General features: G+C 48.0%; 2 pseudogenes; both read left to right on the forward strand.

Moving 5' to 3' along the window:
• Positions 1-3,199: 3,199 nt before the first annotated feature.
• LOC136536899 (uncharacterized) lies at positions 3,200-5,263 on the forward strand (annotated as a pseudogene).
• A 17,055-nt stretch (positions 5,264-22,318) lies between these two features.
• On the forward strand, positions 22,319-40,305 carry LOC136536900 (uncharacterized; annotated as a pseudogene).
• Positions 40,306-65,173: the final 24,868 nt, after the last annotated feature.

Below are 65,173 nucleotides of genomic sequence, written 5' to 3' on the forward strand. Positions count from 1 at the left end.
CGCCAATAAAAATGCCGCCTAAAACTGATTACCGCTAATTTAGCCATTACCCCCACTCCCTCCTCATCCCCGGCCACTCGTCCTCTCCCCCCCCCCACATTTCACCAACCCTAGCCGCCACCGCAGGAACACAAACGCCGTCGCCCGTCGCCGAGGTGCTTCCTCGCCCGCGAGCTGTGTCGTCGTGGACTAGGGGTCGCCCGCACCAGGTCCGCTTCCGCATTGACGACCACCGCCGACGAGCACCAGGTCCGCCCGCACCAGGTCTGCTTCCCCGTTGACGACCACCGCCGACGAGCACCTGGTATACATCCGCAATGGTGGCAACCAGGGGTCAAGGTAGGAAGAGACCTGCACAACAAGATCAAGGTAACCATTTGGCTATAGATTGAGTTAGGCGTATGTGATTTATTTTGCTTTTTGTCTTCCCAGATTTTCCTGTGCAATTAGTAATGCATTGTGAACCCAATTTGTCTTCCTAGATTTTCCCAGATTGTGAACCCTAGCCGCCACCGCAGGAACCCAATTTGTCTTCCCAGATTTTCCCAGATTTTCCTGTGCAGTTAGTAATTTAACTTTGAATGTGAACCCAGTTTGTCTCCACTCCATTTTAGTACAGTGATTTCTAATAACTATTCATAACGAATGTACTCAGATCTTGAAAGGCATGAAGAATAGACATAAGTGATAATGCTGTATAATTTCTCTCGCTCAAAAATTTGAATCATGTTCCTGTAGGTTCATCTCCTAGCTAGGGAGCCATATATTTCTGGTTTCTTGAATCCTTGCACCTCTGCATTTGGAGCCTTTAGGAGGTGTTTTTGGTCCTATTTGCCTCCCCATTTTTGTTTCAGTAGTCTAAACTTTAGGAGCTGATCCTTAGAATTTGACCCAACAATCAACATATGTATCTAGAATTTCTGCCTGTCGTATCTTGATCTGTCAGATTAAGATTTGCTTCATCTGTATATCTGAATCATTTTTAGCTATACACATACAAAATATTTTGTATATATAAATAGTTAAAGCTATGTGTTTAGAAAAACAAAAATGATTAGCAATTTGGAAGGGGAGAGCAATTGTCGGTGTTTTTACCATCCGACTAGTGACCAACGTATCCAATCAGAGGGGTAGCATATGGGGAACAAAGTTATCCTGATTCAGGTATGGGGTACCATAAATCCAGTAGAAATGAGCTTTATCGCTATGCACTGTCTGCTCCAGAGAGCGGGGGATGCTGATGATGTTGATGATGGATCGGTTGCTTTTCGCCTGGATTGCTTGGATTATACACACACGTGTGTGTGTCTATAATATACATATATATGTTTCGGTCACTCCATACAACGATAAAAAGGCGACGCAGCTGTAAAAAGCATCAGGCCATTGCACTAAAATCTGGATCAGTATAGTAAATTACCAACCATCAAGCGCTCACAAAATTCCTGAAATTCAATATGAATTCGCAGTCAGTGACAATTTTCAGAGAAGTTTTCGAAAATGAAATATCACTTATATCAACAACGTCTTCATTTTGTAACAAGCTTATGTAATTTCTCGATGCAACTGCTTGTTTATTTGTTTGAATGGTTCAAAGTAGCATTCTAAGGTTTGGCTGTTTTTTCTCGAGTTTCTTTTTCTAAGGATAGAATATAATCATGGGACTGGGCCTCTTAAGCATCTACGCTACATGCTAGAGTTCACCTTCACCATTGCAAACTTCCTATACCAATCAAGTCAACCTGGCATATGCATTGTTAACTGTCAATGTAAAATTCAGTCAAAATGATTGGCCCAGACTCTAATGGAAGTAAATTTAAATAAACCAAGCACACGACTCTATTGAACCTAAGTAGTCAGTGGTTAATTTAAAGCATCATGCTTAGCAGCACAAAGTATTCAAGACTAACTAAGGCACAAAGTATTCAAGACTAACAAAGTATTCTAAACACATAGCTTTAACTATTTATATATACAAAATATTTTGTATGTGTTGATTGGAAAATAGTAGTTCAGTACAAGCTATCTTCAAATTTTTCACAGATTTTAGAGTAATTGTGCTTCAGTACACAAATACCTGTACCTCTTAGTTCTTTCTGACCAAATACTTTTTGCCTATAACCTATCACCTCTTATCCCTTAGCTCTTCAGCAGGCACTACTAGCTCCTACCTCTTATCTATCTACCATCTAGTATTACTACCTCTTAGCTCTTAGTTCACTCCTTTTTATTTTCTAATAGACACAATTTGCTTGTTTTTGTAAGAATCTGAAAAAACTGATTATGAGAGACGCCGGGATGCACGCGTGGCGAACAATTTCAAGAAGATGCAAGATTTCGGCCTAAAAAATCTATCTTTACAATTTAATTACTCTGTATCACTATCTGCATCAAAGAAGGGGGGAAAATCAGCAAACAAGAAAAGAAATAATGAAGATTCGGATTCATCGGAGTATCTCCTTGAAGATGATGATCAAGGAGATAGTGATGATGATGACACTGAATCTGTTGAGCAGCCACAGCCCCTGGCAACTAAGGTGCTTCTTCTATCTTCAAAGTACTGGATGGGGAATATTTGCATTGCATTTGAGTGTTTTTAATCTGTTCTTCAATATATGCCTTTACTTTTAGATGCATCTTGTTTCTTGCATACCTGTTCTTTAATATATGGTCTAGCTTACTACTGCACATGACTTACTTGATTTTTTTATCCACAGTTTCTTGCAGGGTATAGTCGGAAAGTCCTAGCTTCAAAGAAGAAGAAGACAGGCCCCACCATGGCGCCAGGAGTTAGGGCTAGTAAGAGAGTGAGGGCATCTCAAGGATCACAGGTTCAGCCTCCTGAATCCCAAACAAGATCATCAAAAAGGCTTCTTGTTTCAGCGAGAGATGGCCAGAATGTAGAGGATCCTACCAATGGTCATGATGAAACACCACCACAAAGGTCTTGTATAGATGCAGAGGAAGGCGATGGAGCTGGTGGTCAGGACAATACAACTGCAGAGGAATTCAGTGGAGGTGGTGCTCAAGACAGTACAGGTGCTGATGAAGACAATGTAGCTAGAGAGGAAGACACTGAAGGAAAGTTGATGTTTCTTTGTCATTCTATTATGCCATCTGGTTTGCTGATCTGCATGAAACTAAAGCATTTAAATCCAAATTGTATTTTGCAGCTCCTTCACAGCGAGCCCCAAGGAGACCCAGGCCACCCACCAAGGGAGCACAGCTGGACAGGATGACTAAAGCTATGGGAAGGAGAATGCCCATAGCTGTTGCTGAAGGGAAAAGAAGGCCTCATGAACCTGTTCAAGCAGCCAAGTTTGCATCTGAGGCTGGTGTCATCATTAGGGATAAGGTCCCTGTCCTAACTCATTGGAAAGATTACAAGAGAGATGATCACTATTACAAAGACTTTGTGGGAAAGCTCTCTGTAAGTGCATTATTGTTTCTATGGTAAACTTGTTTATCTGTTTAACCTGCATTGACTAACTAAATATGGAATTGTCATATGACTAGGGGCGCTTGGCCATTAACCCTGAAGACAAGCCAACAGAGGAAGCTTGCACTGATATGCTGTGCTCTGGGGTGCGGCAAATGCGTTATCGGCTGAAGAACAAATACTTCAATGGTAAACCTACAAATGAGATTCCCACAACTTCTCCAATTGCATGCATGTCTGATGCAGAGTGGAGGGTACTGGTTGCAAAGTGGTGTAATCCAAAAAACATGGTACGGGTATCTTGTCATATATTATTTCTCATTCAGTTTCCAAAGATCTTCTCATTTGGAACCTATGATATCATCTGACATGTTCATTCTCTTGTAGGAATCATGTGAAAAGAACAAGCAGAATCGCAGTAAAGTCAAGTATCATCAGGCTACGGGTTCTCGCAGCTATGTGGCACACTTACATGCATATGTAAGTAAAGAGTACCTTGTACATATTTGCACTAACCAACTTATTTTGCATTTTATCTGACAACTTTCCTGTAATTGATTATCTATGAAACAAAAAAAGAAGAAAAACAATGCAGAACCAAGCACAGAACAAAATGAAGAACTTGATTTGGTGGAGGCCTTCAAGACCTGCCATACCAGCTCCAAAAATGGTCTCAGTGAACCAGCAAGAGAAGCACTTGTAAGTCCCGACATCTGTTTCGCTGTGCCATTTTGTTCATTAATTGGATAACATGTCCTATTTTAATCATTTTGTATTCTATCTTTTGCTCAAAACTGGTCATAATCCAACATAGCTATATACTTGCTAAATAAGTTAAGTACTAACTAAAGGCTGTTCTTATTTCTGGGAACAATCTACATGCAGTCATAAATTCATATTGCAGTCATTGATATACTAGATTAAAACTGCAATGTATCAAACAAGGAATGGCTGAATGGGTTATTATCTTGGATGGATATGAAAATGGAAGCAACCTAACTGCAGCCAAGTCTCTAAAGCCCATGCTTTTAGTTATTCTCATGTGCTTTATGTATGTGTATTATCTGCTAAACCAATCTGCTGAACAATCTGATAACTGTGCTCTGTTAATACTTGATAGATGTTGACTAGAAATGAGATTGCATTTAACTGAGAACAATCTGAACTAATTGTGTCCACATGCTAGGTGATTTCTGATTGTTTCATTGTAGAGTAGCTGTGCTTTATGTCAGTAAGAACCAAACTACAGTTTACATAATGTTCCACATAACAAATCAGATAAATTGTACTACAGTCTGTCCATTTTGCTAGGTTTGCTTCTACCTCTCTCTAGTACACATCTTGCTATTTATATTTTTAAAAATACATCTTGTGTGATATTTGCACCTCAAATTAATGCAATAATGATCAACTAATGATGGGTCATTGCTATTTTAGTCAAATATGGAAGCTTTGAGGGGAGAACCTATTGCTGAAGGTGAGACAGCAGTATCCAGTGTGCAGGTTGTGTCCTAGGTGCTCTCCAAGAACAGCTCAAACCATTTCCTCAAGAGTGTTGGCATCAAACCAGTGGCATCCTCCAAATCATCATCATCAAATGAAAGCGAGCTTCGGGAAGAACTAGCAGCTGAAGCTAAGGCTGCTGTACAAGGTGAAATAGACGATCTCAAGAAGAGAAGTGAAGAAGCTGAGGAAAAGCTGGCGAGGACACAAAAGGAGATGGAGGAGTACAAGAAGCTGACAGAGATAAACACCCAGGCAATGGAGGAGAACAATGCGCTGCTCAAGCGTATCTTGGCCATCAACAATGGTTCTTTGACATGAGCGCTGCACGTAGCTGCTGGTTGATGAAGCAAGGGGTCCGTGCTGGTGATTTTGCTTATGCAATAACCTATGTTGCTGTTGCTTGCCCACTTTTTAATAGTTGCTATCATAACCTATGTGAACTGAGATGAAACTAGTACATGGAACATGATGTCTAGTGAGTTATATGTGAACCAAGTTTAGTATTGTTCATTAAGTTGATGGTACCTATGAATACTGGATCTGTTAAGTTGATGGTAATTGGAATACTGTGATCTGTTGTTCAGCATGTGCACCTGTGATGAATTTTGTTACCTTTTTGTGACGATTTTGTAGTCGATTCTGTGACTATTTTGTAATCTATTCAGTGACAAATTTGTAATCACTTCAGTGATGAAAATGAGAGCCAATCACAACAAGACACGTGGACTACTCACAGCATGCCCTGTGGCCCAATAAAAAGTGGACACGTGCACATCCACATCCCTACCACGTCAGCGGCCACGTAGTCAGACATGTCACCAGCCACGTGCCAAGCCACGTCACCTGAAACGTGGACGCGCCACGTGGATAGGACATGTTAGCTGCCAGCATGGCAGACGCCGTCTGGCCGCCTAACAGACGGCAAGTTATGACGAAAAAGGGGCTACATCAATGACGAAAATGCATCGTCATAGAAAGAATACTCTTCTATGATGAGGGCCATTTCATCATAGAAGGAACGCACATCTATGACGAAAATATACGTTTCGTCACGTTATCCAAAATATGACGCTCATTCAATGACGAAATCAATTTCGTCACAATTTCATCATAAAATAATATATGTGACGATTTTGGTGTCTTCAGTGACGAAAGGAAAGCGTCGTTGATGAACACATCCCTAGTAGTGCTGCTTCACCATATCTCCCCCTAGGTTCTACGTGCCCACTTGTAGATCTATCCAAGCTCCACAACTGTGCCTGCCTTGCCGTCCACATTGGCTGAAGGAGTTGTAGTTGTACGTGTATCAAAGCTGTGTTGTCCATAGGATACACAACCAAGCTAGAAATGGTCTTACCTAATTGCTTTGCTCCTTCTCACATTCTAATCATCTTCTCTTATTAGAGCATCTCCAGCAATACTACCTAAACAGACTACTTATTTCTCTATTTGAGTAGCCACCTATTTTCATACTACCTATATTTTGCTCCTAGCTCCAGCAGTACTACCTAAAACAGACTACCCAAACTAATCCTAATAGAGAATGACATGTGGGTTCCACATGTCATCCTCTTTCTTTGAGTTCACGGTAGAATAACTCAGCCATCTCCATGCACATTCGCCATGGCTTCCGAGGAAGAGCCGGCGAGGAGGGTCGCAATCATGGGAGATGGTCGTCGAGCTACCGGAGATGGTCGCGGAGGTGCGCCGGGGATAGGGACACTTGTGCTAGGCAGGCCTATGTCGGGGGTAGGGCCGCCTGCTCTGGCCAGACCCTCACGCCCATGGGGAAGAGTGAGGGCATCCTCATCTTCTCCTCTCTTTGATCGTGCTCTGGCCAAGGAGGCGAAGGCTGGTGCCAGCGTGCTTAGCTTCAACGGGTGAGGAGGGTTGCAATAGCTCATGGCTATGGGGAGGGAAGCAGCACACGCTAGGCTACCATGGTGGCGGAGAAGACGGTGCCCGGTGTAGGGGAGGGAGGATCCCGCCAGTGAGATCCGCTTATGGGGGAGGAGCACCATCGGCGTGGGCTAGGGAGGGATGAGCAGGGTAGTGGGAGGGGAAATTTGTTGGGCCAACAAAACTAGGTAGTCTGATAGGTAGCCTACTGGAGTGTGTTTTCTGGTCTCCACTACCCAAATGTAGGATACGTAGTGGGTGTAGGTAGCCTGCTGGAGTTGCACTTAGGTTGATACTTTGCCTTTTACCACACTTATGCCATAGCCACACATGACCTTTACTTTTGCCTTAAACCAACTGTGTATATCCTCTTTATCCCTACCATAAACTCATTGTAACAATTTTCCATGTTTTCTTGCCACTAGAAGGCCCGCCAACTACTAACCTACCGCCGAAGCACCGTACCCTACCACCGTACTCGCCCTATGGAGTTCCCCCTCATAGGTGAGGTCGCCCACTTTTAGTTCCATCATGACCAGCATGTTGATGATGGAACAATCCTTCAAGCTAGAGAGCCCATGGAGGATCTAGCACAAGTGGAGTATCCATAGGAGGAGAACCAAGCTAAACCGGAGGCGCCCCAGCAAGCAGCAGACGGGGACACTTGTGATGATGGGGGAAATGATCCTAAAGACTCAAATGGATCGAAAGATGAAGATGACAGCCTAGGAGGCGGTGGGAACCCCTGCAACGCCCCTAAAGGCTGGACCATGACACCCTGCAACCAGGATATAGGGGAGTGCTTCTTCACTAGAAGATCAAGAACATCCTACGCTGATAGTATGACTTTGGAGCTGATGGGACAAAGCGTCTATACCTTTCTCTTCTATCACCCATTTGTTCTTGCCTGGTAGAAGTCTTTCAAGTTCCACCATGAGTTGATTCGCAGTAAGTGAACCTTCTATGACTCTCACCGTGGCACTCTTCTCTTCAATTTTATTTTTCTGAGTACTATTTTGAGGAATGTAGTAGAATCTAAGGCCTTCTACTACATATCTAAAGGACGCACTACATGTGCCCACCTTTCATATGGGGACAAGATTTTGTAATATGTTCATAATCACACACATAACAACAAATCACCATAGTGCACACACTGAAAACATGTCCATTGGTATGACATCTATAACAAAAAGGCTTGCCTTTGCTTTTGTTCGTCCCCTATACCAATGATTCTAGAATGTCTTTTGAATCAATCATCACCTGTTGTCCTATTGCAATAGGGGCTAGAGCTAAAGTTCCACTTGTTGTCAGGATTACAGTCGTGGAGGAAGACAGTGCCTGGTTTGCAGAAGTGGTCATGTTCTTTGCTTAACATACCATAGTCTCCTACTAAAAACTAGTTGCTAGACCTTCACTCTGCTTTGCCATATCTCCCCCTAGGTTCTGCATGCCCACTTGCGAATCCATCCAAGCTTGGCGACCGTGCCCGCCTTGCCATCCACATCGGCCGAAGGAGTTGTAGTTGTACGTGTATCAAAGCCATGTTCCCCATAGGATACACAACTTAGCTAGAAATTGTCTTACCTAGTTGCTTTGCTCAATATCACATTCTAATCATCTTCTCTTTTTAGGTTGACACTTTGCCTTTTACCACCACTACTACAAATTGATTTATCATTGTCACCACTTTCACTGCCGTAGCGATAGAAGTGACGGTGTTATACTTCCACCGCCTGTGAGACCGATAGCGAGGCCTCCTAAGGAAGGAAACCGGCAGTTGAAACTTCTACCCCTGACGGGTTAATAATAGATGCGGCAGTGGTATTTTCTCCATCGCATGAAAAGCCAAGCCGACCGGGATAGGCGTTATGGCCGTCGGCCCTACATGACCATTTGGTGCACAGGCGGTAGTAAATTTAGCGTGAGTTATTTCCCCATTTCCCAACTACTCGCAACACAGCTGCATCACCATTAACTGCTCCTTTCTGCTTCTCCTTCTTCAAGGTTGGCCTATTTAAGCTAGGGCTGGATGCACTTGTTGGCAATCCACACACTCCTTTCTCCTTAGATACAGATAGATACAGAAAAAGCTCTTGAGCCAACCATCTATATTTTCTTCATCGCCATGGCGCTCCTTCTCCAACTCCTCCGACAGCAGCAGCGATGTTGGGAGAAGGCCTTCAAGATTGGGTACTACCGGCATCTAGTGCAGTGGGGGCTACTCGATCTAGGTGCTAGTGGAAGTTTTGCGATTAAGGGGGTTCTCTTAGAGACCGGTTGTAAGGATCTTTGCAGCCTTCTCTCAACCCACCCATATATTATCTCTCACAAGTTTCTTCTTGCTCTCTCTCTCTCGACCATGAGAGGTGCCGATGCTAGTGGAAGTTTCACCTCACATGTTCTTTCTCTTTCTTAAATAGCTCTGTGTTCTATTCTCATTTCCTAGCCTACTATTATGTCTGAGGAATCAAAACATGAGCACCACCATATCTTAATCGACAAGGAAGTTACTACACAAGAAAGGTGGACAAAAAATGGTTTCCTTCATTGAGATGCTGGTGGAAGTTTTGCGAGGGGCTGCCTCGTCCTTAACTTGCATTGCCTTTTTCTAGACTTGACTATGGGATGTACCCGTACTCGATAGGTCTTTGTTATTGTACACCTAGTAGTCTTCGATAGGTCTTTGTTATTGTACCACTATGGAATGTAACTGAAGTTATCAAAGAAATTGTTGTGATAATTGTTACTGTGTTGTTTATATATAGTTTTTGCCTTAAAAACAATTAATAATTGAATAGTTGTGATGCTTGTTACTCCATTTTTTGAAGTGTCATAGTATTTGCCTTGGCTACACAGATGTGAGATAAAGCACCTCACTAAGATGGTGCAAGGATAGAAGTATTTGCCTTAGTTTATTTGCAAATTGGTTTGCTGTGTTTGCAAATTGTCATTATTGCAGCTCTCGTTGCCGTTTCATACGGTGATTCAACATTAGTGTTAGATCACAAAGTGTAGGGAATCAAATGGTCCATGTCGTCTTCCCTGCTCCGTCGCTCGTGATTTGCGTGGGTGGCCGTGGATGTCACAAACCTTGACTGTTGCCTTCCTTGCTCATGTTTATTAGTGGAGATAACTTGAATAACTTGTATCAAGAAATTGGAAACATGTGCAAGGGAATCTGAACCGCATCATACGAGAAGGTAACTATAACGAGTTTAGAAAGGAATCGTACTTGCATATCATTGTATTGAGGAGAATGAAGAGTTTATCATACAAATCCCCGTCATCCAGATATTTGCATATCAACATTGATCTACCCAGAATCTACCACATACTTGTGAAGAACCTATCACACTCATTACAGATCCTACACTCCTTGTTGCAGAACATAGCCCACTCCTCCCAACCTTCCTATCCTACGTGGTCGCCACAGCCTCCGCCTCCGCACTGATGTCTGTCCTGATGATGCACTGGCATGGCCAGAGGAGGCAGAGGACTAGACTCACCTGATGTCGGCTGCCTAGCCAAGTCCTGCACCATGAACATGGCCTATTGGAGGGCCGTGTACATTTCTCGTTCTTCCACGTCACATTCGCCTCCGAGACTGCTTCATCACCTTCAACCTTCCTCAACCACCACCGAGCAATGTTGTCGTTGCCAGCACCGCTATTGGACCTATGGAGCACAAGGGAGAGAACAAATGCAGCAACATCATGGCCTGCCACAGTGAAGTGCTTAAGCATGTCGAGCCATGGCATGAGCACGCTATGGTCTTCCACAAAGATGGCACGCATCCTAGTGTAGAAGCAGGCCTCCAGGTTACCAACGCTAGCAAGCCTAGCGATGAGCTTGGCGCGGTACTCGTGGTCATAGAACCAGTTCTAGGTCCCACGTTGGATCCCACGTAGCAGGACCTGCCACAGTGGTATGCTCCATCCCACTATGGTGTCACCACACACCCTATGCATCTGCGAATAGGCTGCAAAGATCTCCCATGGGATCCGCTGTAGCCACAGCAACGCAGCAAGCAATCACAACAGCCACATCCGTTGGGAGCTTGCCACCGTCGAGGCCTAGGCGTGCCTTGCTGGTAAGGCATTTGGCATGATATGATCTTGCTTTTTCACTACATGCGACGTCGTGTCTTTAGTTGTAGCGTTTTCTTGTTTTCTTTTTAGCTGTCTAGGAGCTGCTCATTGCCGCATTGGGCGAGGTGGTGGAGGTGATCTTCCTTCACTAGGTAGCTAAGGACAATGCTTGTGTCTCCTCTTGGATGGCAGCCTAGAGCAATAGGCGCTACCAGGACCTCCACACAGTAGGAGGCAACGCTGTCCGCATGCTTTCACCTCCTACGCCTACGGGAATGATCCTAGCGGACCGCCTCCACACCGTGCCACCACGGGTCATGGAGGTGGCCACGTATTGCATTTGTCTAGGGCCCGCTTCAACCATGGCTACCGCCTAGCCTCGGCTTGGTGAGGACATGACCATGGTGTAGCCGAGAGTCCCGAGAGAGATGAGCTATCAGTAGTGCGAGAACCTGATCGATGAGTTCTCCATTGTGGGCGATTGCGTCTTGGCCATGGTGGATGTAGAGGACATCATTCATAATGCTTCCCGCGAGTAGTTTGATTGTAAGATGCGTCAGCAATCTGAATAAAAATGTTCATAATATTTAGTAGTTATTACTTTGAGTTCATCTCTATTTGCTGTGACTTGAATGTTCCATTTGTGCACCTTAGAGTTCATAGACTATATGAGACGTCCATTGTTAGTAGGTGCTAACATCTCCCAATCATCACTGCCGGTAGCCTTCACCGCCGCTTTCATCAATTTCCAAGCCTGCGCGTGAGTCCTATGTGTCACTCCCACGCATATTTACAAAGTTTTGCACTCCAACGTCTAATGTAGTTGCTTACAAAGGATGCTCCCCACCATATCTTTCTCCTCCTCAGTGCTGCTATTTTGCATCACCGCCCCTTCTCCCCAGTGCCGAACTGCGTGACAGCCCCTACTCAGCGACGTGCAAGCCACCAGTCATCGGAGACAAGCTAGTGCTCCATGTCGGTACGCCTCACTAGTAGGTAGACAACATAGATCCACTAGTGTCTAGGCTGGTACTCATCACCGCCATCACCACTCGAGCTCAATGCCGCAAGATCCAAAGGCAATGGTAATGCTTTCACACTTCCCTTATGCATTGTTCTTAGATTTTTATTCCCTTCTACACTCATCTAAGTACGAATGAAGCTTTCATCTGATTATTAATGAGCTCACAAACACATCTTCGCAGTTGCTCCTTCTCTGATTTAGGCAATAGTGCCACCGCTTCCATCACCGTCCCTGCTCCACCAGATCCTTGTCAAGATGGAGGAGGAGGCCCCCAACAAGAGGAATGAAGTGGCCATCCTCACAGACCATGTCTTGGTCCTCATCCTTAGACGCCTCACCGCCCGCTCCTTGTGCTGCTACAAGTGTGTCTGTCGCTCTTGGAATAGCCTCATCTCAAGATTCGAGTACCGTAAGGAGCTTCCCTAGATTCTCGTCAGATTCTTCTACCGCAGCTGGAAATGCAAATGCAACTTCACCAGCATCAACGGTGAATACCTCTCCTTGTCCTTCTTGTCCTTCCCCATTCAGGATGTCATGATCTCAGATTGCTCTCGGGGCCTCATCCTCTTCTGGTACTCTGGGTTTCGCTATGTTGTGTGCAATCTGGTGACTAAGAAATGGTTGCTACTGCCGGGTAGCAACCATTCTTGTGGTTTAGCTCGCTTGAGGTTCGATCCAATAGTCTCCTCACATTTTCTTGTGTTTGAATATGGGATCAACGATGATGACTCCTTAGGTGTCAACATCTACTCATCTAAAACTAGAGCATGGATCTTTAAAGAATCTGAATGAGGCGAGGGTATTGTAGTATCCACATATGGGAAAGGTGTGTTTGTTAATGGTTTTATACACAAGCTGGAGTTCACCCAGATAGTTGCTGTTGATGGAGGGAAAGACATGGAGGAAAAAATCGTAGGCCAACTGGTGATGCAATCTCCATCCATGAAGCTTAGGGTCAGTTGTGTTTTTATACTGTTGATACTTTGAATAGGTATGAGCTTTCAATCTAGATCCTTAAAAACAATGGTACTAGTAAATGGACATTGAAGCATAAGGTGACCACGCTGGAACTATTTGGAAAGAAGAATATTGAAATTGGTACCGAGGTTTGTGATGCGGCCTACAGAGTGATTGCAGTTTATCTAGAATGGAATTTGATTTTTCTTGTTGGGGAGGATAAATCACTGCTTGCATATGATATGAACCACAATAAAGTTCATGTCCTTCCTGCCTGGGCCATCGGCTATCCTAGAAGTACCTAGAAACTATTATATATGAGCGGCGGACTTCACTATCTTCCTTATGTTCCCTTGTTCTTGGAGTCATTAGCAAAGCAGTAAAGGTGCATATGTTGTATTTTGTTGTAATTACGTCATGCCTTTGTTTAGGTAGGTAGTTGTTTTGATTCTATATAGGCCAATTTAGGCTTCGTAACTAAAGGAATGGTGTGTTGAATATTATTAATTGTACTGCTTTTATGCAGGTGGAGTCTGAGTGCTTTTGAACAATTTTCCTGCATTAGCTAGGAGGAAGAAGAGGGGTTCCATGGTGCATTGCCTACCAATTTGAAGGATGCACTAATTATATTCATTTTTTCCTAGCAAGCAGGAGTGCCACATAGGAGGAGCACAGCTACATCATTTCGTTATGTAAGTCTATAGAGACCAGTACCTTTAGTTTGCAATCTATGTACCGCTTATGTTAGGAGTTGAGAAAGATATTATGTTAAGCGTCCATTGTTATTGTGAGAACATGGTTTATGGATGCAATGATTATATTTGTATGCTTTGTGTTCAGTAAGCTATTAAGGGCCGTTTATTGTTTTATTATCACCACCACCGTTGGTGGTGCAAACATCCAATACCGTTGCTATACGTATTATGCGGCAGGGATAAAAGTGTATCACCACCAAATCATTTAGTAACCAGACACTGACTAAACGATCATCAAAGGCGGATCATGGTGCAAGGCGATGGTGACCATGACCTTTGTACTGACGGTTCATACGCTCAAGCGACGATGATGTTTACCTCTACAGACGTCTCGGTCGTCGAAGTGACAGCGAAGCTGCACCATAGATAGTCGGGTCGAAGTACAAAGCGATGGTGCTGGTGACCACTACACCAGTGGTCAATGTGCCCACATGACGGTGATGATAGCCTCCACACAGGTGGATCGTTTGCCAATGCGGCGGTGTTAGTGTATACCCACAGACGGGTCGTGCTCCAATGCGACTGAAGTAAGGACCTTATCACGGATGGATCATAAGCCAATACGACGGTGTAGTGTACACCATAGTCGGTCTCAGATTTCGACGGTGATGGCTGTGGCCATCACTGCCGATAGCTTACTACCGAGACCGAAATGCGGCTACGATGGGGGTTACGACGTGGTTGTAAAAGGTCCGAGTGTAGTAGTGCACACTAATGCCATAACCACATATGACCTATACTTTTTCCTTAGACCATTCATGTATATCCTCTTTATCCCTACCATTACTCATTGTAACCTTTTTCCATGTTTTCTTGATACTAGATGGCTCGCCAACTACTCACCTACCATCGGAGCACCGTACCCTACTACTGCACTCGCCCTGTGGAGTTCCCCCTTATAGGCGAGGTCACCCACTTCCAATCCTGTCATCACCAACATCTTGATGATGGAACAAACCTTCAATCTGGAGAGCCCTTGGAGGCTCTAGCACCAATGGAGCAGCCCTAGGAGGAGAACCAAGCTAAACCGAAGGCGCCCTAGCAAGCAGCAGGCGGGGACCCTTGTGATGATGAAGGTGATGATCCTGAAGACTTAGACGGCTTGGAGGATGAAGATGACGGCCTAGGAGGCGGTAGGAACCCCCCAACGCCCCTGGAGGGTGGACCATGACACCCTGCAACCGGGATGCAGGAGAATGCTTCTTCCACCGGAAGCTCAGGGACCTCCTACGCCGACAGTAAGGCTTTGGGATGTTCATCGCAGAGTACCAAAGCGAACAGTGGAGCCATCCCCACTACATGGAATATTAGAAGACCTACGAGCACATTGGCCGGCCAAACCCTCAGTTAAGAGCTCTCAAAATTGTATCCTCCCATGAAGCACCTGCCCCTTTATCCACACTAGCAGCGGTCAGGCCCTCTATTCCTAGAGAGACCACTCCTTCCACATCATTAGCGAGGATGAGGACCGCCGCTACCCCCACAGGCGCCAGTGGGAGGTTGCCGCACGGGTCACACTGGTCACTAAGGCACTGAATGACCGAATGGTGTCCACTATGGAGCTTCTTGCTGCCACCAACACAGACCTAAATGCTTCGCTATTGGAGTTGAAGCGGGTGTGCCTTTAGCAGGAGGGCCAGAGGGAGATCAGTCTCCTACAAGCTCTGCTAGAGGAACGGGACCCATGACCGGGACCTATGTGGCTAGCACTCTCTCTAGTCAGTCGTCAAGACCCCCAATGGAGCCTCCAGCAGCCAAACCAGGATCGACTAGGCGAGAAAATTTATTTTCCTTGTAATAAAAGAGTAAACAGTACACCTAGGTTTTGTCTCGAGTTAATTAGACTTTGTTTAGGTTGTGGCTCTAGCAGTCTGTTTGTTTGCTTGTCCTTGTGCTCATGGATGATTTGATTTTTGTAATGATTGTCTAGGAGTGTGGGGTTTGTCTACACTTCCATAAAAAATAAGATTAATGAAAATTTGGTTTGGGTTACATAGTGTTGATAGCTAAATTTGGTAAATCATAAATATGGATCATGTAAATCATTTGGCCGAATGATCGGTTACTTGGTTAGGTTTAATTTATTCGGCTCTAAATATCCAAGCATCCTAATATTAGTATTACCCGGGTGGGAATACAGATTAAAAAAAGGAAGTGATGGTAATTAGACGGCATCGTGCTATTGTTAGCAAATTTTTATTGAGACATGCAGGTGCAGGTACGTAAGATACATAATTTTTGGTGGTGAGTAACGTGCTAGTCGTGGCAGCCTGGATTGCAATCAGAAGAGGAGGATTTGCGCTGGAAGATGGTAGATGAAAAGATATATGTTGGTTTTCAGAGCCAATGGCTGTGTGTGAACGCAGGGACAGTGGTGACTGACCAAGCACATCCTACGCATGGTGGGCGGACACAGTGTGCAAGCCGTGCACCACGGAGATGCTGAGGAACTAGGCAGACAGAGGAAGGAGTCCAAACACTCGTACATGGATAGATCACCCTATATATATGTGGGGTTAAGGCCACAATCTACTATTTTGCAGTTATTCTTACGTACTTTTTCTTTCTTCGTTTTTTCTTCCGTCTTCGTCCTTGCTTGCCAAGTTCAGAGATCGCAGTGCTAGGGCCAATCTTAGTTGCTGCATCCATCAAACGGGATCTAGACGCCACTTAGATTCCATTTCAGATTAATTTGTTGCTGATCAGAGGGCACACGTCAAGCTTCCCCACGTCAGCAAGAGAAGGGCCGTTCTATTTTGCTCCGGCAAAAGAGAAGATCTGCCGAGCTGCTATTCACATCAAGAGATCGAGCGTGTTGCCGCAGGATCGAATTTGCACATCAACAATAGATCTTTTTTTTTTTACCTTGTCTTATCTTACTTTATCTTCCCACAAACCTTTTCACCCGTGGTTCATGAAAGCTATTACCTCACCTCTGAGACTGACTTTCAACCTGAGGAGTTTTGTACAACTGTTCTTTTCAAGAAGGAGAATGACTATATATGCTACATATGCTTACACCTTCTCACTCTTATACCTCAGATACCTCAAACCAGGAGCGGAGCTGGCGGCAACATCCCCACAAACCAACCCAACGCCAACCAAGCCAACTCAAATGGACCACGACCACCACCTCCCCAAATGACCATCGAGAAAATGATGATCATGCAACCACAACTGATGCAGGGCATGGCCGTTTTGTCATTTTAATCATGAACGTTACACTTGTAACGCAACTTTGATAATCATGGCCGCTTTGTCATTTTAATCATGAACATTACGCTTGTAACGCAACTTTGATAATTTTGTAATAATATTATACTCTTTTCATACACTATATTTGATTACCATTAATGAAGTCAGTCATATGTGTGAAAATTGATCCTGGCACATGTGATATACACCTAGGTTTTGTCTATACAAAACTGGGTGTGACAGAAGTGGTATCAAAGCCGTGTTGACCATATGATACGCAAGCCTATTAGAATGGTCTTACCTAACTGCTTTGCTTTCTTTTCACACTCTAATCATCTTTCTCTTTTAGGTGATCATCTACCCTTACTACACTTATGCCATAATCACACATAATCTTTGCTTTTACCTTACACCAGCCATATATATTCATTTATCTACCATGAGCACCACATAACCGTTTTCCATGTTTCTTGTCACTAGATGGCCCGTCAGCTACTCACTTGCCACAGGAGCACCGTCCCGTACCACCGTACCTGCCCTATAAAGTTTCCTCTTACAGGGGAGGTGGCACACTTTCAGTTCCGCCATGACCAACAGGTCGATGATGGGACCAACCTACAGGCGGGTGAGCCTATGGAGGAGCAGTCCCCTGTGGAGCAACCACAGGGGGAAGGACAGGCTACACTGGGGGTGCCCCAACCCGCGGCAGGTGGGGACCCCAGTGATGGAGGAGATGATGTTCCAGAAGATTTCGATGGAGACGACGACCTCAGAGGCAATGGGGATGCTCCCAACGACCTCCTGCACTAGGGATGTGGGAGAATGCTTTTTCCGCCACAAGCTCAAAGACCTTCTGCGCCGACAATATGACTTCGGGATGTTTGTTGTGGAATACCACAACGAGCATTGGAGTGCCCTCGCTATGAGGCCTTCTAGGTGACCCGAGTGCACATCAGTAGGCCCAACCTATAGCTTCGAGCTCTCCACATCGTGTCCTCTCACGATGCTCGCTGCTGGAACTATAGCGAGTGTGGCAACAGCATGAGCAGGATAGGAGTTGGTCTACTGCAAGCCCTCCTAGATGAGCGTGATTAATCCCAGATATTGGTGTGGCCCACCTTCTCTCCAGCCCATCATGAGGACCCTCCCTACGGCACCATCCTTGGCTAGACAAGAGTCGAGTAGACGTTTGATTTTATGTAATAAAAGAATAAGACAATATGCCTAGTTTTGTTTTGAGGTCATTAGATTTTTGTTTAGGGTTGTGACATTGATGGTTTGTTTGTTTGTACTTGTGTTCATGAATGTTTTGGTTTTTTGTAATGAATGCTCCTGAATGTGGGGTTTGTCGACATTTCCTTTTATAATAAGATTAATGGAAAGATTAGTTTGGGTTATATAGATCTCATCTACCTTATCTTGTCTTGCTTTTACCTTATCGCAAACCCCTGGTCGTGAGAACTACTTCTTCTTTACTCAGATATATTATTGCTTATAGAAAAGAGATACATATATATGATACATGTGCTTACACCTTCTCTTACAAAACAGATGCCTCAGACCAGGAGCGGAGTTGGCAGCGACATCCCCGCCAACCAGCCCAAACCCAACTAGTCCAACCCAAATGTACCACCACCTCCACCTCCCCAAATGACTATAAAACAGGCGATGGTCATGTAGACCTAGCTGATGCAGAGCATGGCTCAAGCAATGACAGCCATGCAGCAAAACCAGAACCAGAACCCAAATCCAAACCATGTCATGTCCACCCCATGCCAGCACCACCAAGAGATAAGAGAGGAGAGTTCATGAAGGGGCGCCCTCCCTTCTTTTCACATTTCACTGAGCCTCTACATGTAGATGACTAGCTGAAGGCTGTTGAGAGAAAGCTGAACATAACTCAGTGCAATGACCGGGAGAATGTCCTGTATGGGATAGGACAACTGCAAGGAGCTGCACTGGACTAGTGGGAAGCCTATAGGTTCACACATGAGGGTCCAGAGGCCATCTCACCTGGAACCAGTTCAAGGAGGCTTTTGGGGCGCACTACGTGCCCGCTGGCCTGATCAAGTTGAAGAAGGAGTTTCTGGCCTTGAAACAAGGGTCAATGTTTGTGTGCGAGTATCATGGCAAGTTCACCCAGTTGACGCAGTACACACCCAACGAGGTGGAGAAGGACAAGCAGAAGCAGGATCATTTTTTGGAAGGTCTAAATGATGGCATTCAATACATGTTGTCCGCTCATACCTTTGACATTTTCTAGAAAATGGTGGACAAGGCGATTGTGGTGGAAAGCAAACGCTGCAAAATAGAAGAAAGGAAGAGAAAATTCAACCCCTCCCAGCCACAAACCAACAACAACCATCCCCGCTACACCTACCAGCAGGGATCTTAGCCCCACCCAGCCTACCCCACCCAGCCTACCCCACCAACAACTCGAGACAAAACCAGCAGCAGCAGCCGCGCTATAACCTTCAAGCTCCACGCCCCATCAACCAAATGCCATGTGTCTAGATGTTAGTAAAAAATAAGGGGGTAGACTTTCCTACAAATCCTATTGTGTTGGAGTCGGAAGGGATTGATGTGATACTTGGGATGAGATGGTTATCCCAATGGAATGGAGTCATCCAGTGTGCTTAAAGGACGGTGTCATTGACCGCACCTTCCGAGGAGAAAGTAGAAGTTACAGCTACCATACCGTCATCCTTCAAGGGAGAAACCAACCACGTGGAAGGCACTACGGCCGAGGATATCAAGGTCGTATGTGAGTACCCGGATGTTTTTCCTGATGATCTGCCAGATACACCATCTAAACGAGAAATAGAGTTCGTTATTGAGTTGATCCTGGCACACATGTGATAAACACTTGGGTTTTGGCTATACAAAATTGGTAGTGACAATAGCTTCTCACAGGAGGACCCTAAAGCCATCACCTGTAACCAATTCAAGGAGGCATTCCGGGCGCACCACGTGCCCGCTGGCCTGATTAAGCTGAAAAAGAAGGAGTTCCTGGCTCTAAAGTAGTGATCAATGTCCGTCAACAAGTATCATGGCAAGTTCACTTAGCTGTCGCGATATGCTCCAAACGAGGTGTAGAAAGACGAACAGAAACAGGACCACTTCCTAAAATTGAGGTTGCACGGTATATTCTAGATGGTTGCTCCACGAACCGGTCCTTAGGGAGGGTGGACATAAGTACCGCCAAAAAGTAGGGCCCAGGTACTTATTCCCCCTAAACATGGTCTATGTTGCTAAAAAGCCAACTTTTGTATCATTAGTTGCATAAGCGATTAGTCAAGATTACATATCATATGTCATGTATCATGTGTCATTGTGGGTTGGAGCAACTAGCAAGTCTACCCATCTATAAACCCAAGGTGCAAGGAAGGATTGAAAAGACTGGGTAAGCCCTTAGAGTTCACGGTATTAGGCACATGCATGGAAAGTAAATGTGACTAAAGTTATTAGGAATCAATATGGTCAAGGGGCACTTGCCTTTCATTCAGATTCTAGCTACTCAAAAATCTTCAGCTTCTATCTTCCGGTCTTTAGCTTTTGCTTCAGCTGTCAGTCCTCATCACTCACGAACGGCTCTTCTTCTACTCGTGGGTCGTAGCACACATAGCTCAGGTAGCACACGCAAACAAACAAAAAAAAATATTACACCAATCAAAGGAAAAAGCTTTGTAAAGAGCGTACTAAACGGCACGACTCGTAGAATGACTAAAAATGAAGCTACTATCATCAAAAAGCGTATAATTTGTTTGCATTATAAGGAAACAAAAAACTATTGGCTATATTTATTTTAATTTAATAAAATAAGGTGTGGACATTTCAGAGAAACTAACGTTAAATCAAGTGAACTTAAATTGAATTGTAAATCTTAGTCATATTTTACTCATAAATATTTACATATATTCTTTAAGTCGGTTCACCATTTAGTTTTAGAAGACATAAAACATATATGAGCATTTACTCGAGACACTTCATGTAGCTTGTACAAGCTAAGCAATTTATAATTAATAAAGACATATTTAATTGATTAATAGCCTTTGTTTTGGCTTATTCGCTCGTAAGCCAATTCAGCTGAAATGAACAGGCTGTAATCAGGTTAACCTCGAGTTTATAAAAAGAACGGAATTAAAATCATAGGTTGCTTTTGATCAAAAAGCTACTGATTAAATATTAATTAAATTAATACTTTATATTAAAATTTAGAAACATTTGTTACATTGAACGACGCTGCTAACACATATCTCAGATCGGTACGAACGCACGCAACAGAAATGGATGTTTAAATTCAGGGTGTAAAATTTAGAGATATCACATCGGTGTGTCATGTAGAAGTGTTCAGATAGTAATAATAAAATAAATTACAGAAGTCCTCGGTAATCCCCGGGATGAATTTATTAAGCCTAATTAATCTGTCATTAGCACATATTTACTGTAGCACCACATTGTCAAATTCTAGACTAATTAGGCTTAAAAAATTCGTCTCGCAAATTAGTCTCAATATGTGCAATTAGTTATTTTTAGTCTATATTTAATACTCCATGCATATGTCTAAACATCCCATGTGATAGAGAGTGAACTTAAGGGAGGAACTAAACAAGGCCTAAAACAGAGCTAAAACTATTAAAATGGTAGGGATTTACAGATCAGTGGTAATTATCGTCGTCCTGTACCGTTCTCTTTCACGGAAACGTGGCCATGGCTGACTGCTGCTCCTGCACTCATGTGGGAGGAAGGGCCTGGCCGGGGCTCGGCCAGCCGGCCGGCCGGACGGCGCGGCGCGCCAGGCTGTGGCGGCGTGGGGCCCCACGCACGGGGGGCTGCAACGGGGCCGGGCTGGCCGCGCGGCACAGCAGCCGTGGCTGTTTGTAGGAGCAATGCGCGAGCCTGCAGGGCGCGCGAAGGGGCGTGGGCTGGCGGAGCGATTGCGCGAGGCCACAGGCCTGCTTAAATAGGGCAGACGAGGGGAGGGTGTCGCGAGCTCGTCAATGGCGTCCGCTCGGTCTTTGACGTGCGCGAGGGGAACGGATCGAGCGAGTGCGCCTACGGCTGGCAGATGGTGGTCGGTGGATGCGGGCGCAGGCTTGCTCCGCGGGGCGCGGAGGATGCGGGAGGGGCGCGGATGGAGGCTTGGTCGCGCGGAGTGGCCGGCAATGGCGGAGGGCGCGGTGGCTGGAAGTTGGGGACGACCTAGACGGCGCCAGTTGCTGACAGGTGGGCCCCACATGTCGGTGGCGCTAACACGCGGGCTCCACTGGTCAGTGGCTGCGCGCAGGGGAGAGGTGGTGTGGGCTGTGGCTGCGTCGCTACTGGGCCGGCCCAAGAGGGCGAGCGCGTGTGGGCTCAGGGAGCAGGCCGACGGAGGACACTACAACATTGGTCGGGCCACGCGGGAAAACCCCAATGTACCGGCAGTCTCCCGCCGGGCGCTTGCCGAAAAATGCCAATGCCACCGCTGCCGCCGCCGCAGAAAGACTTCCCGGCGTTCCCCTTCGCTCCGTACCCAATCCAGTCGGAGTTCATGTCGTTCCTCTACGCCGCTCTCTCCTCTGGCCCCGGTGCCCTCACCCTCCTCGAGAGCCCTACCGGTCAGTCGCCGACCACTATATCCTCCCTCCTCCCTTCCGCCACCATACTCGCAACGTTAATGATCTACTGGTCTCTCACCCTTTTCGATGCCCACCGCAGGCACTGGCAAGACTCTTAGCATCATCTGCAGCGCACTGCAGTGGCTCCTCGACCACCGCAACGCTGCCACCATAGCACCGGCCCTCCCCAACGGCGCCGTTGGCCCCAGGGTGACGACGACAAGCCCGACTGGTTGTGGGATTTCACACCGCTGCCGCTGGTTAGAGAGAGCACGAAGAAGAAGGCGAATCCTCCCGCGTTGAGTAAACCGGTGGTTTCACGGAAACCAGACGGATTTGGGGAGGAAGACGACGACGATGACGAGCGGGAGTTCCTACTTGTCGGGTATCAATATTAGGGATACCCAAAGCAAGGAAGTTAGCGCCCACACTGACTTCCTTAGATGGAGCAAGATGTATTAAAAGGTCTCGCCTGACCCCTTGGGTTTGTGCTCCGTCTCGCCTGACCCCTTAGGTATGGGCTTCGTCTTGCCTGACCCTAAGGACGCGATTTCTGTCTCACCCAACCTCAAGGCCACGGGGGTCTCGCCTAAGGCTGTAGGGTCCATCTCACCTGACCCCAAGGCCACGGGCTCCATCTCTCCTAACCCCTTAGGTTTGGGCTCCGTCTCGCCTGATCCCTGGGGTGAGAGCTCCGTCTCGCCCGACCCTAAGGCCACAGGCTCCATCTGACCTGACCCCTTGGGTTCGTGATCTGTCTTGCCCGACACCTCGGGTGAGAGCTCCATCTCGCTCGACCTCAAGGCCGTGGGCTCCATCTCACCTGACCCCACGGGTTAATGCTCTGTCTTGCCCAACCTCAAGGCCGTGGGCTCCATCTCGCCCAACGGGGACCCATACCGTCGCCAACCACTTTAGGTCCAAACATATGGGCCTGCGTCAAAACTCTGATACCAGAGAAGAGACTGGCATGCCTCGATGTAACCCATGGCCATGATGGGCCATATCTGAGGGTTCACATCAAGAACAGTGTCGGGCGTGCTAGTGTTGTTCTGCCTAACCCTCATACAAACACTGATAGGTGCATCAGTTCACCATGACATGCCAGTGCTGTTCTGCCTAACCCCTACTGCAAACCAACTATCGGTAACATGAGCAGCAGCAAACTAGATGTAGGGACGTTCCGCTCGAACCAGTATAAACCCTTGTGTCCTCCGAGCACACCATCCAAGCCAGACGCGCAAATACAAATTTACTCGTCGGTGGTCCAAAAACAACGACAGTTGGCGTGCTAGGTATGGGTTTTTTGCGCGTCTCGATGTCCACATCAGGCCTCGGATGGCTAGTCACGGCGTCAGCTAGGTCATAGGTGTGCACGTGCGCTTTGGGAACCTAGACTTCATCGTCACGGTGGAGGGAGAGTTGGTGTAGGCTCCCATCGCCATCCAACCTCTCTGCTCCGCCGACCTCGACGCGATCGCCGAGGCGCTTGAGGAGCTGCAGCTACACGTGTCAGAGGCCCGTGCCCCTAGGAGCGACCAGCTACTCGGCTTCGATTGTGAGAGGTTAGAGCGCCAGCTCGGCGCCTTCCTGGGACCCCGATCGTCCTGAGAGGACCTAGGCCGCCTCACCTTCTTATTCGCCAACGTCATGACCCAGCTTGCTGGAGGAGAGCCGCTCTCCTCAGAATACCTTATTCGGAGCACCCCGACAGCGCTCTCGTTCGGTCTGCGGAACACCGTAGAGACCATTGGCCACCTTGTGGTGCAGCGCACGCCCCATCCCCTACAAATGATGAGTTCATGGGGATGACCGAATATGTCGTGGAATCTTTCAACGACCTCCTCGTAGGAGAATCGGAGTCGCCCTCCAAGTCTAACTCTAGCAAGGGCAGTCACCACCCCTCTCATGAATGTTTCATGGTAGGTACCCTCGAGGGATACGTCGAAAGCATCCACAAGGGAGAGGCTACCCCAACGAATGGCTTCGACGATGAGGTCGAGGGGGATGCAGGGGCCCCACCTCGCCTACGAGTAGAGCAGCTGAAGATCTAGCACCAAGAGCTCAAGGAAGCATGACTCTAGCTCGAGCAGGAATGCGCGGAGCTCGAGTGAGAGATCGAGCACCATGGAGATGGTGGGCGTGCGCGCGCTGTGGCCAGCAACATGAACCAGAGGATCATCGAGGATGATGAAGCCCTCCCGCACTTCACCTGGGCAAGCCAGAGCATCACTGCTATGGTGGCCGTGCTCCAAGGGCTTTCGGGGTCTGCGACACCCGAGGATCGTTGGGCCCATCATGAGATTCGCACACTACTCTAGCATGCGGTGGCACAATAGGTCGAGAGCTCGCTTTCTCGACAATGCGAGCTTAACTCCAGCCAGCGTGCGCCCTTAGAGCAACCTAATAGGGATGTGTTAGTCCACCAGGCACAGCAAGGCAGCAGGCCGTGCATCGCGGTCTTAGTGCATGAGTGTCTTGGCCTCCACCGTGACGCACACGACACCCTTAATGCCTATAGGCATACCCACGGTGATGTGAGGGAGGAGGCTAGCCATGGCTACCACTCTCATCGTGGTGAATGCTACGACAGCCTCGACTTGCCACCAGTCTTCCCACCATGGTACCACATCCTCAATGCCGTCTTCCCACCATAGTACTAACCACCGACCAACATCCTGAAATACTCTAGGAAAATGAACCCCGGACTATGGCTTGAGGATTATCGGCTTGCTTGCCAAGCTGGTGGAGTGGATAATGATGATTTCATTATCCACAACCTTCCATTGTTCCTGGCCAATTCGGTGCGAATGTGGCTAGAACACCTTCCGCCCAACAGAATCCAAAGTTGGGCGGACCTAAAAGAGATCTTCGTGGGAAACTTCCAGGGCACATACACGCGTCCTGGGAACCCATGGGATCTCAAAAACTACCAATAGAAGTCTGGGGAAACTCATCGTGGGTATATTCGATGCTTCTCTCGGTAGTGCAACGAGCTGCCCAATGTCACCGACGCTAACGTCAGTGGAGCTTTCTTGTTTGGGACCACCTGTGAGTCCCTGGTTCACAAGCTAGGACATAAGGGCCCATGAACCACCAAGGAGCTCCTTGACGTCGCCACCAGTCATGCCTCAGGTGAGGAGGCAGTCAGGGCAATTTTGGACCGCCTCAAAGGCAAGGCAAAGCAGGACAAGGACACCGACGAAGGCGCCTCCAACCGCCCCAACAAGAAGAAGAACAAGCAGTGGCATGAGGGCCCGCTCGTGGCCACTACTGACCACAATAGGGGTTAGAAGCCCACCGAGGGTACCCTAGACCACTTCGACAAGCTACTCGAAGGGCCATGCATGAACCATGCTTTCCCTATCAAGCACCTATACAAGGACTGCATCCTCATGAAGCGGTTCTTGTCTAGAGGCTCCAACAATGGGGAGCATAGGAAGGAGCCCAAGCCAGGCACAGACGACGCCAAGGGGAAGGATGGTGGATTTCTAGCGCTAGATGGCTGCCTCATGATCTTCGAAGGGTCAGCGGCCTACGACTCCAAGCGCTGCCAGAAGCTTGTGAGCCACAAGGTCTATACGGCCGAGCCGACCACGCCTACCTTCCTTCGATGGTTAGAGTCTGTCATAACCTTTGATCAGACCGACCACCCAAAAAGTGTCCCACAGCCGAGAAGATATCTGCTAGTGGTCGACCCGATCATCAGCACAAAGTGGCTCACTAAGGTGCTGATGGATGGAGCAGTGGCCTCAACATCATGTATGCTGAAACGCTCAACACCATGGGCATCGACCGAGCGCGCATCTAGCCAACCAGGGCGCCTTTCCATGGCATCATGCTAGGAAAGCAGGCCGTGCCACTTGGCTAGATCAATCTGCCCATCACCTTTAGGAATCCAACCAATTATAGGACGGAGACCCTTACCTTCAAGGTGGTCAGGTTCCACGAAACCTACCACACCATCCTAGGACATCCCATGCTATGCGAAGTTCATGGCCATCCCCAACTACACCTATATGAAGTTGAAGGTGCTAGGTCCATGTGGGGTCATCACCATCGACACCTCCTTCCAGCGTGCCTTCAAGTGCGAGGTCGAGTGCTGCGAACACGCCGCGGCAATTATCGCCTCCAAAGAGCTTGTGGCCATCAGGGAGGAAGTTGTTGAAGAACCGCCCAACCCCAAGCGGTCGATCGGGTCCTTTGAGCCTGTAGAGGGCGCCAAGGAGGTCCTCATAGACCCTAGCGGCTCCAAGGGCAAAGTGGTGCACATTGGCACCACGCTTTCCTCCAAATAGGAAAGCGCGCTCGTCAACTTCCTCTACGCCAATAGAGACATCTTTGCATAGAGACCCTCGGACATGCTAGGCATACTAAGAGAAGTCACCGAGCACGCCTTGAAGATTAGGCTAGGCTCCAAGCCAGTGAAGCAGCGCCTACGTTGCTTCGACGAGGAGAAACACAGGGCCATTAGCGAGAAGATTGTGAAGCTATTGGCGGCCGGGTTCATCAAGGAAGTTTACCACCCCAAATGGTTAGCCAATCCCGTTCTTGTATGAAAAAGAGTGGGAAATGGTGAATGTGTGTTGACTACACAGGTCTCAACAAAGCGTGTCCAAAGGGTCCGTTTCCTTTGCCACGCATAGACCAAGTAGTCGATTCAACCTCAAGGTGTGAAACCCTTTGCTTCCTTGACACATACTCTGGGTACCATCAAATCATGGTGAAAGAGTTCGATCAACTCACGACATCTTTCATCACCCCATTTGGATCATTCTACTATGTCACAATGCCATTTGGTCTGAAAAACACAGGGGCTATGTACTAACACTGCATGCTCAAGTGTTTTAGGGATCTCATTGGGTGGACCATTGAGGCCTACGTAGATGACATCATGGTCAAGTCCAAATGGGCTGACCAAGTTGTAGCCGACCTAGAGCAGACCTTCATGAAACTCCAAGCAAATGGCATTAAGCTCAACCCGGAGAAGTGCATTTTTGGGGTCCCAAGGGGTATGCTGCTGGGTTTTGTCATCTCCAAGTGTGGCATCGAAGCCAACCCGGAGAAGACCTTGGCCATCACAAGGATGGGCCCAATTCAGAACATAAAGGGGGTACAACGAGTTATAGGGTGCCTCGCAGTGCTTAGCCACTTTGTCTCATGCCTCGGCGAACAAGGTCTCCCCTTCTATCAGCTTCTGAAGAAGTCCGACCATTTTGAATGGACACCCGAGGCCCAGGAGGCACTTGACATGGTCAAGTAGCTCCTGATGAAGGCCCTGATCTTGGTCCCTCTGACTGATGGGGAACCACTTCTGCTCTACATCATGGCCACCACGCAAGTGGTCAGCGTCACCGTAGTGGTAGAGCAAAAAGAAGAGGAAGACGCCCTCAAAGTACAGTGTCCCGTGTACTTCATTAGCAAGGTCTTATCCAATTCTAAGACTTGCTACCCCCAAATCCAGAAACTCCTGTACACCATCCTTATCACCAAGAGGAAGTTGCGTCACTACTTCGAGTCACATCCAGTAACAGTTGTGACGTCCTTCCCTCTTGTGAGGTCATCCAAAACTGGGATGCCACAGGAAGAATCGCGAAGTGGGCACTTGAGATGATGTGTCAAGGCATTTCATATGCCCCTCAGACAGCCATCAAGTCCCAGGTGCTGGCTGATTTTGTTGTAGAATGGACGGAGGTTCAAATGCCTCCAGCAATCGTCGACCAAGAGTAATGGACGATGTACTTCGATGGATCACTGATGAAGAAAGGCATCGGTGCAGGGCTGGTCTTTGTTTCACCCCTTGAGGTACGCATGAGGTATATGGTTCACATCCATTTCCCCTCCAACAATGTGGCCAAGTATGAGGCGCTCATCAATGGCCTATGCATCGCCATCAAGTTGGGTATCCGACGGCTCGACGTCTAGGATGACTCCCAGCTCGTCATCGACTAAGTCATGAAGGAATCAAGCTACCACAACACCAAGATGGCTACACATAGCCAAGAAGTCTACCAGCTAGAGGACAAGTTCGACGGTCTCAAGCTCAATCACATCCTGAGGCATCTCAATGAGGCGACCGACGTGTTGGCAAAAATAGTGTCCGGATGAGAGCCGGTGCCAATGGGCATCTTCACCAATGATCAGTACAAGCCCTTGGTCTACTATGAGGAGCCAGAATAGATCGGTGACGTGCTACCTGCCCTAGGCTCGAGGGCTAACCAGCTGGTGGCTCCATCCGACCCCAAAGTCATGGAGCTTGAGGAGGATCCAGCGATAGAGCCTGACCCTCTGACCAACTGGAGGATGCCTTACCTCAACTACCTCCTCCGTGAGGTGCTACTGATGGACAAAATAGAGGCTCAATGGCTTGCACATCGTGCTAAGTCCTTTGTCCTTATTGAGGGTGAGCTCTATAGGTGAAGCCACACTAGGATCCTGCAGCGCTGCATCCCCATCGAACAAGGGAAGTAGTTGCTGTGTGATATCCATGGTGGGGTCTATGGGCACCATGCCGTGCCTAAGACCCTGGTTGGAAATGTATTTTGACAAGGCTTCTACTGGCCGACCATAGTAGCCAATGCTGAACAGATTGTGCGCACCTATGAAGGGTGTCAATACTACATGGCCATTCGTAGTCTGGGGGCTCGATCTGGTCGAACCTCTCAAGAGGGCGTCCGGGGGCTATACGCACTTGCTTGTCATCATAGACAAGTTTATAAAGTGGATAGAGGCTCGACCGATCTCCACGATCAAGTTCGAACAAGCCATGTTGTTCTTCCTTGACATCGTCCATCACTTTGGAGTCCCGAACTCCATTATCATGGACAATGACATGCAGTTCACCAGAAAGAAGTTCCTCCTATTCTGAGACAAATACCACATCTGCATCGATTGGGTCGCCGTGGTGCACCCCCGCACGAACGGGTAGGTCAAGCACGTGAATGGCATGGTCCTATAAGGCCTCAAACCTAGGATCTTCAACCAGTTGAACAAGTTTGGCAAGTGATGGGTCGTAGAGCTTCCCATGGTGCTCTAGAGCCTGAGGATGACCCCAACCGGGCCACCAGCTACACACCATTATTCATGGTCTATGGTTTTGAGGCTGTCCTCCTGACCGACCTCGACTATGGAGCGCCAAGGGTCTAGGCGTATGATGAACAAGGAGCCGAGGCATCCCTCGAGGATGCCATGGACCAGCTAGATGAAGCATGCAACATTGCCCTCATCCGCTCAGCCTAGTACCAGCAAGCATTCCACCGGTACCATAGCCGTCGAGTGTGGGGTCAGGCCTTCAACGTCGGGGACCTGGTACTCTGCCTCGTCCAGAGGAACAAGAACCACCACAAGCTCTCTCCGCCATGGGAGGGACCGTACGTCATCACAGAGGTGCTCCAACCAGGCACCTACAAGCTCAAGACCATCGGCAGTGAAGTCTTCGTCAATGCATAGAACATCAAACAGCTATATCGCTTTTACCCTTAATTTACACACGCTTTCTGTTATCAGTTTCGCTATCAACTCCTCGATCTTTAGTGACACCCGACCCCAACAACGGCAGGGGGTCGGGCCTCACTCAAGGGTTGATAAGAGCATATCTATCTGGTAGACATCCTCTATGCTCGACCCTTTCTCATGTTAAAACCTAGAAGCAGGGGCTGTGGAAACGAACGCAAAGTAAAACTGGTCGGACTGCAAGAAACCTATGCCCCAGCAGCTACAGCATTTTTGCTCACCAGCGTGATCAAAGTTTGTTCACCCGCACCCTAAGCTTTATAGCCTTAACAATGGAAAGGGTTGGAACGCATTAACCTCTTTATACAAAAAGGGGAGAAGGGCTAAAAATCTATTTGGCCATAACAAAATTTAAGAACTTGTCCACTTATTATGAGTTCGCCACCTAGCTTATCTGCCTAACTAATTTCTTGGGGGATGATCTCATCCTCTATCTCTGTAGGTAAGTCCTATGCCAGGGGGTCACCCAAGTTGATCGGATGGCTCGGGCTGCTACCGAGAGATGGGTAAGGAGCAGTAGAATGCCCCATGCGGGTTATGCTGACTCCGTCAGGAACGACGAACCCAGATTCCATTTGGACATATCTGGTAAGAGCTCCCCGAACCCATCACTTGAGCCATCGAGGTAAGTCCTATGCTAGTAGGTCACCCAGGTCGATCAGATGGCTCGGGCCACTGCTGAGAGATGGGTATGGAGCATAGGATGCCCCATGTGGGTTATGCCGACTCTATCACGAACGACGGACCCAAATTCCACTCAAACATATCCGGTAAGAGCTCCCTGAACCTGTCACTTGAACCATCAAGGTAACTTTACCAACCCCCACTTTACTTTTCCAGTGCATGAGCATTCATTCATCCATTCTCATACATCCAAGTATCGCATATGCAATTATTGCATCACAACGTTTCGTGTCATGACACGAAGTGACAGTCGTCTCCTTCAACATGAGCGACAACTGATCGGGTACGAAGGTCGACCCGCGAAGGGCTTGAGGCCGCCTCGCGTCAAACAGAGCTAGGGAGAAAACACAGATTAGCCCCAGCGGCCTTTGCCCAACCCGCTTAGAACCGGATAGGGTCATCTCAACCTTCTCGTTTGATCCTAACCTTGAGCCGTGCCCACAGAATCTCCATCAAGAGGAGGCCAGTGGGCCACCTGAGTCAGTCTCTAGAACCACTCAAGCATCTATCGGGAGGCGGGTTAAGGAGTAGTAGAATGCCACATGAGGGCTATACCGACCCCGTTATGAATGCCGGACCCAGATTCCACTCGAACATACCTGTTAGTGAGCTCACCAAGTGCGACACTTGAGCCATCAAGGCAAGTGACATTAGCTCAAGCCCTCCAGTTGCGGAAACCACGAATGGGGTGACGATCACAAAGACGAGCCGACCCTCGACCGGACCCCCACTGCGCGTAGGGGCTCAAGAAAAGTTGGACTCACAAGGAGACCAAATGCATGGTCGCAGAACGATGGCTCAGATCCTAGGGAGGGGGTACATACAAAAACTAAGAATAATGTTTCTAAAACAAGAGACACTTCTCCTACTAGTTTCTCTATTGTCTCCTCGATCTTTAGTAAAACCCAACCCCGACAACGGCAGGGGGTCGAGTCTCACTCGGGGGCGGATAAGGGCATATATATATACCCTTTCTAAAATAGTCGTCGTGCCCAACCCTTTCTCACATTAAAAACCTAGAGGCAAAGGATGTGGAAACGAACGCCGAGTAAAACTGGTCGGACTACAAGAAACCTAAGCCCCAGCGGCTATGGCACCCTTGCTTACTAGCGTGACCAGAGTTTTCTCGCCCACACCTCAAGCTCTACAGTCTTAACAAAAGGAAGGGTCAGAGCGCTTTAACCCCTTTTTACACATAAAAAGGGAGAAAGAACAAATCTGTTCAACTGAAACAAAAGAACAAACTTGTTCAACCAAAACAAAAGAACAGACTTGTTCAAACAAAACAAAAGGAATGGAACTTGTTCGCTTATTATAGATACACCACCTGACCTATCTGACTAAACTAACCCCTAGGGGGGATGATTTCATCTTGTATCTTGGCAGAAAGGTCATGTGCCAGGGGCCACCTCCTCCTCAATGACATCTAGCTTGGCGTTGGTATAGATGGGCACGAAGCCTTGGCTCATCATCGCTAGATCGATGTTCTCATAATGGGAACGGGTGATCATGAATGATCAATGAACGCCAAAGCGAAGCGCATCCCTCGCCATATCACGTGCCCAGTCCATAATCTGGGTGGCGTGAACCATGAAGGAGCTTGTCTCCTGCTCCATGGCCAGCTCAAGCTCATCATAGACCAGCGGGACCGCAACACACAGGCTATCATGTTTGTCGCTCTCCTTCTAGAAGGTGTCCTTCACCTCACTGAGCTCCTTCTCTAGGCTACGGCTCTTCACCACCTCTTCCCCAAGCTTATCATTGAGACCTACCCAAGTAATGTACCGACTGTGTTAGAAGGCTCACCATGGATTCTAGGGAGAAAGGACAACAAGAGAAACTAGAGACTTACCATTCACATCCGCCCAAAGTCTGCTCACCTCATCGTGCTGCTGGGTCACCTTGGCCTCTAGGCATCGGACCTCGTCTTGGCGCTGCCCAACCTCCACGGTGAGCCCAGCGGACACGTCCTTGGCTATAACCTTCAAGTCCCTCTCCCTTCGGAGCTCCTTCAAAAGGTGGCTGACCTGCTATAGAGCGTCGGCGCGCTCCTAGCGAGCTAGCTTAGTCCCTACGCGGAGCTCCTCTATGGCCTGTAGCAAATCATCCCGCTCCTTCCATAGCTATTCGGCCTCCATGGCGTCCATGCACGCCCTCTCAGCCAGGGCTGCGAGCTTCTCCTCGGCCTCGTGGGCATCATTGTGAGCGTCCTTCTCCCTGACTCAGAGGTCAGCCACCTCTCGAGTGGTAGGGGCAAGCTTAGCCACCTACTGATGGGCAACAGTGAGCTGTGCGGCTAGCCCCTCACTCTGCCGTGTCTCCTCAGCAAGGAGCTAGGACTTCTCTTGGCTGTAGGCCATAAGGACCTATGAAGAAGACAAGACTTAGAGGCACAGAAGGAGAACATAAGGGTTGGAAGCATGGTCATATCTTACCTGGCCGACCAGGGTGACAATGTTGTGCATCGAGCTCAGCATGGTGGTCAGGGCATGAACCGTGTCCCCAACCTCCATGTGGACGCTCCTCCATTCCCTCTCCTCTGCCACTTCATTGAGGGTAGCCACCTGAACCAGAGACCGGGACATCCCCATGCCGACCTCAAGCGGCACCGACCTCTCTAGAGGTGGTAGCTCCTCTAGAGTGGCTCCTCTAGTGATAGAGGGGATGGGTGATGCGAACATGGAGGCCTGCCCCATCGCCACATCCATGAAGGATGCCTCAGGTGCACCCCCTTTCGTCCGCCCCACTATAGACACGACCACCTGCATGGACGGTGGCTCCGGTCATACCTCCTCTACCTATGACGCCGAGGACACGATTGGCCATGCCACACTAGCCATGGGACATAGCCATCGAACGTGCCCTCCTCCGCCCGCTCTCCCATGGACATAGCCACCGACTACGCCTCCTCGGTCGATGTCGTGGCCGCCTCGACGCCACTCATGCTCACCACCAGCATGGCACCAGCTAGCTCCTGGCGCATTTGCTAGAGGAGAATCTTCTTTAGAGCATGCCGCAGGAGAGTCCCACACCCTCCGACGCTACAAGGGACATGGTGGTCAGATTGTGGCAAAAGTCCATTAAGACAAAAGGATGAAGGAACTCCTAACTCACCTTGACGCCATCATATGAGGAAGTTTTGGGGCCGGCTTGCCCAACCCCGGCTGCTCCTCATTGGCACGTTGCCCCTTTGAGCCCTCCCTTGGCTCGAAGGGCTCAGACGAATCAACACGGCCACCCCCGTCGACTCTAGAGGTGCCGCCGAGGGCTCGAACGGAGCAGGACGACCTATTTCCACAGGCTTTGGGGCCGCCATTGAAGGCTCGGACAAGGCGAGGCGACCTGGCTCTACTAGTTTCAAGGCCACCGTTGAAGGTTCAAACGTGGCAGGGCGGTTCATTTCTGCTGGCTCCGGGGGTGCGCCCTCCCCCTCCTGCCTTGCGACATGCCATGGGAAGGGCCCCGCTTGCGGCAAAGGTGGGTCCTCATCCCTGGTGGCCCGATCATCCCACGGGATATGCGACATGGAACCGTCATCTTCCTCTTCTTCTTCTTCCTCCTCTTCTTCTGATGAGCCTTGATGCTGCTTCCCTCGCTGCAGCTTTGCTCACTGCTTTGACCACCGTTTCTTCTCCTCGTTGCCCTTCTTCTTCTTCTTCCATTGTTCATCCATGGCATGGTTCACCGCCCTCACGGCTGCGTGCTTTGGCAGCGGCATGACGGAGTCCCAGAAGACTAACCCCATTGGTTGCTCAATGAAGCCCGTGTCTGGCCACATCATAGGATGCCCCAGGGTTGGGAACATGGCGTCGGCCTCCCCCGTGGCCTCCTTGATGCGCTGCGCAACCTCAGTGTCATGGAGCAGCCCCTGGGCGAGCATCGTCCCAACGAGCGGCGCGTCGGGCATCATCCCGTATAGCGGGAGGACGCGTGCCATCAAGGGCGCCACCCTCCTCGTGTGATACCCAACGATGACGCTAGCCTCACAGAGGCTGTGGGTCTTTAGGAACAAAATGGCCTCAAGGAGATCGCACATCCTCTTCTTCTCCTTGATAGGTGCCCCCCACAACCATGATGGTAGAACCTCCTCGATCAGACGCCTAGAGAAGACAGGAAAGGGTGCGGCAAGGTCGTCCTTCAGGTAGAACCAATGTGAGTGCCACCCCTTGTTGGATCTAGAAAGCTGGCAGGGCATGTACTTGGCCACCCGCTGCCCCTGGAGGTGGATGCCTATGCATCCCATCAACACCGGGGTCTCCCAACCTCTCTCCTTCTTCTTCATCAAGGAGATGGAGAAGAAATATCTCTAGAGCTCAAAGTGGGGCTCGATCCCCAGGTACCCCTCACACATCATGATGAAGGCCACAATCTGCTGAATCCCATTGGGGTTCAAGTGCTGCAGCTTGATCTGATAATGGTGCAATAGACCCCAGAAGAACGGGTGAGGTGGAACCATGAGTCCGCGCTCGTGGAAGAGCGTGAAGGAGACGACGTAGCTATCGGGCGGCGCCAACACCTCCTTGTGGCCAGGCACAAGCCACTCTATCATATTGGTCCTCCCACGGAGAATACCATGCTTGATTAGGCCCTCCATGCACGCATAGGTAACGTTGGAGTGATGCCACGAATCCATGGAGGATGGAGGTGGCTACGGAGAAGCAAAGGTGGCGGTGAACTAGAAAACACGACAGATCCAAACGGTGATGGTGGAGAAATAGAGAAGGTAAGGCTACGGTTTTGGTGTGCAAAAACATGAAGGGGGAGGCCGCTATTTATAAGGCGAAGCAGGGCAAGAAGGCAAACCATCCACCTAGATTCACACGCCCACTGTGCCATGTCACGTCACCTCCCTCCTAAGATCATGCGCACACAATCTCTGTCCGTGCCCTCAAAGGACATGCTGGATGACGGTTCGCCCGATCAATGGGCCAATAATCATCGTAGGTAAGGAGGGATACAGAGCTAAAAATGCTCCTACGACCCATTTTAAGGTCCAGGAGTTCGAAGGCTGGCCCTTTGATGGGTTCACAACTGCTCCGAGGCACCCTTAGAGTGAGGGGTGGAAAGGGATGGGCCCATTAATGGCTAGTACCTAGGCACATGAGCATCACGAGTGTCCTAGCCCACGTTCGAGTCTTGGTCGGTTCCTAGTCCATGGTTTTTCCTTGAAGAAAGGCGATGAGCCCTTGGGACTGGTCAAACGGACCCGTGAACTATATGGATTGGCCACTAAGAATCTAGAGTTAGTCACCAGCTGACCCATGCCGGACCCCCATGAACGGGAAGCCAGGGCCCCACTCAGACTATCCCATTAATAGCTCACCAAGCACCATGTTTCGTCCATTGAGGAAAAAAGTGGTATGGCTCAGCCCCTCCGTTTTATCGAAAAAAACGCTTGAGGAACGATGATCACAAAGATGAGCTGACCCTCGACCGAACCCTTGCTGCGCGCGGGGGCTCAAGGAAAGTTGGACTCGCAAGAAGACCAAATGCACGATCGCAGTACGACGACGGACCGATCGGATCCTAGGGGACCGAAATCAAGGAAAAATCTTTCCGACCTCCTGAATCTTATGGTTGCATGCCCCCAAGGAGACCGACCGCAACAAGAGGGAACTGTTGTCCTACCAGGACATGCCATGGGCTACAAAAAGAAGGACAAGGCCCTCAGAGTCCTCCTATCCGAAAAGCCTCCAAAGGAGTATTCTACTCCACCGCCGGCTCAGGGGCTACTGTCGGGTATCGTTATTACGTGGCCATTCGCAGTCTGGGGGCTCGATCTGGTCTCGTTATTACGTGGCCATTCGTAGTCTGGGGGTATCATTATTACTATCGATACCCCTTGGGTTTGTGCTCTAGGGGTATTGTTATTCTACACCTCGTGTATTAAAAGGTCTCGCTCAACCCCTTGGGTTTGTGCTCTGTCTCGCCTGACCCCTTGGGTATGGGCTCCGTCTCGCCCGACCCCAAGGATGCGGTTTTTGTCTCACCCGACCTCGAGGCCGTGGGGGCCTCGCCTAAGGCCGCAGGGTCCATCTCGCCCGACCTCAAGGCCGCGGGCTCTGTCTCGCCTGACCCCTTGGGTTCATGTTCCGTCTCGCCCGAGCCCTTAGGTGAGAGCTCCGTCTTGCCCGACCCCAAGGCCGCGGGCTCTGTCTCGCCCGACCCCTTGGGTTCGCGCTACGTCTCGCCCGATCCCTTCGGTGAGAGCTCCGTCTTGTCTGACCCCAAGGCCATGGGCTCCATCTCACCTAACCCCTTGGGTTCGTACTTCGTCTCACCCGACCCCAAGGCCGTGGGCTCCGTCTCGCCCAACGGGGACCCATACCGCCGCCAACCACTCCAGATCCAAGTGTATGGGCCTGGGTGAAAACTTTGACACCAGGGAAGAGACCGACATGCCTCGATGTAACCCGTGGCCATGACGGGCCATACTTGAGGGTTCACATCAAGAACAGCGTCGGGCGTGCCGGTGCTATTCTGCCTAACCCTCGTACGAACACTGACAGGCGTGTCAGTTCACCACGACGTCCACCAGGATGAAAGGAACGCCATGACCGGCAGATGATGCCTACGCATGGCGCCAGTGACGAACAAGGCCACAACGTGGAGCCGTCCCTGTTGACATCTACAGGATCTGCGGGACCCGCATAAAGAAGAAGAAAGACCCGAAGATCCTGGAAGCCTCCTTCTCTCTCTCGTTCTTCTCCTTTTCCTCCGTTGTAATCCGTGCTTTCCCTTCGCCTATAAAAGGGGAAGCAGGGCACCCCATGAAGGGGGATCCAGATCCGCATGAGACCGAACCATGAGATAAAAGCACAAGAGCACGACACGAGCATACAGCTGAGCAGCGATCAAGCTCTCAGCACCCATTCACTCCTTTTACCAGAGACTTGGGATCCTTTCCCTCTCTCGCCTATTTGTAGCCCCTACTACAAACCAAGTGTCGGTAACACGAGCAGCAGCAAACTGGACGTAGGAACGTTCTGCCTGAACTAGTATAAACCCTTGTGTCCTCTGAGCACACCATCCGAGCCAGACGCGCAAATACGAATTTACTCGCCGGTGGTCCGAAAACACTAACACTACTCCAGGAGTATGAGAGCAATAGCGAAGACGTCGTGAGACGGGGTGTAGGAAAATGAGCACATTGCGGTGGTAGCAGTAGTAGCGAGGGCGAGGAGCTTGATGACGAAGAGGACAAGGAGGAGGTGACGCCCAAGGTTTACTTCACAAGCCGCATGCACTCGCAGCTCTCTCAGTTCGTTGGGGAGTTCAAGAGGACGGAGTTCACGGGGTGGATCAGGACGGTGTGCTTGGGGTCCAGGAAGAACTTATGTATCAACAAGGGTAAGGAGATCTATTAAAAAATGCTGTATTTTCTTTTAGGAGGTGCCACTGCATCTAAGACAAGTTAACGGGTGATGCAATTGCCTACAGATGTTCTGAAGATGGGCAGTGCAAACCGGATTAATGAGAGGTGCTTGGAACTACAGAAGAATACTATTACCTTTTTGAAGTACTTTCCTAACAGTTGTTACATACTATCCTTTCACTTGTTTGGCCAAATGTAACTATTGTTTACATGGGTGCCCATGCTACTAACAATGATTACCAGTGCTTCTTGACCTTTGTTTATTCAGGAATCTCTGTAATTGGGAAGTTACTTATCTTCTTTGTTTTGCTTAGCATTTAAATGGACCAAATCATTTAGACATAACTCCCTTTTAAAAACCTGACCGCTGCTATTGCTTTATTGCCGTATTTATGTTTTCTTAGCATTTCAGGACTAACATCCTGCTACAATTTTCAACCTGGTTGATTACTGCTAAAGTGCTAATTTGTTATTATGGCCGTGAATATGCAGCTTGAGGATGATAAACGAAAGGTGCGCCCAGCAAAGTGATCTTGTGGCTGCCCGATGTTAAGAAGTAGAAGTCTACAGAAAGAGTTCAGGAGCGACGTGTCAAACCAAGGTGCATTAGACATCGAGGATTTGGCACGAATAGGGAAGAAGATTGGAACTTGTCCCTACTATGGTTCCCTCCATTCCAAATTATAAGATGTTTTGGCTTTTCTAGATGCATTACTTTAACTATATCTAAGTGCATAGCAAAAACTATATATCTAGAAAAAGCCAAAACATCATATAATTTGAAATAGAGGGAGTAGTATTTTTCCCTGTATCATAGATCATTGTATTTGTTTGCAACTGTATTGCTTTGCGTTTTATTCAATGAACATAAACATCTATATATAATATATTCCACACCTTTTTTTTGTAGAACATAAATGGCATATAGCTCTATAGTTTGTGTGCCTGATGCTCAATCAGTACCGTTGTCAAAGCACAAAAAGGTAATTTAGGAATTTAGGCATAAAGGGGCCTAAACAAAGAGGGTCTTTGAGTGGTGGGGTTAGCTTAGCTTGCCAATGTGGTTGTATGGCACATGATAAGATTCTATATATGGTTTCATCTGGTTCAGGTTTAGAATTTTCATTTTGAAAGCAACATTCAGTCAGTACATGACTTGAACATGCTTTCTAAATTGACATATTGGCTGTTTCCTTGGGCTAAAACTGGGATTCTAGAATTTCTTCTGTCATGTGCTGCTTACAAGTATGAAATTGTGTTGTTCACGTTCAGGAAACAAACTTAATCATCCTTTTCTCATTTTCCTGACCGCGTTTCCTGATATTCATTTTCCTTTTGGATTGTAGTTGAAGGCAGTCCTTTCCCACCTGGATGAATACCTTTAACAGATTTCACAATGTTTTGGGAGCTGCGAATTGACGATACATCCCGACCTTGACAGTTTTAACAATGTCTTTCATACGTGTTTTGATCAATAATCAAGATGGTGCCAGCACTATGTCTTCTATGACCATAAACCAATTCTTGTTTTTCCCTTGACATTGATAATATAAACATAGTAAAACTTTGTCAGTTTGTGAAAGAAAGCAATATAATCCACAAGGTGAATTTCTTTCAAAATGTACCCATTTGGTTGTCCAATGCCCATGTGATCTGACTGTTGCTTTTTCAGGTTAGTGGATATGCAAACAAGTCAACTAGCATCCAAAATCAGTTTGATATCCAGCCCCATGATGATGGAAGCAGTATAGCATGCTTTCAGGCATTGGTTGACTTTCTACGCTCCCTTCTGAACAGCAATGACGATGGAAGAATCATAGTTGCAAAGCAAAAACTAGGTGGACAACCTTATGAAGCATATCTTAAATTTGTGATGCTTTGTGCAGAAAATATATTTTCTGAGGTACTAAATTATTCCTTTTTGAGTGGCTAAAAGTATGTATTGTAGCTACTTATGAATTTTGTTCCTTATATCTGTTATAGGTTACACGGGATGCTTATGCTGTTATCCTGGCTGGTGTAACCCTACAGCCTATTGAAGAAACTAGGCTGCGCTTGTGTCCAAGCTTACCACCAACTGATATAAAATTCTTCACTTGCAACCATATTGTTCCTCCTGAGAGTATTCTTCCAATAGCAGTTACACGTGGACCCTCAGGCATGACATTTGATTTCAGCTACAATTCAAGGAGCTCTCCTTCCATGGTTTGCACTTTATACTTCATATCTAACATCCCCGACCCATTCACTTCTGCTACTCAAGCATAGATTGTGAAATTATGAATTATTTGTATTTATTTTCTGCCATCTTTCCAATAAGTATTAATTGAAATATTTTTTTGACAGTATTTATAACATGTACCATCCCTTAGTCAACTTGCCTATTGGAAACCTAGGGTACTATAAACTTGCTGCAAAATGTATTTACAAGTCTCTTCTATATTCCTGTGTTTCTTTTTGCTTCATTACCATGTGATGTTACTATGTTAGACATTCCTTGAACGCACGTACATAAGTCCTTGTTTATCCTTTTATTTGTTTTTTTTGTGGAAATACAATTACTACATGGGTGTATGATTTCATCCATCTAGGCTTCTCCTTAACAATGAATTCTTTCTTCTGCGATTGTTTGAGCCCATTTTGATCTGCAGCTTCTTTTGTTGCTTTATACTTTATTGTTGTTGTGCAATATTTTTTACTTGAATGACAAAATGATATAATCTACGAAGGACGGGTATATCATCTACAGCTTCTCTTATAGATTGAAATCTACGAAGGACGGGCCTGGTGCAAGCGGTAGAGTCTTACTGCCTGTGGGGGTATTAACCCCTATACCCTTACGGCTAGGCTTGGGCCGGCCCGGACCAGGGGGTCTGGCCCACTAGAAGACAACGTGTGGCCCGACCAATCTGCTCGGAGTCCCGCGCAAGGAATCAAGGCAGACTTGGAGATCAAGCAAGATCCTGGTCGGTTAGAATAGGAATCCTTATCCGGTCATCTATGGCAATTGTATCTGGTTAGGATTAGTTTCCAGATCTGTAACCCTGTCCCCCAGACTATATAAGGCGGGCAGGGGACCCCTCTAAAAAACATCTCTCATTGACATACAGCAATACAATCAGATGCAGGACGTAGGTATTACGTCTTCACGGCGGCCGAACCTGGATAAAACCTCGTGTCTGTCTTACGTCACCATCTTGTTTGTAGCTTGCGCATCTGTCTGCCGATAATCTACTACCTTGGGCATACCCCTAGGTAGACTGCCGACCATATTTCGTCGACAGTGGCGCGCCAGGTAGGGGGTGTGCGTATTGCTCTCCAGACGAACAAGATGGTCATCATCCCCGGTTCCATGGCTACGCCGAACGGCCTCACATTCACCATCGGCCAGATCACCTGGACCACTGGCTTCGACGACATCATCGCCATGACCACGGAGGAGGCGCGAATTCAATCTGCGTCGACCACTGCTTCACTTACATCGGCTACGACTCCAACCATGGTGGATCTAGCTCCGGCCACACCAGCATCGTCTTCAGCCACGCCGACAACCCGTCATCCACTTCCTCGCTACAAAGGGAGACAGATCGACAACACCGACCTGCTCGACTCCATCGATCGGGTCGGCACCAAACTTGTTGAAACCCTAGCTCTGGTAAGTTCGATTCAAAGTCAACCTAATGAGCAGGTAACCACTACCCACAATAGATCTACCAGACCAGCTCAGGCCAGTCGTCCTGCATGACTCGGTACGGATCTTGTGGTCACATCTACTCCTGAAGGGCGCTCCGTTCGTCGCTGACCAGCCCCCGTGATAGGTCTCCGTCTCTCCGAGTGCGAAGCCACGATGGAGAACTACCAGGCTTAGCCCTACGGCCTGCGCAACTTCGTCAACATGGTCCGGATTCAGGAGTATCAAGAAGGATCGGTCCACACAGTTCAAGAGGGCGGCTCAAGCTCCCCGTCCGGCATCGCATCTAATGGCTCCGTCCACACTGAGCTCCAGCACCATGACAATGAAGGCGTTGAATACGATCTGGATATCCTAGACCACGCCCCGGGTTTCCCACGATTCCCATCCTTCCCACCTAGGCGAGGAGACTTGATCAATGTTGTTAGTAACAATGAACCATCGGCAGTTGGCGAAACAGAACAAGAAAGGCTAGCACGCGAGGCACGCAATATTGACCAGTTTAATCGCCGACAAGCCGAAGCTAAGGCAGAAGAGGAGGCATGACGCATAAGGGTCCAGCCACATGGCCTTAATAATGCCTTTGATAGGGTGGGGGACAAGCAGGTCTTTAGGACTCCAAGCGCCAACGTAGCTGTTGCTATGGCGACAATGCAACGACTACCCAATACCTCAGAAATCCAGGTAGTTCGCGATGATATACAAGCTTACCTGACGGCTGCTATGGCCCAGACCGCAGAGATTGTAAATCAAGCTCGGGCTCCATCCGTCTCAGTCGAATCAAGCCACAGCCGCCAGTACTCAAGTCACTTATAGCCACCCAACCAACGTGGCTCGCGCAACAACAACCCATCAGACAACCGTCAAGGTGAAAACGGTGGTCATGATGGTGGTCGGGACGACAACCGCCGTGACTTCCGGGACGACAACCGCCGAGACAACCGCGACAATCGCCGTGATAACCGCGGTCGCAGGGTTAACCAGGGTGGCAATCAGGATCGCCGTGATGGCAATAACGGTCTCCTCCATTCCCTCAGAGAATGCGATCTGCGCGATCGCATTAACCAAAGAGCCAACGATCGTGCATCCCACGAAAGCTATCGCCGTATGGAATATGATACTACCCACGGCCCTCTAGGTTTGAAGCAGTTTACTCCACACCTTCGCCAAGTCATATGGCCCAAGAACTTCAAGCTTGAAAAACTTCAGAAGTACGACGGCAAGGAGAACCCCGAATTATGGGTCATGCTCTATGAAACCGCGTGTAGATCAGCCATGGCTGACGAGCACATCATGTCTAATTACTTCCCAGTCGCCATCGGCCATGCAGGCCACCAATGGCTGGTCAGCTTGCCGGTGAACTACTTTGATTCTTGGCAAGAGCTCAAGCAAGCATTCATCGACAACTTCATTGCTACTTGCGAGCAACTCGGCAACAAATATGATCTGCAGCGGATTCGAGATCGCAAAGATGAGCCACTACGCGAGTACGTCCGACGCTTCTTGGAGATGCGCATCAAGGTCCCATCAATCTCCGATAATGAGGCAATCAAGGCTTTCATCACTAGTCTCCGCTTCCACGATGCCCTAAGGGACAAGCTCCTCCACAAGAGACCTGAATCAGTCATAGCGCTCCTAGCCACTGCTAAAAAATATGCGGATGCGGATGATGCTTAAAAGATAATCATCGAAGAAGCAGCAAGGGTTCCACGCTCTGACCACCCCCACACTGCGACAACTACCGCAGCAACCATGGTCGGAACAACAATTTTGATCGCCGTAACCAGCGCAACGATTCCCGCGACCACCACGATCAGCGCAATCAGCGGCGTAATCGCCGTGACGATTACAGGGGCAAGCGTGCTCGGGAAGACGACGGCGAGGTCAACACCGTTAAAAAAGGTGGCAGACGTCGCAACTACGAAGAAGACTATGCCAAAGCATTGAAAGGACCCTGCCACCTCCATCCCAAGTCAAACCATACCATGAAGAATTGCCGTGTTCTCAAATCTATCTACACGCGCCAACAGGCTCCGGATACATCCGACAAGCCTAATGACACAGGGGAGCAGCGTAACGAGGACAATGACGATGAAGACACAGATCCCCATCACAAGTACGTCAAGCCAACCGATCGCATCCACACCATCATTGGGGGCAAAGTGTCCATCGAGACCAAACGAGAACGCAAGTTGCTCGCTCGTGCTTGCTTGAACATGGCCAACGCCGCAACCTCATCGCCGATCTGCAGCTCCCTCCTTGGTCTCACTATGAGATCTCCTTCAACAGAAAGGACCAATGGGCTACAATACCTGAGCCAGGGCGTTTTCCTCTAGTTCTCGATCCTTGTATCAACAAGGTTCAGTTTGACATAGTACTAATTGACAGCGGCAGTTCCATCGATATACTATTCAAGAACAGTTTGCTAGTCCTAAAGATAGCCCAGGCTGATCTCAAGCCATACGAGGCATAGTTCTGGGGTGTTCTCCCTAGACAGAGCTCCACATCTCTCGGGTAGATCACGCTACCTATGCAATTTGGTACCTCAGACCACTTCCGCACCGACTACGTCAACTTCGTGGTTGCTGACTTCGAAGGCACCTACCATGCTATCCTTGGCAGATCAGCGCTCACCAAGTTCATGGCCATACCTCACTACAGGTATTTGGTGCTCAAGATGCCTACTGAGAAGGGGGCTCTAACTCTCAGGGGCAACGTATACGCAGCTTACACCTGTGAGGATGATAGCTTCAAAATAGCAGAGGCTCACGACCTCTCTATTCGCATGGCCGAGACCACGCTCGACGCCAAGAAGACCCCAGCCGACTGCCTAGAGATCCCAGAGCTCGAGGCCCCACGCAAGAACATCAAGTCCAAAGAGCACAAAGCGATCCAGCTGGTCGATGGTGATCCTAGCAAAACGGCCCTTATCGGGGCCAACCTAGATCCTAAATAGGAAGACACGCTCGTTAGGTTCTTGAGGAGCAACGTGAGTGTGTTCGCATGGAAACCCACTGACATGCCTGGTGTACCTCGGAACTTGATCGAGCACTCCTTAAATGTCGATGGCAAGGCCAAACCTATCAAGCAGAAGCTACGACGGTTCGCTCGCGACAAAAAGGAGGCTATTAGGGTAGATGTTACATGACTTTTGGCAGCCAGATTTATCAAAGAAGTCTATCATCCGAAGTGGTTAGCCAACCCGGTTCTTGTATGCAAAAAGAATAATGAATGGAGAATGTGCGTTGATTACATTGATCTCAACAAACACTGCCCTAAAGACCCCTTCGGCTTACCTTGCATAGACGAGGTCGTAGATTCAACTGCCGGTTGCGAGTTGCTTTCCTTTCTCGATTGCTACTCGGGTTATCACCAGATCGCTCTCAAAAAGGATGACCAGATCAAGACATCCTTCATCACGCCCTTTGGCGCCTACTGCTACACGACCATGTCGTTCAGGCTCAAGAACGCTGGGGCTACCTACCAACGCGCCATACAGGCCTGCCTCAAAGACAAGATAAAAGATGACCTCGTCGAGGCTTATGTTGACGATATAGTTGTTAAAACCAAGGAAGCATACACCCTTGTTGACAACCTCGAATGTACCTTTGCAGCTCTTAATACATTCCAATGGAAATTAAACCCAAAGAAGTGTATCTTTGGTGTTCCATCTGGTATATTGCTCGGCAATGTCGTCAGTCATGATGTCATCCACCCTAAGCCAGAGAAGGTAAAAGCTGTCTTGGATATGAAGCCACCCAAAAAGGTGAAGGATGTTCATAAGCTTACCGGATGCATGGCTGCCCTCAGTCGTTTTATATCAAGATTAGGCGAAAAAGGACTACCGTTTTTCAAGCTACTCAAAGGAACCAAGAAGTTTGAGTGGTCGAAGGAAGTAGACGCTGCCTTTACACAGCTGAAGCAATTCCTTATATCACCTTTGGTCCTCACTGCTCCTAGAGAAGACAAAACCCTCCTGCTTTACATTGCGGCAACTAATCGGGTGGTCTCCACTGCCATGGTGGTCGAGCACGACGAGCCTGGCCATGTCTACAAGGTACAGCGACTAATCTATTTCATCAGTGAAGTGCTCAATGAATCCAAGACCAGGTACCCACAGATTTAGAAACTGATCTACACCATACTGATTACATCCCAAAAGTTGAAACATTACTTCGACGGATATCGTGTGGTGGTCATGACCGAGTACCCTCTGGGAGACATCATTCGCAACAAGGATGCGAACGGGCACATCGTCAAATGGGTAATGGAGCTATGCCCTTTCTCCTTGGAATTTGTAAGTCGTACTACAATAAAGTCTCAGGCACTTATCGATTTCATTGTCGAGTGGATAGACTTAAGCACACCTGCCTCTCAGGGGCCCATCGAGTATTGGAAGATGTACTTCGATGGCTCTCTCAACATCGATGGCGCAGGAGCAGGAGTCCTTTTCATATCGCCATCCAAGGAGCAGCTTCGATAAGTCCTTAGGATTTATTTCCCGGCGTCTAATAACGCCACCGAGTATGAAGCATGCCTACATGGTCTGCGCATTACGGTTGAGCTCAGTGTCAAACGTCTCTATGTCTATGGAGACTCGGCTCTGGTCATCAACCAACTCAACAAGGACTGGGATACGACCAGTGAAAAGATGGACGTATACTACAAATCGATCAGAAAGCTAGAAGGCAACTTCTATGGCATCGAGTACACACATGTGGTCTGGGACAAAAATCAAGGAGCAGATGCGCTGTCAAAGTTAGGATCATCCCGAGCAAAAGTCCCACATGGCGTATTTGTTCAAGACCTGCTCACGCCTTCCATCAAAGAAGAAGATCCCATGGTCGACAAGCCTCCAGACCAGCTATTGGTGGCTACGGTTTCGGCGTCAAACACCACCGAACCACCTCCGACCACTAAGGAGCCTGACTGGAGAGTACCTTTCATCAAGTACCTGATAGATGGTAGCGGTTACACCGATTGGACAGAAAATGAACGTCTGATGCGTCGCAGTAAGCAGTATCTGCTCGTCGATGGCAAATTGTGGCGCAAGAACGCGAAGGAAGAATTCTTGATGAAGTGTATAACCCAGGAGGATGGTGAACATCTCCTGGACCAAATCCACTCTGGCTCCTGCGGCAACCACGTGGCCTCGAGAACGCTGGTTGGCAAGGCTTTCCGAGTAGGGTTCTATTGGCCGTCAGCTGTAGCCGATGCAGAAAAGCTAGTCTGCCATTGTGAAGGTTGTCAGTTCTTCGCCAAGAGAATCCACATGCCAGCACATGAGATTCAGACAATACCAGCCTCTTGGCCCTTCGCATGCTGGGGACTGGATATGATCAGGCCTTTCAAACCGGCCCCTGGGAAATTTACATGCGTCTTTGTGCTGATCGATAAATTTTCCAAGTGGATAGAGTACATGCCCTTGGTCAAGGCATCTTCAGAAAAGGCTATTGCATTCATCGACCAGGTCATCCACCGCTTTGGCATACCCAATAGCATCATCACTGATCTGGGTACTCAGTTCACCAGGAACGCTTTTTGGGACTTCTGCGATGAAAGGAGCATAGTAGTAAAATACATCTCGGTGGCGCACCCTAGAGCTAATGGACAGGTCGAGCAGGCAAATGGTATGATCTTGGACGCACTTAAGAAGAGGATGTACAAAGAAAATGACAAAGCTCCCGGAAGATGGCTTAAAGAGTTACCAGTCATGGTCTGGGGTCTCAGAACCTAGCCTAGTCGCAATACCAGCGTATCACCATACTTTATGGTTTATGGCGCTGAGGCAGTGCTCCCAGCAGATATAGCCATTAGATCAGCACAGGTAGAGAACTTCGACGAAGACAAGGCCAATGAAGTACGGGAGCTAGAAGTGAATAGTGCAGAAGAGAAGCGGCTCGATTCTTGCGTACATACAGCCAAATACCTTGCTGTTTTGTGTAGGTACTACAACAAGAACATCAAGGAGTGGTTCTTCGTGGTTGGGGACCTGGTCCTGAAGTGGAAGACGAATCAGGCTGGCGTCCACAAACTCGCAACCCCATGGGAAGGGCCCTTCATGATGAAGGAGGTTACACGCCCAACATCTTATAGGTTAGCTCACCTAGACGGTATAGACATACCCAATTCATGGCACATCGACAAGCTTAGGTGTTTCTATGCTTAACTACTAAGATATGTACCCCTCTTGCACTTTCGATTTAATTCAATAAAGCTATTATGATTTCTCTGACCACTCTAATGTGTCATTTCGAAGTCTATTGTTATTCTAACTCTACGGGTTAAAGCCGACCACCATTCCTTCTTAGGTTTTCGGAGCAGGCCCTGTCTCTGGTTCCTCCCAAAGCGTGCATGGGATCCGCTCTCTACACTACAGGTGATCGGTAGGTGCTCTCTGGTTTGACTTATGTGTTTCTACGTGTGCACAAGCTATGCACCTCACACTCCGACCACAAGACAAACCAGGGCCATACAAACCTTTCAGGATGACATGTCGACTAAACTGGTACAACTAAACAGAACGCTAACATGTTCTAACACAGTTACACCAACACTATATCCGAGCTTAAACACGTTTTCTACAAAACAAACAAGCTTATGCTGATATACAGTTACGTTATTACAAGCTTGCCTGAAAAGGTCCAAGTTTACAATAACACAACTACATCTTCTTCTACAGCTATAGCCTATACTATTGGCTGGTCGGGGCACGCGGCACCTACTGCTCGCTGGGCCTAACATCGTGCAAGGGTCTTGGGGACTCTGGCACTGATCGAGCTGAAGAAGATGGCCTCGCCGATGCCTAGCTGGTCAAGACCGCAGGCTTCGTTGGTTGGCTTGAAAATGATGGTGCTCCCACCTGACTTGTTGACGGCGTTCCTTGTACGGGTGGTGTTGCACCTCCACACAGGTTAATATCACCAATTATCTTCGCCAACAAGTCCAGCTGAGTCATCCGTAGCTCCTCAGCTTTGTCTGGATCTACCTCCTTCGGGTATCCAGCCTCTAGGCGCTTGAGATCGATCAAGGGGTAGTGAGCACGTACCATGCTTAGCACATGTGCGCCTACGTACTCTCCCGCCTCCTTCACGAACTCCTGGAACCATCCCCATGCCCTTTGGCATCTCTCGATCAATCCCAGCTGTGGCGTCCTTGGCACGTCCTCTCCTAGCATCGGATCGATGAGGTTAAGGACCAGCAAAATCCCATTGCCATCTCCTGGAACTAGTTTTTCTAGGTGTCACAATCCTTGGTGATCTCTTGGCATTGCGCCTTCTAGCCATCACAGTCTTTTATCATGGCCTCCAGATGCTTCTTCGCATTGATTTTTATAACTGCAAACCGCACATGTTGTTAAAATGTTATATTACGCCAAACTATGGTAGGCAACAAAAATGAGCAAAGGGGTTTGGAGAACTTACCTTTCAGCTCCTCTGTCATCTTGGTCGTGTGGTCCCAGAGCTGTGACTGGTCTTGTGCCAGTTTTTTGTTGTCCTCTTTCAGGCGATCACACTCCATGACCGCACGACTGTTCTCCTCTTGGAGACGGACCACTTCGGCTTCTAAGCCTGCACTACAGCTGTTACTACCAACAACGCAATAGCACTTGTCAGTAGTCGTTGTGATAAAGTGGCTACTTACTTGTTCTTTCCCGCTCTTTATTACTGAGCTGGATGACTAGGTTCTAGTACTGGGACTCTTGCACCGTCTTTTCATGGTTAGCAGCTTCAAGTCGCTGGCGCAAGCGTTCCACCTCCGCCGTCAGCTCCTTGTTGCTTGCAGCAATCCCTCGATCTGGTTGAAGCATTTCTTGTGATACCTTGCAGTCTTCATTAAGTCCTATGTGCAGATAGCTAAGTAAGACAGCTGTAGCTAGACAGCAAAATCAGGGGGTGAAGCAAAGCTTACCTGCACCTCCGTCACCAGCCGTTTCGCCACCCGTTCAACTTTCTTGGTTTCTTCGACCTCTGGGATTTCCTCATGGACAACCCATTGGTCGTTCCACCAACGTGACACATACACATGTTGTCGCTTGTCCTGCGGATGGCCCAGGACCTCCTCCACTTCATCCTCTTTGGGCTCTTCTTCGGGTCTCGGTGCTGGTCCGGCATCAGCAGCTTCTGCGATCACCATGGCCTTCCCATGGGCTACAGCGTTGACAAACGTGGTCTATGCTCTCACCTCTGGCCGCTACTCCTCGGTCTGTTCTGTTACCCTATGCTGAGGTGTTACCCTTAGCAGGTTTAGCACTCGGAGCACTCGTGCTCGGCTCGGCTCTTACCTCGACCGCCTGCTCGGGGACTGTTGTCTGACTGTTTGTTTGCTGAGGCCCCGACAGATCTTCTACTATGGGTTCCTTGGTGGTCGGCTGCTGGGCAGTCTGCTCTACACTTACTGGCGGTGCCACGCCACTCCTGGCTAGCTGGTCTGGACTTTCGGTGGACGCTGAGCTAGAATATCCGAGATAAGTTCAAAAGGCAATCATATTCAATGCAAATTGCAAACTTACATCAAGGTTACAAATACTTACATGTTGGAAGCACGGAATGATGTGGCGAAGGCACGTCTCTTTGGCCATACTTGCTCCACGTGCTGTGCGGGTGACTCCTGGTCTCCCTCTACATCCAGCACTGTCGCTAGGCCTTGGTGCTCAACCCCTCCGCCGCTTGTCCTTTGTGCTGTAGTGGTCGGTGGCATGCTCGGTCGAGTTGTCGCTCCCATCGCCGGTCGCGTTCCTTGCCTAGGTACTCCCGAGGTCGACCCGACTGCATCCTTCACCACCGTCGGCAATGTGGGTCCCATAGGCACAGAGGAGACACCTTGCTCCATTGACTCCAGTTGTTTCCTCCTTTTTCGAGGGACAAGTCAAAAAGTGTCTGCATCCTCTCCCTCCTCTGCGTCATCGTCCGACCAAGCAAAAATTGATTGCCGACGCTTGCTGGCCGGGTTCTCCTTCGGTCCCTCCTTGGGCTCATTGATGTTTAGCGCACCCCCGGTGAGCAGGGTGGTTACTGATCTCTTCTTTGACTGTTTGGGGGTAGCCGGCTGTTTACCAGTGGCTTTGGCTGCTGCCTCTTCTCCAGCTCCGAGCACCGCCCAGTCGACGTCCTCATCCTCGATCGCGACGCCGGTCTAGGTGGTGGGATCAGCTCCTTGTGGCCACTCTACTCTAGGGGGTGGCGACACAAACACTGTCGCCCTATCCTGACCATTAACCTGGGTAACAAAAGGGAGTGAACACAGTAAGTTTCCACTTATCCTACCACAATATAAGACTACGGGTACAAGGTAATACGAGTTACCTTTGGGGGAGGTCGGGCAAGCTTGAAAGCATGCTCGATGTTGCTCAATCTGGCATAATTTGGATCAACTAAGTTAAATTGCTCTCCAATTCTGGCTTTGACTTCGATTTTGTCAAGCGCCCCCTGCCTCGTCCTAGTCGGGTCCACGCTACCTTGATATTCATAGCCAGGATGTACTCTCCTCTAGCAGGGCTGGATCCGTCGGCTGATGAAGCTCCCAACCATGCTCGGACCATCCAGTTTTTTCTACGGGATCATTCCAAATAATTCTGGAATCTGTTCCAGGTGCTCGGGTTTCTCCGACCAGCTTGTTCTTTTCTCTGGAATGTAGCCCACGTCGCACAGTGTGATCGTGTTCGGCTCTTCGTGGATGTAGAACCATTTCTTGTACTAGTCATCGAGCGATGTGTTCCATGGGCAGTGCAGGTACTGAGCTTTCATGCTGTCACGGAGGTTGAGGTACACACCCCCGGCTATCTTTGAACCACTGCTTCCTTTCTTCCGCAGACAGAAAAGATGGCGGAAAAAATCGAAATGGGGCTGGAAGCTGCCATATGCTTCGCAGAGATGTATAAACATGGCGATAAGAAGGATCGAGTTGGGATGCAGATTGCAAATCCCAATCTCGTAGTAAAGACAGAGCCCTTGAAGAAACGGATGTACTGGAACCCCAAATCCCCGTTTAAAGAAGTCTTCGAACACCATGATCTCACATGTTTGTGGATCGGGGTACCCCTCGCCCTCCGGCGCATGCCATCCTGTGAGCTCCTTGTTGTGGAGTACCCCCATGGTGACGAGGTCTTCAATGGTCTGCTCGTTGCTTCTCGATTTCCACCATTCCTTCGCCATGACCCCGGCTTTCTTCTGCGCATCACTTTTCACCATGAATTTGGCCTTGCTGGTGAATGGGGAAATGGCGGCGGATTGATTGACGATTTCGGATGTATTAGGGTTGGCGAGAGGAAGAAGAAAGTTGCGGTTGCGAATGGCAATAGGGTTCAGTAAAAAGTAACTTACCTATCCTATACTGTATTTAACCCAAGAGTTATGCCATTTTGTCTGCCCAAGATTCTTGGGAGACGTGCGCACGCGCCGTAGACGGTTGTTTTCACAGCCTCGAGATCTACGCCAATATATGCGCCTCTTCGTTGTTAGTGTGGGAGGGCCCACGCTGACGCACCTACTGACAGGTGCCACACAACGGTTTGCTTGACAAGACAAAAAGGCAGTATAACGTGCTATACCCGTCTACTTCTTTGACCAGACGTGTCAGACCGGACTTGACGGAACAAGTAAATAAATACATAAAATAATAGTACAAGTGGCATATGGTTTTTTGCGACACTTTTTGTGCTTGGGATAGTCTAGACCATCCTCGTGCTCGGGGACTGTCGCGACTATCCTAGTGCTCGGAAACTGTTCAGACCACCATTGTGCTTGAGAATTGTTCAGACCACCATCGTGCTCGGGGACTGTCCAGACCACCATCGTGCTCGGGAACTCTCGTGCTCAAGGACTGCCCCGACCACTCTTCAACCGTTGCTCGGAGACCGCTCTCCTCAGCTACATGTGATTTGTACTCACATACAGTCGAGAGGCATTTATTTTTTCTCACTTAGACCTTGCTACAAGGCTGATACCTCGCCTTCCAGCAAGCTCGGGGACTATATCGGTACAATGCACCTGCCGGTGCATCTCGTATCGCTTGTACGATGATTGGATTTTCAACTTAATTGGGAATTCTTTTTAGACCCTGGCACCACGTGTCTGCGTCACCTACTACCAGGCTCGGGGACTAAGTGGGCACACTTCACCTTGCGGTGAATGTGTTTATTTTATTGACCCCTACACTCTGACTGTTGGCCATAACTACTATTGTACAAGGGTCACTTACATTTCTTTTCAGAAATACAAGTAGGCACACTTGATCAGGAAAGAAATCTTTTTCTTTTTTCTTTAGAGCACCATGCATTCTTCGGACAACCGGAATCTTCGGCTATAATCGTGGTCTACTGCTCTCTGTGCTGACCAGAATACTGGCACATTTGATTGGTCAATGTTTCAGCCAGTTGGAGATGACATGAAGACAGATCGCATTAGTCGAAGAAGATCGAACGGCGTGTCGCAACATAACACATGGTGCCCGGGGACTAGCTGTGGGGGTATTAACCCATATACCCTTACGGCTAGGCTTGGGCCGGCCCGGACCAGGGGGTCTGGCCCACTAGAAGACGACGTGCGGCCCGGCCAATCTGCTCGGAGTCCCGCGTAAGGAATTAAGACAGACTTGGAGATCAAGCAAGATCCTGGTCGGTTAGAATATGAATCCTTATCCGGCCATCTATGACAATTGTAACTGGTTAGGATTAGTTTCCAGATCTGTAACCCTGCCCCCCAGACTATATAAGGCGGGCAGAGGACCCCTCTAAAAAATATCTCTCATTGACATACAGCAATACAATCTGACGCAGGACGTAGGTATTACGCCTTCACGGTGGCCGAACCTGGATAAAACCTCGTGTCTGTCTTGCGTCACCATCTTATTTGTAGCTTGCGCATCTGTCTGCCGATAATCTACTACCTTGGGCATACCCCTAGGTAGACTGTCGACCATATTTCATCAACACTGCCTGTGACCGAAAAGTCCCGGGTTCGAGTCACGGTCTCCTCGCATTGCACAGGCGAGGGTAAGACTTGCCACTGACACCATTCCCTAGACCCCGCACAGAGCGGGAGCTCTCTGCACTGGGTGCGTCCTTTATATTCTTGAAATCTACAACCTAGGCAAGTGATATTTATGTAAGCAGTTTTATTAGTTCTGCTATCTGGCTGTTTGAATTTTTAAATAGAAAGAGGAATTGGGTTAAACAGAAAGCAAGTTGCAATTTCCACCTTTTTTATAAGATCAAGTCCACCAAATTTCAAATTTATTGTTCCTTTTGAAGGATTCCAACTACGGATTGTCTCATTATGGCCATACTAGGACATCTGTATTTTGCACAAACGAGCCATTGTAATTTTTGCTTGTCGTGTGCAGTATCTGGTGTTCGACCAGAAAAAAGCCCAGCATTTAGTGTCTGATAAAAAAGTAATTGCAGTATTTGTTATGGAGTATTTTTTATTTAACAATTGTTCTCAAGTGCATTTTGGCGATTATATTTAATCTGCTCAAATTTATTGCTACATTTCTGTTTGCAGGCATCCCTTATGAGCGCAAGACATCTGCCCTATTTTTGACAAAAAAAAAAGGAGAACGAAGCTAACCATGTAAACCTTTTTCTTAACCCTCTAGGTGCATGTGGGGCTGGACCTACAGCTCCAGGGTGTAGAATGATGTTGGCCGAGCAGCATGATCAGAGTTATCTTCAGTTGGTTCAATGTGATTTTCAGTTAAAGTAATGAAGGATGCTGGGCGAGCAGCGTGATCAGAGTTATCCTCAGTTGGTTCAGTGTTATTTTTATTTGAAGTAATCCCGAGTTGTTTCGGCTTTGGTTGGAGTTACTGCTTTGGATATGGTTGTTGGTTTAAGCTGGAGATAGTCTAGCGTGTGAGCAAAGATAGGAGATTGTTGTACGGATACGTCCTGGTGCCTATGTAAGCCAATCCGTTGTACTAATTTAGTTAACCAATTAACCCATAAAATAGTCTCCTTTCTCCCTCTCCCTGAACAGCCTCACGCCTTGCCGAGCCATGCTCAATTGGCTGGATGAAAGGTATGATTATGCACCTAATCACCTATGTTCTGAGTTCTACTGAACTTAAATTTGGGTGTTCTTCCTAGTTTGTCTCTGTCAAGGGCATCGAGGTTGTAGATAACTGGACCATGGCTACGAAGATCGTAGCCTCGATTGCTAGCGTTGGGGCGAGGTTTTACCCCTTGGCATCCTATTATTGAAGGGGATGGGATTGAGAGAGAAGAGGCAGGAGAGTAGAGTTGTCTGATTTATTCTTGAATCCAAATGTTTTCGGTACATCATAGAAATAAGCATGCGATGGAAACTAATTGGGAAAGTAATCTGGTCGTGGCTTGCGCCTGTGCCTTGCGCGCCTACGGTGCTGCTGATGTGCACTGCACGATCTTGTCCACGGGCTCTTTCTCCCGGCGCGCTCCTCAGGCGCTCCCGTGTCCCAGCTGTGATGCGCGGTCACGCGCCTCCTGCGCCGACGCGTTCGCGCCTTGGCTGTGTCTCTGGTGCGCCCCTTTCTCTGCTAATGGCAGCACCACATTACGTCTCTCCTCGCCCTCGACGAGCAGCTCGTCCTCGAGCTGGAACAAATGGTGGCGCTCCATGAACATGTTGACGCCTTCCCAGGACGCGGATACAAGAAAATCTTTATTTTCGGTGGCACCTATAGCTTCTAGATAGGTCTTTTCTCGGGGAGAACGTCTTGTCAGATCAAAGCTTTATTCATGGACTGGACTGAACAAGCCATTCTTAATAAGGTTTCATCGGAATACATCTTTCCGGTTAGAGAGATGAACTTGTACAACTTTTGACACTTAAGTCAAACCAAGCTCTCCAATTTTCATTAACCAATCACCGCCTAAAAGACACATTAAGTGGTACTGTCCCTCAGACGTTTGCCACCGTATCATCTTTCTTCCACGCAACTCTATATAAATTAGGGTAAACTCTCTAAAAGGTTTGTCTCCTAACCACACATCCTCCCAAAATCGCACTTGCTCCCTACTCTGCACTTTAAAAGTGCCCCAAGCTAGAAGGTCCGCCTTGGCTTTGAAAAGACCAGCCTAGAAATGAGAATCTCCAGGCCGATGTTGCACTTGAGTAAGAGATTTGTTAGACAGATATTTCAAGGTTCTGCCAAACCCCATCCTCATTGATCAACCGAAATAACCACTTACTCGAAAGACATGTATGTTGTAATTCTAGATTTAGAATTCCTAGCCCACCAAGGTTTTTGGGTGTACAAAGGACACTCCACTTAGCCAGATGATATTTCTTCTTGTGTTCATCACACGGCCAGAAAAAATGGGAGCGATAATAATCTAGTTTTTCAAGCACTTCCTTAGGGACTTGAAAAAAGGATAGCATAAACATAGCTAAGCTAGTTAGCGCCGAATTAATGAGAACTAGTCTCCCACCAACCAAAAGTAATTTACCCTTCTAGCTACTGAGTTTTTTTTGGAACCTTTCCTCAATACATGACCAATCCTTGTTGGATAGCTTAACATGATTCATAGGAATACCTAGATATCAGAAAGGGAAATCACCTAACCGACACCCAAACAAATGTGCATATTCCAGTTCACAGTCCTTAGCCGCGCCATAGCATAAAAGTTCACTTTTGTGAAAAATAATTTTAGACCTGATAATTGCTCAAAGGTACTAAGCACAAGCTTTAATTCTTTGGCCTGTAGCATATCATGATCTTTGTAATAGTTGGTGATAAATTTCTTTAGATTTTCATCACCCTCAATGACACCTTCATCTTGTTCTAGGCGGAAAATACGTGTTTTTTGGTGTTTTCCATTGGCCGCGAGGTGAAAGTATTTAGTATTACAGTCACCCGATAACAATCTAGTTGTTTTAGCCTGACTTCCTCTTCCCATAAGAGAAGAACCCGTCTGTCCTTGTAATGATGTTTTAAATCGATTTCCATGGTACTTAGTGGCTGTACTTCCGTTTTTTATCTAGCGCATCAGCTTTCCTGATCAACTCAGCCTTTTCTTTCTTATAGTTGCCGCTCACATTTTTGGCTCAGCCCCTTAGTAACTGTCTAAGCCGTTGTATTTTACATTGCCAGCGCTCGAGGATTGATACCTCCCTGTTCCTTTCGCCAGACTCCGGCAACCATGTCAATAAAGTCCTCCCTCAACAACCAACCGAGTTCAAATTTGAACCCCGGTTGTTTGTTTCCGTGAGTGCCTTTACCAGTGTCTAAAAGCAAAGGGGTATGGTCTGAAATTTCCCGTGTTAATGCCTGGATAGTAGTAAGCGGAAATTTAGAATCCCATTCTGTGGTCATTAATATCCGGTCCAGTGTTTCATAGGTGGGTGTTTCCCTGAAATTGGCCCAAGTAAATTTCATGTTAGAGAGCTCAAGCTCCCGTAAATCCAAGCTATCAATAATAGCATTAAATAGGAAAGGCCAACGTATCTATCGTTATTCTTTTCCTGGGGCTTCTAATGATATTAAAATCACCACCCACAAGAATAGGACTAGATTCCTTTGCACAAGTTTGAACCAATTCAGTAAGAAAGGCCTCTTTGTGTGTCCACCTGTGCATTCCATATCTCTCTTAAGTTCAACATATGCATATAAATGCCACTTGTTTAAGTAGAGTTAATATTTTGTCAAAATTTCATATGGGCTAAGACTTAATGCACATAGTATTTTATATGCACCTTATGATTTATTTAATTTTAATTGAATCAAAATATGCCAAACCTAATTAAAATTCAAAAAATGTGGGTACTCCATTTATTAGATGTTTATTTAGAATCCTACAGTCTAAAGATGCTTGTCGAAACAGATCTGTTGGCAAGTATAAACAAATTACAAAAAGTTAACACTATGGACTAGTAACTTTTTTTTTCCAGCTAGGATGGAACTATATATAAAACCCATTGTCCCTACGCTAGATATTGACATTTTTTAAAATGTCACACTGTAGCATGTCACTTGGGAGGAGCTCCTAGGGCGGCGGCGGCGGCTAGGGTTTAGGGAGGGTGAGGGCAGCGGCTATGGGGAGAGGGCGGTGGCTGGGAGAGAGAAGGTAGGCGTAGAAAGAGAGAGGGATAAGCCTGAGGCTATTCTTTCTTGATCTTCAATGATTACAATGCCTCTATATTCTTGCATCTTAAGTAATCTAACGAGGAAAGTACTTATAGATTTAGACTCTAAATCTCATCTAATCTAAACCGACTATATTCCTATTTTATCTATTCTCTTTCCTTTTATTGCAGATCCTTTGGGTACGGTTGTCGGTGGCAGGACTGGAGCCCGCCCCTGCTGGTCGCGCGCGCCCCTCCAGGGTGGCACAGCTAGCCAATTTGTGGCGTGGCTGGGCTGCTCAGGTCCCTCCTAGGCCCTCCATCCGACGTGTTACATCACTCCCCCCTCTCCGATCAGCACGTCCTTGCACTGAATCATTGTCCAGTCGTTGACGCCGTTGCCTGGAAGGTTGCTGCCCCAAGGTATCTCCTCGATTTGGATAATGAGATGTCCTAGAGTGTTGTGAATCTGCTCTGCACTGATGTCGAAGTCGGAGAAGATGAAGCAGTAGTGGCAGGAGCCGAAGTAGCCGGGGACGTAGTAGCTGTAGGTTCTTGAGCCCATCGTTGGCTCATGGGCGTGCTGTGGCGAGGGTGCCGCCGGGGAGGGTTCCTGAGAAGTGTAGCATCTGCATGACCTGTGGAGGTCGTGGAAACGAGTATACCTGCCCTGCATCAACTTGTCCTGTGATGCGCCTGCATAATGTTGTTGCAACGATGGTTGGCAGTGTCATGGTGAAGTGTTGCAGGGTGCCAAAGAGGAGGTCGCTGGTGTTGTTTGCTGGGGAGATGAGTGGGTGGCCATCAGCATGTTGCTTGTTGATGTATATGTTGTCAATGGAGAGGAATTATTGGCCGTTGCTGTCAAAGAAGACGACCATTGCCGATGGTAGTATGCATTGTGGCCAGTCCTCTAGTAGAGGGATGCTCGATGGGAAGGCCTGAGTTACCGGTGTAAATGTTGTTGTGTGGAGGCCGATTGCCAGGAGTTGGGGAGACATTGTTCCTTGTGACTCTAGCCGGTCCTACATGATGGGAGATGTCGCCGGCATGTAGTAGCAATCGTTTTAGTGACCGATGCCGTGTTGGAGCGACCAAACTGGTGTCGCTGCCTGGACTTCAATGGTGGCGGAGATGATCTGGAGCTCATGCTCGTTTGTAGCTGCCAGGCAGAGTTGTGCGAGGATGTCTTGGTCGGGGGTGCTGTTGATGTACGCGGTCGCTCTGGTGTTGGAGCCGATTTGTGGAAGGATCGCCATTGCCGGGGTGTTCTGGGGTGTCGGAGGCGTTGCAGGGGGAAGCATTGATTCCCTCTCCATGTTGTCAGATGGATTGTCAGCCTCCCATTCTGGTGTGTGGTCGGAGTTGTTGTCGATGTTGGGGTTTGCTCGTATTGCGTCGATGGTTGCAGGCGGAAGTTGCTCCTATGCACGTGCGAGGTTGATAGCCATCTCCATCTCTCGGGGGTGATGCTAGATGATCGCCATCCGGAGTGCATCTTGCATGCCGGTGATGAAGAGGCTAACTTGGTGAAGCTCGCTAGTGATGCCAACATGTAGCACGTATGCGGTGAAATTGTCGATGTAGTCGTTCATGGTGCCAGTGTGTCGAGGTGGTGCAAGGTCGCCGATCGTGTCCTGGCAGATAGTTGGACTAAAGTCATGAATGAGGTTTCAGTTGAAGAGCTCCCATTCGGTTAGTGGCGCATCCATTGTCAGGCAGATGTACTAGAGTTGTGCTGCACCTGTTAGATGAAAAGCAGCATACTGAACTTGTTGATCATTAGGTAAGTTGTGCAGCTTGAAGAGGAGTTGCAATTGCGAGAGCCACGACAATGGGTCTGTCAAGCCATCATATGTAGGGGTTGTCAGCCGAGCCGTGATGGGTTGTTGTGCTAACGGAGTAGGCGGCGGTGGCATTCCAGGTGCAGGCACCTGCTGTGCCGACGGCCAGTGGGCTGGCTGAAGGGGTAGGTGACCGACTAGAGTCATCAGGGCAGCTGTGTGGTCGGCGGTTGGCTAGCCAAGTGATAGAAAGTACGGCAGCAGCGGGGGCTGAGATGCTGGTGGTGCCTTGAGCAGGCTGTTCGACACCTACAATATGATCTCCAGAGCGTTGGAAGATTAGGGTTCGTCCATCTTGTGCTTGAGGTAGGATTTGCCAGCGTCGATCATGACTCTCTTGGTCTCTGCTTCCAGGTTGTTGATGGCGGGTTCCCAGTCCAATTTGGCTTGGACGCCAGTGATGGCGGCGTTGCCATGTATGTGTGCTTTGTTTGATGCCGTGTAGTCGGATGTTTAGGTTGGTGAGTTAGCGATGCACCTCATCAAAGTTCCTGTGGAGGTCGACAAGGTTCTAGATCAGCTATTGCATGTTGGTGGTGGTGGAAGCCATGGATCGGCTGGTCTCCATATACCAGGCGTAGCACGTCATTTAGGAGGGGCTCCTAGGGTGGCGGTGGCTAGGGTTTAGGGGTGAGGGCGTCGGCTATGGGGAGGGGGCAGCGGCAGGGAAAGAGAAGGCAGGCGTAGATAATTGTGGCCATGTAGCCCGAGGCCTGCTGGCCTAGCCCAAAGCCTACTATTTTGTCCCGGCCCGAGCACAGCATGACACGGTGCCAAGAGGGCTCGGGCCTAGGCCGCTCCTTAGGCATGTCGGGTGACCCGGCCCAGCCCGCTAAATTCACTTAGGCCCGGTGTAGGCCCGCATCCCTTATTAATTAATATACACACCAGCTACAGCTCCTCCTAAAAAAATACGAACACTCTTTCTTCATTGGTGGGGACCACCAGAACCTTATCACCTCACGTCTTCACCTCTCATTTTTTTCTTCTGGGTCCACGAACCTTATCACTTCGGATTCCATCGCCTCACTAGTTTAGCTCCAGTTCTTTCCGTCCATCCACCACCCAGTCTCTCGTTCTCTCTCCTTTGATTTCTCTCAGATCCAAGCAAACCATGGATGAGCACTCGAGCAGCCAGGGGCAACCTCAATAGCAGCGTGCGGCCCTATGGAGAAGTCGCGGAGGAGGAGGTTGGAGCCACATGCGGGAACAGCCCTGCGCTGCTGCGGCGCGTCAATGGTGTCGCTGTTTGCGGCAAGGAGGCGGTGGCGTGTGGCCCTGACGCGGTTGAAAGGGTCGAGATGGCGACTAGAGGGGGGTGAATAGTCTTTTCTAAAACTTAATCTCGTCGGCTAACCGAAACAAGTGCGGAATTATAACTATCGGTCTAGCCAACACTACACCCCTCTATCTATATTCACTAGCACCTTTCAAAGATACTAATTAGCAACAAAGGTGCCGGGCTAGCTAGAGCTCTCCTAACCAATTCTAGAAGCAAGGTCACACAAACCTATGCCACTAGTACTTTAAGCGACAAGGGAGCTCCTACACATGCTAGTAAGCAAAAGCACAACGCCAACTAAGCTCACTAGCAATGCTCAATAACAAGGCAACCAATGCCAAATTATAGAGCGTAATTACTTAGCTACACAAACTAAGCAATGTGACTAACAAGGTTACGCAAACCAAATTAGCCACGCAAGGGAGCTACTTCTATGCTACACAAGCAAGAAGGTAATTAGTAAGCTACACAAGCTAACTAATTACAAGAGCAACTACACAAGCTTAATATGTATAAAAGTAATTACAAGCTTGTGTAATGGGGATGCAAACCAACAGGAAGAACAAGGTTGACACGATGATTTTTCTCCTGAGGTTCACGTGTTTGCCAACACGCTAGTCCCTATTGTGTCGACCACTCACTTGGTGGTTCGGCGGCTAATTAGCATCACCCGCTAAGCCCGCACGTCGGGCGCCGCAAGAACCTACCCTAAAAGTGAGGGTAGCTCAATGACACACAGGGCGAGCACAATGCCCCTTACAAGCTCCTCTCCGGAGCACTGCACAAGCTTCTTGCGGGCTTCCACAGAGACCGCCACCAAGCCATCTAGGAGGTGGCAACCTCCAAGAGTAACAAGCACCACCGGCTTGCAACTCGATTACCTAGTGCCACTCGATGCAACCTCACGATGCAATCGCACTAGAATCGCTCACTCACACAATCGGATGATCACTATCAAGAATGTGTGAGATGGAGGGCTCCTAAGCACTCACAAGCATGGACACAAAGTCCCCCAAGGTGCTCAACCCTAGCCATGGCCGAAGGTCACTTCTATTTATAGCCCCAGGGGCTAAACTAGCCGTTACCCCTTCATTGGGCAACGGTCGGGTCGACCGGACGCTCCGTTCGTGTTGATCGGACGCTGGACCTCAGCGTCCGGTCGCCCATAGACGGCCACGTGTCCTGATTCCAACGGTCACTTGACCTGACTAGACGCACCAGCAAAAACTGACCAGACACTAAAGCCCCAGCGTCCGGTCGTTTCTAGTAAGGGTCCAAAATCGATTTTTATCGACCGGACGCGTCTGGTCAAGCTTGACCGGACACAGCCCAGCGTCCGGTGCATAACCCTAAGCACTGTGCAGACCGACCACTTGACCAGACATAGCCCTTCAGCATCCGGTCGCCGAGTGACCCAGCGTCCGGTCAATAGACCGACGCCAGCATCTCACTGTTACACATGACCGGACGCGCCGGTTCCTCAGAGGTCTAGCGTCCGGTCACTGTATAACCAGTGACACTAACTCGTTTTTACTTCTAACTTCTTCACCCTTGCTCCAATGTGCCAACCACCAAGTGTATCACCTTGTGCACATGTGTTAGCATATTTTCACAAACATTTTCAAGGGTGTTAGCCACTCAACTTGCCACGCCACTCGATCCTAGTGACGATGCAAAGTTAGATCTCTCGAGTGGCACTAGATGACTGATATGCAAACAAGTTTGCTCCTCTTAATAGTACGGCCATCTATCCTAAACCCAGTCATAAACTTCTCTACACACCTATGACCGGTGAAATGAAATGCCCTAGGTTATACCTTTGCCTTGCGCATTCCATTCCATCTCCTTCAATGTCGATGCAACACATGCACCAACATGATCAACAATGATATGATCCACTTCATATCATCACGTGATCATATTGGTTCATCGATCTTGACTTTACTTGCTCTTCACCATTGCCATCGTCCATCGGTGCCAAGTCTTGCTCAAGCTTCACCGCCACGCGGTCCATCACTCCAAAGCCTTCGACTTGCCCTTCACGCTTACAACCGATCCATCAAGCCAAGTCTTGTCTTGATCTTCTCCACCTTGATCACATGACTCAATGTCATGTTTCATGTGCATTTAAGCTCCTTCATCATCACATGTGTGAGCTTTGCAACATCTCCAAGCCATTTTCACCTTCATGGCATATGTTGCTCACACACATGTACCTATGGACTAATCACCTATGTATCTCACATAAACACAATTAGTCCACCTAGGTTGTCACTCAATTACCAAAACCAAACAAGGACCTTTCAATCTCCCCCTTTTTGGTAATTGATGACAACTCTACAAAGATATGGAAATTAAGCTCTTTTGGATTCATGTTGCTTGCCCAAGCAATTTTACCATGTGAAAATGATTTTGGACAAGTACCACAAACCCAAAATGGTAGTATTAGCTCCCCCTACATATGTGCTAGAATGTTTGACTTTAAGTTCGTACATATGCATAGATTAAAAATGTGGGAGAGTAAATACTACAAAATGATGCTAAGATGTATAGAATAAACCTTTGAAGCGTGTACCAATCAAAGTTGCACCTTTAAGTTCATCCTTAGCACCATGGTTAGCTAGATATCACCTGGCAATAAACAAACACTAGATACCTTGTGAGATCAACATTAAAAGCAAGGTACTAGCATTACTTGAAAAGCATACCAAGTATCTAGCTATCATCCTATGCATGCTAGTTATCAAATCATCATTCAAGTTCTACAACTAGCATACACCACACAAGCATGCATATTGAATTTGAAAGCTTATGCAATGCAAGAAAGCACATGAATATGCACATATCAAATGCAATCAATCAAAGTTCATGAGCTTGCTCCCCCTACTTGTGTGCTTCTCTTGTCCAAGAATTTTGATCCATCTCTTTTCTTCAATGTTGCTCCCTCTTTGTCCATGTCCAACCTTCCATGTCCAACCTCTATTTCTTTTATATCTCATCTCTCCCATTGTACAATCTCTCCCCCATTCAATCAAGCTTTCATATCTTTGTACAATCTCTCCCCCTTTGTCATCAATTTCCATAAAAGGTTTGCTTCTCATTGATGCAAAGGTATGCATTTGGGGTAGATGGTTGAGGCTTGAATCTTGCATTTTTTATGGACATCTTCATGATTGTTGGAATGACATCACTTGTAGCTTGTACCACTTGTATCTTGTGTAGGGCTTCTTGAGATACCACACATGAGATCTTTGATCTTGATATCAATTTGTGGGATATCTCCCCCTATGTGATAGCATAGGTCATCCATTTTATACATTTGAGCTCTTGTGGGTGAGGGGTGCATTCTTCATTTGATGATCACTTAAAGTTGAGGATCACTTGTGGAACCATGTTCTTGCATGATTGATATTATGTATAGATACCACTTGTAGGAAGTGAATACCATTTGAAAGAATCTTCTAGTATGGAACCACTTGTTGGATTTATCAATAAAGACCATTTCTTGAACATTTGCTATTTTTATGAGTACCACTTATAGGATATCACTTGTGAGTTGATCTAGACATCACTTATGAAATCTTGATGAAATACTTGAGTCTAGATACCACTAGAAACATACAAACTAGATATCCATTTGCATTGTTGTCTTGTGCTTGTACTCTTATCACTATCATGAGCTTCTATGGTTGACTTGAACTAAAATGATTTGCCTAAGCTTTAAAGTCTGGTTTAAACCAATGACAAGCTTCTTCACACCTCTTGCAAGGGTTATCTTGCCAATGTTGTACTTGTCACTTGTTAGCAATCCAAATTAAGTCAAGTACTTGGGTTAACTAGCTCATGAACAAATTCATGTACTAACCACTAGATCAAGTAATCATTCAAGCAATAGTGGTAGGCTATGAATTTAAACATTTCATTTGTTATGCATGATCCTATGAAGCATGTACTATATGCACTAACCACATACTAGTAAGGTATGAAATGATCATGCACATTACAATGATACCTTTGCTATGTTGGAGTAGAGGATAGTCACATAGATTCTAATTCATTACTCCAATAGCAATGTGAAGTCCAATTATAAGCTTGGTGAAGACCAATAGATACCATGTTGAATTTCATTCTTCACCCATATGAAATGAATACCACTTATGATCAAGTGCACTTTCTTGTTGTGGTTGGCTTGCTTCATCTTTTGATCAATGCTTGCATGAGAGTATCAATTTGAGAATACTACTTGAAATATCTTGATTAGCTCTCTTTTGGGTAT

This window comes from Miscanthus floridulus, chromosome 2, assembly GCF_019320115.1.
Source record: "Miscanthus floridulus cultivar M001 chromosome 2, ASM1932011v1, whole genome shotgun sequence".
In the NCBI taxonomy this organism is placed as follows: domain Eukaryota; kingdom Viridiplantae; phylum Streptophyta; class Magnoliopsida; order Poales; family Poaceae; genus Miscanthus; species Miscanthus floridulus.